This window comes from Ambystoma mexicanum, chromosome 7p (assembly GCF_040938575.1).
Source record: "Ambystoma mexicanum isolate Mex_15411 chromosome 7p, UKY_AmexF1_1, whole genome shotgun sequence".
Lineage (NCBI taxonomy): Eukaryota > Metazoa > Chordata > Amphibia > Caudata > Ambystomatidae > Ambystoma > Ambystoma mexicanum.
Window position 1 is genome coordinate 510,831,573 of NC_090939.1, and position 72,089 is coordinate 510,903,661.

Genomic DNA, 72,089 nt, shown 5'->3' on the forward strand with positions numbered 1-72,089 from the left:
CCCCCTGACTCCCACTGTAGGGGGGGACTCTGTTTCCAGATGCTGCAAGAAATAGGGAGCAAAGAGGGAAACTATCCCCCTCCCGTTCTGTATGGGCACATGGTCTTCGCTGCTCAAATTCAGTGGGAGAGGAGCATCCCACTAGCATGCAGGTCAAAGCAACGTGCCCAGCAGCCACACTCGAAACACAAGTGCATTCAGCGAGCATGTGTGCCCTGTAAGGAACTCATGGTGACATCAAGTAAGACAGACAGAAGTGATCACAATACAAGGGTGTTTATTGAACATTGAATGCAGGATGGAAAAACACCTAATCCAAACCAAAATCTAAGATGGGAGCAAGCGTCGACTATCAAATTAAAAATAAGGCAGTCTCTTTCCAAAATAAAGTCTCTTGCCTTCGAGTGCCTGATAGTTCCAACAAACAAACACACAGTTCTGTCTACGAACACCTTGAGTGATAACTACACCCCTGGGTCCCCCTCTTCTGGGCGCTGAGCCCTCAGAATACTTTTGGGTGATGGCTTCACCCCTGGATTTCCCTCGGCCATGCTCGGACCCCAAATGACAAGCGAGATAGTTCACTCCTCTTTACTTTGCAATGTATATGACAAGCGAGATGGTGTACTTCTCCTTGTCTTGTAATGACTCACGCTTTCACCAATCTTAATGTCAGTTCAACAGTTCACCATGAACCTCCCTTTCTTGGGTTCACTTGATCAGGATGATAATGGATCACCCCTGGAACCCCCTCTTCTTGGCGCTGACCCCTCTTACTTTCACAATTATGGTGAGATTCAGTTCCCTTGCTTTATCTCAGTGTGGGATTCACTTCCCTTGCATTCTAGAAGTGCGGGATTCACTTCTCTTGCTTTCACCAGTTTGCAGATCAAATTCTTTTGATTGTACAGGGATTTTACTCGACCCTCAGTGTGACCGCTTTGACTGAATTCAGCGGCTCTCCTTGGGCCTTCAGGTATCTGTAGTTTTCCTTAACATGGGATTAGCCAGAGTCTTTCAAATTAGCACGCACGCGGTGCTTGTTCCCCCTACAGCTGGTTTTCCCTCTTCTACTTTACAGTTCTTCCAACTTCTTTCAAAGCATAATTTTCGGGGCTGTGTTGAATGGCCGGGCAATTCAACACGGCCCGGCTCTTATTGATTCTCTCCTCGACTCAACGGCTGTGATGAACCATTTGGGCTTTCCTCTTTACTGGTGTCAAGGCCAGTACCACGGTCGTGGGAGCTTCCCTCACTTCTGCTTATCGGCGTAGGCTTGCTCTGTGTACCGTTGACATCAGCTGCAAGACCCTATTGTACACGGTCTTATGTCATCTTCCACGAAAGTTCTGTGGGTCTGGGATGAAAAGGGCAAGGTAGTTTCTCTCCTCACCACCCTCTCTATTCCCGCCGTCTTTTTCCTTCTCTTGAACTGCTGTGCCTGGTAAGCTGTGCCATCACACTGTCTGCCGTGCTCGTAGTGTGTTCTCTCGCTCCACCTTTTATTCCTGCCTGTGGGGAAAAGGAAGGGCCATCAGGTGTGTGTGATTTGAGTCAATTGCCTGACTTTGCCTGACCCTTGTGTCGGGACATGTCAGGTAAACAGTTTTATTACAAGCCCGTTGTAAACCAGTATTCATGTCGGAAAGGGGAAAAGAGTGGGCATCAGAAATTATAGTCTTTGTATTGGAAAGGGGATGGGTTGAAGTGTTAGAGTATCCTTGAAGACGGGATAGGGAAGGTTTGTGAAATGGACGGGAATGACCGGGATGTAGAACAGAACATAAGGGATTGTGGGAACTGTAGTAATTTATCTGAGTAGGTTTGGAGTGCGGAAAATAATAATCCGAGGGACGGGAAGAAGAGTTATTGGGTTTGTGGGGCAAACCGGAATAACTGGGATCATGAAGTGAAGGGAGGGAATTGTGGGAACCATAGTGTTTTGTTCTGGAAAACTGGGTGTTTAAGACAGAATAACCAGAGGGATGTAAAAGGAATGTCCGGGAGTGTTCGGGTATGACGCAGGAAAACAGGGATCCTGTGGTAGTTAATCTTTGGGTGCAATCGGATTTAGGATCTCAGGGGATTGGTTCTGTACAGAGGAGTCAGTGGATTTGGGTAAAAGATATTCAATGGGAGGAAGGGAGGCAGATGTGACACAGCCCATGAACGTCTCAGGGATTTCACCCTCCTCTTCTCCTTCCTCAGTAACATACCGCGTCTCGAGTATAACCCCGGGCTCCCTTACCCAGGTGATCCTCCCCCACTGGTCCTGGTCCACCCCCAGGAACTGGATCCAACAGCGATGGCCGTGGCCTGGCCACCTGAATAAGGGATTCCTGGGCTCTACTCGGGAGAACACCCTAAGGTTTCTCACAGCCCCCAATTAAAAGCACAGTGCTGATATAAAAGAATGCCATGTCAGCAGCAAGACGTAATGGACTCTGAACGCTGCAGATGACCAGAAAAGTTCAATCCCACATTGTGATGTATAAGAAGTATTTGCAATGCTAAATACGTATCTGCTGTGATGAGCAGCAAAGAAGAGGAAAAGGAACTACGTGATGGGGCCTTTATGTGCTGACACTGGTGCTGATTGAATGTGCCGAGGTTATGACCTGTCTACTTAAGGGGCTTCATGTCATATTTTCTCTCCAAAACGGTTATTGCTGCACATAAAGGTTTTTATATTAGATATGTTTCCTTTCTGCTGGGTGAGTAGATAAAGAAGAATAATGCAGAACTGGAAGCCTGCGGTCTTGGTTTAGAATTGCATCTTTGTGAAATACTTAATGATGTGCCAAAGGGGTGTGGGAAGTGGCTATGAACAGGGTCGAGGAACAGCAGGTGAGTAGGATAGGGGAAGTGGGCAGGGTTTTATTAAAAGGGGTGACTGTCAGAAATGGGTGTGATAAGTGAGAAGACTAAGCCAATGGACCACTCCTCCTATGGGGTACAATGCCCCTCTCTACAATACTCCCCTGGCGCCTAGTCATACCTGCCTAACCTCCGGGTTTATCCCATAGACTCTGGGTTTTTAAGCTCTTCTCTGGGTCTTTGGGAAAGAGTGTGGAGTCTCCAGGTTTCCCGGTAGAGGCCCAGAGTTGCTTTGCCTCTGCCCGCCCATGCCCATGCCTCCATCCGATTGGCTACAAAAGACCCTGCTGGTAGCCAATTGGTTGGACGCACTATTAGCACGAATTTGGGCTCGTGGGCTGCAGCGCTACCCCTACCTGTCTGCGTGTGCCCTGTCATGGCATGGTGCTGGCTCTGGTGTTGCTGAGAAGATAGCTGAGTCACATTGCAGAGGTACTCCACTCCAGCCGATCCATCCTTCATCCAGCGCCCCTCCCTCAGAGTCAGCCTTAACTTCAGCTGATGATCATCCAGGGGCACGGAGTACGTGGGTGCTCCGGGGCCCAGGCATCCGCCGGAAGAATGAAGTTGGGGCTGAGCACCCCCAGCCCCCCGGGCTGGACAGAAGAGACGCAGTATGGATGGCCCTTTGTTCCATCCATACTGTGTCTCTCTCTGGCGGATCGAACCTGTGTTGCGCGGACCAAGGGATCCATCCTGTGTTGCTCCAGGTCGTCTTGCTTTCAAGGCGAGCAAGTTGCCCCCAAGCTATCCTCCCGAGACACTGAAGATCTGAAGTACATTTAATGATACAGAACCAGAACTATTGAGCAAGTCTAATATCATCTCCATCATCAGAATAACTCAACACTGTTGTGGTTATACAAGAGCTAATATATTTAAAGGGATGGAATTTCTCAGAATGTAGCAGCACTATTCAATAACCCAAAGTGCTTAAGCACAGTTAATGTGAAAATACTACACTTCTCACCATTGGGACCGTACTGCCACTTCTCACAGAGGCTTCTACACCTTTTAAGGGGCAGCATTGACCCAGCCTACTGGACAGATTCACTTTTAATGGCACTTCTCTATAGGGCTGCCATACTTCAATGGGAAATGACCAACACTACCCGCAAGGAATTGCATGCTCTTGATGCCACCGAAGCAGCACTTCCACCCACCACAGCTGCTTTATTTTTAATGGCACAGTGCGTGTACTTCTCAGCCACTCTGCTTTACAATTTTAACAGACCGAATTGTCATTTCTCAGCAGGACTGCAACACTATACCATTGTGTCCTGTATGTTGAGTGCTTCTTCACCACCAATGTGGGTTCATGGCACTCTCCCGGTGTCTAAATAGTAGATCTGGCTACATTCAATGGGCAACAGGCATGTCCCGAGCTGCCTGCTGTACATAAACTGCTGCTCAGAATGTTGGAAGCCGTGATGGGTGTTAGGGAGAATTCTCTTATAAGGCTAATTTACCAAACCTAGTGAGTCCCCCAGCAGCTTTGCTGGATTTTATTTATTTTTTTTCTGCTAAGAGTGAGACCCTTTTGCTCCCACTCTTAGGCATGATTTGAGGTATCTCTTTGACTTATTGTGTGCTTATGGGCTATGGGGTCTTTTTACTCCATAGGGTATCATCTGGTTTAGTGTATGTGTTACACAGCACCCTCAGTGCAGTAACACAGCGGTGTCATAGTGACCCCCAAACATAGACTCCATACCCTGGGACTGACTACTGTCTCCGAGGGCATGTAAAGTCACCATTGGCTTTACTAGTCCAAAATTGTGAACAGAACCAGTACAAACCATCATATTGTGGAAGTACTGGAAGGGGTTAATTCAACTGCCCCTGGGTCTGTTTCCAAGGGGGCACTATCCAGTCCCCCCTTGTTGAGTTTCTGGCTGGTGGCAGTGGTTAACACGCAAAATATTCCACCAGAATATTTCCTATGGGATTTTCCCATTGGTTTTAAATGCACCACTTTTTGGTGCAATGTTAAAGATACCGCCGGTTTATTTATTTAATATAAAATCACCGGTTGGGTCTTTTCACCAGAACTCTTTTCTAAAATGGCGTTTGTGTCCGTCTCTGTAACTCCAACCAAGGTCGGGCCCTTTGTTCCACTTTTTGGCGGGCTTCTCCACAGAAGCCCTCCAACTGGTGCCACTCTGTCTGGGTTCCACAGGATGTGTGGGTGGGGGAATTGGCACCCAAGACTGCATTGCCATTAGCAACCCAAGTCGCACTCTGTTCTGATTGGCCCAGTGGTGAGCCGCCCGGCTCACCACTTAGCATGTATGAGTGAAAGCTAGGCTGTTGAATGGGGGTTTTTCTGCATAAAAGCAGGGCTTTGGGGACTGGAACTTCAGAAGTCGCCACAGGACCTAAGAAATCCGAAGAGGGGAGAAGCTGAGCCATCTGCAACGATGACACAACCGGTGGAGCCCTGCTGCAACGACCTCACCACTTTCCCGACGACAAGAGAAGATCTTCTGCTGTAAGAGTCTTCTCCCTTTGAGCTGGTGGGGACAACCAGTTCGCCATTCGCCTTCCAGGACATCCCTTGGTCGAATCGCTCGTGCCAAGCACCCCGGCGGCCGGATAGCCAAGCTTCACCACTGTGACCGCGAATAAAAGGAACACACCTTTTTACCAAACGAACTCCATGGCTGGTCTCTTCCCTGGGCAGTGTAACGACTCCAAGTTTCCTCCTCGACGAGATCTTTTCTTCCCCCGATTGAAACCATGAACTGCACCCACTGCCAGGAACAACTGCCACCGCTGGAGCTTCCTCACTCTTTAAGGTACTGTGGTCCGCCTGGCCTCCCTTTCTGCGGATTGCTAAAGGTGACCCTTAAATCCTTGGTTTTCCAACTGGGTTGGCCCCCAGACCTTCTAACCTTATCTTTCACATCAAACCAACCTCCTTTGAACATTTCTGCAAAGACTTGAGTGCTTTTTAAACTGTGTGATCTTGGGCACATTTCGCCTTGCTCCATTTATAGTGGGCCTGGCCTATGAATTTTGGCTCTACAGTAGACTCTGCCTTCACTAACTTGCTGTGGTCTTAGAAAAGTGTTGGGAACTGTTTTATTTTCATGACCTGCCTTTTTCTCTCCCTTTAACTTAATTATTGGAGTTCCATCTACGTTACAGGCTCACATCTGTTTTAACAAATAGTGGTGTTCTGACCTAGACTTGTCTAATAATTATTAAGGGAGGTGTGTATACTTTATCTGACTGTGTTTGAACTTGCTTTGATTTAGAGTGCTTAGTGCATTTCCTTAAGTGTGTTTTAAATAAATAATTATATACTTTTGATACCAAGCTCTGGTCAGTGTTTGCTTGCTCTACTGTGTTTTTAGCCCTATAGTGTATCCTATGTATACTGCCCTACTCATCTTGAGAGAAGTCTGACTGCTCAGCCACAGCTGCCAGGTAAATCTGGGTGGTGCAGACTACTAGCAATTGGGTTTACTGTTTACTCCTGTAGTCTTAATCTTCTTGCAGTGTTCCCCAAGGGAACTGCACAGGATTCTGCCTAACAATGGGGAAAGGGATAGAAGGCTCGAGCCCGTAGGATAGCAAAATAAGCAGGGTCTTAAAACCGGCTCACTCATTCTGGAGTGAGGGGCCATGGGTCAAAATGAGCCTGATCCCACATACAGGGAGTTGTTACCCCTTTATCTCTCCTGAATGAAAGAATGAGCTCTCTCAGACACAAGCTATGACCGCTGCTCAAACAATGAATGAATATGGTATGGATCTATAGATCGAGAAAACTGGAGTGAAATTCAGAGTGTTTTAACAGAAATATAATTGTCTTTCCAGATGGAAGACTGACTTCATTAATATACATGGGGTCACTGAGATGACCAAGAGTGAAACTGTATGTTCAGTTGTGAGATTACCAGCAACGGGTATACTATGCTCCAAGGAGTGAGGTGCCCACTCAATATATCACACTGTTTAAAGGTGTGAGACCCATCCTGAATGCTTGCCCAAAGAGCCTTGGCCAGAATTTCACACTGAAGAAATGAGCATGTGATCCGGGGTCTGCAGCCCACACACAAGCATGGGATGCACCCACTTGCGAGATTTGCACAAAATTAGTGAGATTGTGCTCCAAGGTAGGGGCACACACACAGTCTTTGCTCTGGTGTTTGACACACTCACAGGATGGGATGGCATTTCGTTCTCCCATCCTAGTTGTGTTGATTTGCCTTTTGAGGGCTACTACAACCTGGATGATTATAGAGGGGTGGAGTAGGGGCAGTGTTGGCCTACTGGATTGCAACTGGAAGGCTTAAACCTCCTTCTTACTTGACTTTAGTATATGCAGTACATGCTAGCCAATGTTTCCACTGTTCTCCCCCCTAGACCCTTCTCGCACCAAGTTGGCGACTCCATGCAAATGCTGTCATATAACTGCTGGTGATGTCACTTCCTATAATTGGGATTCCCCAGGGGAAAATTCATAAATTGGCTCCCCTGCTTGCAGCGCAGGTGCGTGTGTGTGTCACGTGAGCCAGCCCACGGAGCCTCTAATTAAGGTAAGGGTAAACGGGTAAACTAAAGTGGCTTTGTAATGAAATGTAAGCATTATGGTTATTATGACCGCACTCTAAAGTCAGATCCAGCCCAGTAACTGTGAGCTTTTACATTGGCAACTGAAGTACCTGCACATGTAATGAAAAAAAGCAACAACAAAAAAGCAACACAGAATCAGTGCATGATCTCACCTCGCCAAGTCGACTCCACTTGGGAACCAGACCTTTCGACCCCTTCAAATATTGCTTATTCTTTAAAAAGTTCCCTGCAGGCCATTCGTGCTATGTTGCCACAATACATATTCCACAAAACAGCTAAAAGAGCTAAGCTACTTGACTTGTCAATCCTTCCTCACTTTCAAAACTGTTGTTTTGTGTTTCTTCAGTGCACAATTTATTCATCTGCTCTGAAAAGGCATTTTAGTGGACTTATGCATCCCCCCTTGTAGATGGGGAGGACGCTGGCAAAAGGGCCTACTGCAAATAGCTACCAGAAGGACATTGTAATCCTTACACTTTCTATAACAACTCCATTCATTTAAATATTACTATATTTGAATACTGGTTGCATTATAATGCAGTCGGTTTGCTTCATTTAATGAACACACTTAATACTGTTGCAAACTGATCTTTTTTCTCTGATTTTACCTTTTTGGGCATGTGGGTGGAGCCTTGTGCAATTGGGCGGGGTCTTGTGTGGCTATGGGCGAGGCATAAAACTCAGGGTTTTTAATTTTCAAAATTAGGCAGGTATGAGCCTGGTGTCACTTCTGACTCCATTCGCAGGGTCTCTGACATGATCTGCTGGTCCTCCTGCCTCTTCCACGCCTCCTGCCTCCTCCATTTACACCACGGTCCTCCTGACTCCTGCACCCCGGGTCTGGTCCCTCCTACAGCAACCGCCGACTGAGAGACACAAACAGCGAGACAGATGGGAGACAAATTCAGAGCAAATGTGTGAGACTAGGGGAGACACCACATCATCAAATATCAATAATTATAGTATAATGGTTCAGTAGGTAATAGAACAACCAAGATTGCAGAAAGAAAAGTGGGGATGGAGGGAAAGAAATCTTGCTTTTTTGCTCTGTGTTTTTTTCTGTTAGTCCACTGGCTTAATATTGTTTTCTTTTAATGCATTGCGTTTTCTGAAAGCTTCTTCGTCTCCCCTTTCCACACAGATGGTCGAAATATAGATATTGCGCAGCGCTGGGGCCTGCAAATTAAGCCGAACGCCTGCAAGCAGATCTAGCTGAGCCCAGGTGCTCCGGGAATCCTGCAAAGCCCTTCGTAGCCAGGTTTGACAACTGAACGGATGTTCCCTGCAGCAAGGATTTGGCAGAGCCAGCCTCCACACTACACCCCCTTCAGGATGCGTGGAGTGCATTACCGGCCACTTTAGGCTGAGTAGTGTGGGCCTCCCCCCACTCTTGTTTCCTACCTCCTTAGTATGTAATGAAATACAGACAGTTTTTATTCTGGACAAAATATTGGCCGTAGGCATTTATTTTTCTACACAAATACGCAAGCCAAAATTACATCCCACAGGTGTGCTTTTGGGCACACCGTGTCCAGGGTTGCAGATGCCTTCCTTCGTCTTGGTAAGTCTATGTTTCCCTCGGGCATCGGCTCCTGGACAAGTGCCGCCACACCTGAGTGGGCGTTGCCCCGGCCGCTCAAGTTCCCCCCAAAAGTACCCTATTTACATCCCCACTCCTCTAACACCCTGAAAATGTTGTCTGTAAACGCCCCTATCCCTTTGGTGACAGGTGCACTCGTCCTGATGGAACTTATCAGGGTTATTGTGTGAAAAACCGTTCCTTATAAAATGGAGGCCTGGCCTGTGCTCCTGCAGTATTTCTCCACGGTTTTGTTCAGCTTTCTCCTTGCTATCTCCACAGCCTGCCTACGATGTGCACCGTACCAAATTCTGTGTGGTATCATTTCAGACATAAAAATCTTGGTTTTCCACCAGCAATGTGCTATGTTATGGAGCGACTCGCAAATGTGCCTTTGTAATCTCCCCCTGTTTGTGCTAACTAGATCGTTGCCCCCGAGGTGTATGACCAGGTATTCAGGGGGTCTCTGAACCCTATTACGTCTAACAACCTGTCGTTTATGTCCTCCCAGCGCATGCCCGGAAGGCCCCACCATGACGTGATTGTCCTCGTGGAATGGAGTCCCTGCTTAACCTCCTCGATCCATCGGCCCACTCGGGTCACAAATGAGTGCCCCACGATCCACGCCGACTTGTATGGGCCCGTATCTGTGGGAGTAGGGGGAGACAGGTTCATATCAATTCCTCCCTTACATATCTTTTAAAGCAATTTGAACTCCATCCTCCAATCCTCTTGGCGCCCTTCGGTCCCATGCCCCCTGCCCATGCTGATGTGGCTGCACCTATTCTAAAAGAGTAGGTCCCAAATTCTGCCAAATCCCACCCTGCCTTGGCTACTGTCTTTTTCAATACCGCCTGGAACTGGTACCTGCTAAGTGCACTGCTGTCCCTGTGTATTAGAAGCTGGCCTCCGACATCTGGTCGGATGTCCAGGAATTCCTGTGTGATGCACCTGGGACAGCGGTCCTTGGGCCCCATTACGAATCAGGCGTTAAGAGGTTAACGGCGCCGTAAACGGCGCCGACCCTTAACGCCTGATTACAAGGTCCCTTAGCGCCATGGTGATATTAACGCCTGCTTTTTGCAGGCGTTAAAATCCATGGCGCTAAGGGACCATGGTGCTAATTACGCCACCGTAATTTACGGTGGCGTAATTAGCGCCTTCCCCACTCCCATTATGCCCTATGGGGCAAAAATGGGAATGGGGAAGGGTAAAATGGGAAATGGGGATTTACCGCCCCACTCACCTTGGAATGGGGCGGTAAATCCGCCATCCACCATGGTGTAAACATAGTTTACACCATGGTGGTAAGGGTACGACCTAGGCGGTAACTTACCGCCTGGGTCGTAATGAGGCCCCTTCTCTTTGATGCAGTTTAGCTCTATCGCTCTCCCCTTTCCCGCCTGGTCAGTCTTGGATTTCCTCAGGAGAAGAGTCATGCCTTTTGACCCCATACTAAAATCCCCTTTTGCCAGGCCATCCCCTGCTACCGTATTCCGCGCTACAAGTCCCCTATTCTGAATGCCCCATAGTATGCCAGCCCAAAAGCTGTCCTAAAGAGAGCTGTTTCATACTCGCTGCAACATGTGCTTTGCAGCGTCTTCAGCAACACCACCATTTTCCAAAAATTCAGAGGTCTCCTTTTATCTGGCTTGTTCCCTTCCAACATTCCCCATCCTTTTATCGCATAATTTATTAAAGGACTGTCAGATGGGTCGGATACTCCGCCTACCTTTGCAGTGTATGCAACAGCGGCTAAATGCGCTTGACAGCCCCCCCTAACCTAACTCTGTGGTGGCTCATCTTGACCCCTCTCATCCTCAGCTCTATGATTCTTTGAAGAATTCTTCCTTGCGGTATCACCCTTCCCGCAAAGTTTAGTTTTCCTGCCAGTGCCTGCAACTCCCTTACTGTGGCCTTGTCTCTTCCCTTTAGTTTGTTGATTGTTTTTAGAAGGTCTGCCACCTTTTCCTCTGGCATTCGACATACTCCCTCCATTGTGTCGATTTCTATTCCCAAAAACTGTATTCTCTGCGTTGGTCCCCTTGTTTTCTCCTCTGCTAGCGGGAAACCCCATTCACCTGTCAACTCCACAAATTTGTCTAGAGTCTCTTTGCACAGTCCTGACCCTTGTGGTCCTACAAATAAAAAATCATCCAGGTAATGGACCACTCTGGCCTCCGCCATTTCCTTAGTGAGTGCCCACTGCAGGAATGAACTTACTTTCTCGAAGTATGTACACGAGATGGCGTATACCATGGGGAGGCATCTGTCAATGAAAAAACTTCCCTCCCATTGCATGCGCAACCATTTTTGTGACTCTTTGCTCACAGGTAAGAGATGGAAAGCAGATTTTATGTCTGCTTTCGCCATCCATGCCCCCTTTCCTGCCTTTCCGACCACTTCTACTGCCTCTTGGAAATCCGTGTAAGATACAGTTGCTTCTGTCTGCGGGTTGCCGTCATTTACTGATGCTCCCGTGGGGTATGAAAAATGGTAAATGAGCCTGTATTCTCCTCTTTCTTTCTTTGGGACTAGCCCCAATGGTGAGCAAATGTATTCCTGGAATGGCAGTGTTGCATAAGGCCCCCCAATCCTACCGTGTTCTGCTTCCTTCCTTATTTTTTCGCTTACTATCCCCCTGTTTTCCATAGCTGATTTCAAGTTTTTTGGAATGTTTCATGACGCCTGCCCTGAAAACGGAATTGTAAAACCCTCCTGAAAACCTTTCCTAATCAGAGTGGCAGCATCCTGGTCTGGAAATGCCTGGAGCCATTTTTCCATGTTTTCAAGTTTAACAGGTGAGTCCCCCTTCTCGCCCCAGCCCCTAGTTACGCTTCTCGTTGTTTCTATTGCCGGCTGTTGCTTCCCTAGTGCACTTGGCGCTGCTGTGGTCCCCGCTACATTTTTCGCACTTGTGGTTGAATTTGCAATTCTTTCCCCAACTGCATGGTACACCGCTTTCGAATTTCCAGCACTGGGCTGGAGGGGCCTGTGTTGTCCAGGTATTCATCCCCCCCCCCTGTGCTGTTGGCGGCATGCTACTCTGCCAACTTCGCTGTGCACCATATTGTTTGTTCCGAAAATACTGTTCCCCTGACCTCCTATAATTGTTGTCGTATCTTCTCCTGGTGCTGTACCTGTAATCGATTCTATAATTGTACTGTCCGTATGGTCTTCTCTGCTGCCCTCCTGTACTGTGGTCCCTGTGGTCCCATTTCTCTTTCAATACATTAAAGATGTACAAGTCATCATTACTTTCTTTGCTTTCTCCCCCTCCTGCCACTGGGCCTGGGCGACTTACCCATACCCGTGATGCATGAGCGTAACATATTTACAATTTGCCTTCCCAATTTTCCGCCACTCTTTACAGTACCTTTCTTTTCTTCTTTTCTTCTCTTCTTCTTCTGGTCCGCCTTCTGATGTTCTGTCCTCCTGGGCTCTTCTCTCCCCCTCTTCTGTCCTTGTGGCAGTGCCTCCTCTCTTGCTGCTTCCGACTCACTGCCGCTGGACTCCTCAATCAGCAAAGGCGACATTTCCTTTGCCTGCTCCTTCTTCTGTATGTTGTCAAGGACCCATTGGGCCCCAAATTCCCTTTCTGCCTTCTATGGCCCGTTCGCTGAACTCCCTCGCCCTCTTGGCTCTCTCTTCTGCCATGTTGCTGCTTTGCATTTGTGATTTTTTTGTATCGCCCCTCTGGCCTCCTTGTTTCTCTTGTTGCTGATATTGTGTGTTATTGCTGTGGAATACCTGGTGCGGTGGCCCCCTAGGTTTATACTTAAGATTCACCACCCGGACCGTCCACAAATACCTAATTTGCCAGCTCCCATTTGTTTCGTCGACTGCTGTCCTTCTAATAGCATGCCTTCGCTATATTCCTTGCTTCCACGATCCGAGACCTGCTGCTCCTTTAAGAGGTTTGCTTGTGGCCGGGCCCCGCCCCGCTTCCCCCTCTGAAGTAAAATAGCAAAGGGCGCCTGCAGGCGGGCTGGCCCCCCTTTCCGGTTTCGCCCTTCCCGTATGCGGAAGTGTTCCGGGTGCCTGATGCGTCCACTCTCTACTTTCTCCCGGGGCGGGCTCCTCTTCGAGATGCGGCGATTCTATGGCCAGGCCCTTCTCACCGTCTGTGATAAAAAACCTGGGCTCGGCCGCGCACCCCCTCTGAGTCCTTTCTCCAGACCCTGATGACTCTGCGGTTCTCCAGCCGATCCTCCCTCCGATTCCTGATCCCGTTGCAGGTGGGCGAGTAGACCGTCCATCTTCCGTTCCTCTTCCGGACTTTGGGCTTCCTTTCTCTACGGCTAACATAAGTTTGATCGCTGGGGTGAGCACGATAACACGCACAAGGACACAATTGCCTTCTCTAGGACTCCAGAAGCCTACCCGAGCGAGGTGGGCTTCTTTCCTGGTTGTAGCCTTCTCCTACTGCTGTGCCCTACTTATACTCCCCCTCCCTTTGTTATTCCAGTGGGGGGGCCGGCCCTCCCTTGGTCCCCCCACTGGTTGCCGTCTCACCTTACCCTGCACTAAATGGTTGCTGCTAAGGAAACGTTTGGGCGGGGGCGCCAACTGGCTGCCCCTCCCCATGTATTTCGCGCCACTCTCAGCCCCCACCCTTCGCCTAACCCCCCAGTCCCTCCATCACGCCGTACCTTGTAGGACCCCAGGCCTGGGGCATTTTGCACAAGGCTCTTCCATAGAACTGTAATAGCCTTGCACAGTGAAGGTTACAAGCTTGACTTCTGCTGCAGCCAACTCAGACTTCCATATTTCCGAGGGCAATAAAATGAGCACCCTTGAGTTGGGGGTAAGGCTTGTAACCCTGCTAAGTGCGTGTTGCAGGAGAGCACGACTGCCCGGAGCCGCGTGGTGATTTACACGCTCTTAGGCCCCTAGCAAGTTTTTCTTTTCTTGTTAATTAGAAATTTCAGTTCTTAATTAGCAGAATGTTCTAATAGCCCAGTGCAGTGGCCTGAAGTTAGTTTTTCACCTGCATGGCACTTCATACATCTGCAATAAAATAATACACCACTGCCGCCAGCAAAAACACAGCCCTGCTCCATTTTAGATCTTTGCATTGACTCCTCCCCTCTAGTGCCATGTGAGAAATTACCCGATAATTGACGCAAATGGTTTAGATGAGTGAGAAAAAGTCAGTATCCAGTGATATTATCGCTGGTGAAAAAATCGAGGGTGACTTGGTTTTCTTTTTAATGGCACTATCCAGCACTTTCTCCAAATATTCTAGGAGTGGAGTTTGTTTATATAATTGCACCAGTCCTAAAATATGTTGTGGAGGGTGTTTAGTGCCTTTAAACAATAGATGGATTCACCCTGTTTTCACCAGCGATAATATCACTGGTAACCAAATACTCAGCAGGCACTGCTACAGAAGACACACAACACCATTGAGCATACCAGGCTTCTGCCCCCCATCCCCGAAATGTGAGCTGAGAGGCGTGGCTTTCGCACATAGCTTTTTCAAATGCACCCATCAGCCCGCTTCCCACAGATGCGAGCGAACATATAACAACGTTATGTGTTTTTTCACATCTGAGGGGAGAGGGCTGATGGTGCACCTGCTTTTTGTTAGGCAGAGAACCGAGGGAACCCTTTCCTGAAAGTGACAGCATTAACGTTTTACTGTGTTCGTGCAGAAAAATGTATGTGCACAAATGCAAAAACATGTTAAACCTGCAGGTTTCAAGAAAGGCTTCCTTGGCCTCCCTGCCTCCAAAAATAAAATGTGCATATCATCCCCCTCCCCACAAATGCGAGCCAACATAACAATGTTAAGTATTCTTTTGCCAAAAAATACTGTTTGCTGTATAGGTGCATTGTAAATACCCAATAAATAAATAAAACATCTGAGGGGAGGGGCTGATGTGCGCACATGCTTTTTGTTAGGCAGAGAGATGAGAGAAGCCTTTTCTGAAACTAGCAGTGTTCAAGGGTGTTGCATGTTAGCACATTATATATGTATGCATGTGTGCAAGGATTATGTATGTAATGTGTGTGAATGAGGGATTGTGTGAATAAGTGTATGATTTTGGGGGGTGGGTGCGCATGTAAATAAGCGAGTGTATGGTGAATGGGATATTTAAATGAGTGAGTGAATGTGTAATTGTGTATGTGTGTGCACGCTTATGTGTAATGCTGGGCCGAAGAGCTGATTCTGGCAGGTAGATGTGGAGGATCGGGGGTGTTTTTATTGGTGGGTGAGGGACAGGTGGGGAAAGTGGGATTGCACTAAATATAACATTTTAGTGGACATCCATAATAAAGAAAGCATGATGTGTTATGTGGCTAGAATGGCATTTTGGTGCAACCAGTCTAGTCATTTATTACTGAGGCATTCTTTTTTACTGGGCATATATAACAAAGTAGGAATGGCATGTGTTATTATGTGGCTAGACTGGCATTTTGGTTCCACCCGTCTAGCCATTTCTTTCTGTGGCTTGACATTTTTTATTGGGATAGACATGTTTTCTTATATGATATGATAGGTTACTTATAACGTGCTTAATACCCAGAGGTTTCTAGGCGGAGACCTGGGGATCAAACCTGTGTTGTTCTGTGTCGTCTTGCTTCTAAGGTGAGCACTTTGCCCCTGAGCTATCCTCCCGAGCTATCATTATGCACATTATGCCTAAAGCAAATAACCAAAAAAATAGTGGTGTGTGGAAGGTTTTGAATTAATCTGAATCACTGGCACTGCTCTGGGCAACCTTCCACACGACCGTTTTCTAGCATGTCTGCGCCATTGTAAAAGGGGTCCAGACACATGCCAATCAGTCAGGTGCTGCCACGAATGGAAGCTTCCCAGCCCAAACTGCTAGGCCTGGTTCCCTCTGCACAGAAACACAAGCATCCACGGACATGTGTCAGCCTTGTTGGGCCTCATCAGTGAGGTGCAGCTTGGTTCCCAATGGCGCAGTGAGCAAGGGACCCACATCTGGGCATATGCTGTCACACATAGGAAGACAAACTATAACCAAAAAAGTGATGGGTGGAAGGTTTTGAATTAATCGGAACCACTTGCACTGCTCTGAACAACCTTCCACACCACCGTTTTTTCACCCGTCTGCTCCATTGCAAAAGGGGTCCAGCCATATGCAAATCAGTCAGGTGCTGCCACCAATGGCAGCAGCCAGCCCGAACCTCTAGGCCAGGTCCCATATGCAAGAAAACACAAGCATCCCCAGACATGTTTTGGCCTTGTTGGGCCTCATCATTGAGGTGCAGTTTGGTTCTGTATGGTGCAGCTAGCAAGGGACCCACGTCTCTGCATACTCTCTCCCACACCGGGAGACAAACTATAACCAAAAAAAGGAAGGGTGGAAGGTTTTGAATTAATCTGAACCACCGGCACTACTCTGGGCAACCTTCCACACCACTGTTTTTAGCCTGTGTATGCCATTGCAAAAGGGTTCCAGCTGTATGCAAATCAGTCACGAGCTGCCACAAATAGGAGCAGCCCAGTCCGAATGGCTAGGCCATGTCCTCTTTGCACAGAAACACAAGCAACCCCAGACACGTTTCAGCCTTGTTGGGCCTCATCTGTGAGGTTCAGCTTGGTTCCCTAAGGCAGAGTGAGCAAGGGACCCACGTCTAGGCATACCCTCTCCCACATAGAGAGACAAACTGTAACCAAAAAAATGATGGGTGGAATGTTTTGAATTAATCTGAACCACTGACGCTGCTCTGGGCAAGGTTCCACACCACCGTTTTCTAGCTGGTCTGTGCCATTGTAAAAGGGGTACAGCCACATGCCAATCAGTCAAGTGCTGCCACAAATGGAAGCTGCCCAGCCCAAACCGCTAGGCATGGTCCCCTCTGCATCGAAACACAAGCAATCACAGACATGTTTCAGCCTTGTTGGGCTTCTTCAGTGAGGTGCAGCTTGGTTTCCAATGGCAGGGATCCACATCTGGGCATACCCTCTCCCACATAGGGAGACAAACTATAACCAAAAAAGTGATGGATTTGAATTAATCAGAACCACTGGCACTGCTCTGGACAACCTTGCACACCACTGTTTTTAGCCCGTGTACGCCATTGCAAAAGGGGTCCAGCCACATGCCAATCAATCAGGTGCTGTGACCAATGGGAGCAGCCCAGCTCGAACTGCTATGCCAGGTCCCCTCTGCACAGAAACACCAGCAACCCAAGGCATGTTTCAGCCTTGCTGGGCCTCATCAGTGAGGTGCAGCTTAGTTTCTGATGGTGCAGCAAGCAAGGGACCCATTTCTGGGCATACCCTCTCCCACATAGGGAGACAAACTATAACCAAAAACGTGATGGCTGGAAAGTTTTGAATTAATCTGAACCACTGACACAGCTCTGGGAAATCTTCCCCACCACCGTTATTTAGCCCATCTGCGCCATTGCAAAATGGTTCCAGCCATATGCAGATCAATCAGGTGCTGCCACCAATGGGAGCAGCCCAGCCTGATCTGCTAGACCAGGTTCCCCCTGCACGGAAACACAAGCACAAAGCAAACATGTGTATGTTCACATATGGGAATAACATATTTAGGTACAGCCAAAATGGGAATGTATGGGCACAGCCAGCGTGATCATGTTTTTATACTGTCATATAATGGTATAATGAACAGAAATGCATGGTTTGTATCTCATGTGGAAGGTGAATTAGTGGTACACTGTATTTCCGCTTGGTCCCCTGGTGGTGGCTTTTGCTTGAAGCGTGATGCCTGATCGGATACCTGGGCTTTAGAAAAATGATCAAAGCAACTAAATTTGTATGTTCTCTTGAAATCCAAGCACTTTGTCATTCTGACTGGCATATTGCGCTTTAAAGTGTACCATTTGATACTTGGGCCAATGCCAGACAAACCTTGGAGTAAATCAGGGAGGCGGGGCCTACAAGTCTGCTCTGCCAGTTTCTGAAGTGGTCCCTCCCGTCACCAGTTAGCCGCCGCTAACCCAACGAAATGTAGGTTTCGTTGCAGCTCTGTGCGACAGTCCAGGCATATCAAGGATTTGAAGCTCCATCAGAGATTTCTTTAATACATTGTAGCCGAATGAAGCACCAATCAATTGCTTTTGAGTGAAAGGAATCCCTTCAAGTCAGAGAGTGCCTGCGGGATGTGATGAAACACAGAACTAGATTTACATTACAGTTCCCCAGGTGCTTAGCTCTCACTGTTCTTTCCCCGCCCAGGTCAGTCCTGGGAAGTCTGTCTTGGCCCCTTGGAACATACATGCATCTCCCATTGCGAGGTTCTGATAGGTTATTTATAACACGCTTAATACCCAGAGGTTCCTAAGCGCGGACCGGGGGATCGAACCTGTGTTGGTCCGTGTCGTCATGCTTCCAAGGCGAGCATGTTGCCCCTGAGCTATCCTCCCGAGACTGTCATGGTAATTCACATCACCCTGACCATCTAAGAATAGGTCAGACGTGCTTCACAGGACATAGCCTACATTGTTCCAGGTTTGGGAGGGTGAGTGACTCAATACTGCTGCCAGAGAGGATGACATTAATACAGCAACCGTGGAGATGGGCGCGGTATAAAAGATTAATGCCATAGCATATGTGGTCCTCCAAGCTACTTGTTTAGGTAGCTTCCTCTCCCAACCTACACCTAAACGTTAATGGATGTGCAGTATGGGGCCAGCTTTGCCCCCATATCTATGGGATAATGAATGAAGGCCCCTACAAGAAGAGTCAATAGGGAGGTGGGTGTCCCCCTTGCAACCTGTTGCAGAATCCTCCTGTTAACACCCAAGGTCCGCAAGTGGAGTTTAATGCCCCCCTGCTCCTGCTCCACCGGTTGTGGTACACCCTTTTGGTTCTCTATCATACTTATGGCTTTGTACGTTTGATGATTGTTTTCTGAGCCTTCCTTGACGAGTCAGAATTTGTTCTGCTTTTAAGACTGAGAGCAGTGAGTATGTGGCTTTGAAGAACCTCATGCTGACGCCCGTTTGTTTGTGGGTTTGGTCTTCAAAGGATGTTCTGTACCCTCTTACATCTGCTGGTGTGTTGTGTTTTCCCTTCTGTGTGCCCTGTATCCTTTCATTCTATTTCATATTTGTCTCATCCTCTTTGTTTTTTTGTTTCTTCACTGTTATTACATTTACCTCAGGCACAGGGCCAGCATTAGTGGCGACAGCGACCCGGACATCAAAACGAAAATGTGGCACCCCTTCCCCTGCACGCTCCTGGTCATGCAGGGAGGGGGTTGTCATCACATGTTTCAATAGGCGCTGATGCAAAAGCGCCCCGCTCCCGAGAGCAGGCGCATTTAACTTCAATAGGGCGCCTGCCACGTCTTCTAAAACCACGCCAGTTCGGAGGAGACCTTGAAAGACTTTCCACCGTCCCTTCACCATAGACAGCCTCCCTTCCAGCTACCATCTACTTTTCCTCAGCACACACATCTCCAGGGCTCATCCAGGGACGTCATTTCACCAAAATGCCTGGGGTAGTGGAAGTGAAATCACATGACTTTGACCGCCGATGACATCAGACATCACAGAAAGTGATATCATTTGACCCCACCCCGAAGTGACATCACAGGAAGCGATGGGACACAACCTTTTACCCCTTGACAAAACAGGAAGTGGCATCACATAGCATTCTTCCTAAGTACACTATGAAAAATATGGTTACAATATCACTATAATTTGATATACATTTCATACCAGAATGGATCACCATATGTATTGGCAGAAAAAAACATGCTATAACTGCAACTTGCGAAAAGCAAAATGCATAGTCTGAAATGGATGCTTATTCTACTCTAAATGCTTTTTGGAGTATTTTGTACGCATTGTAAATTTGAGGTGTTTAAGAACAGTCTAAATCAGTGACTCACCCCCTGAAGTGTGCCTGAAATAAACCAGTAATGAGTCTAGCAATTATTGTTTGGAATTCCAAAAAGACAAATTGTTTGTTATTCCTATTCCTTGTTATTTAGGGTCACTGCTCAAAGTGTTACACTTCTGGAACCCCCTGTTTTTTAAGAAGCCTGAATAAGAAAGCCAACCACTCTAGAAACAAAGAGCCACATGGCATTGGCCACAGTTTCAATTTGTAAAAATATAAAAATAAAAAATAAACGTTTTTTAATTGTATTGTAGGGGTAGCAAGGAGACCTCAGGGGTCGCAAGTGCGACCCCTGGCGACCCGTAAATGACATCCCAGGGCTCATCCATCACTTAATTTACATTTTCATCTCATATTGCCTGGACTGTTGTGCCATGACGGTTTAATACAGTTGTGTGCTTATTACTGAAGACGTAAGTGGCCCTCCCGCGCATGGCCTCCAGCAAAATTAAGAGGGTAATCTTGATACCCACATCCAACGAGTTCACCTCAAATCAGCACCAAAAGCTCCAGTGGGCCTATTTAGTAAAAGCAAGATGTACTTGGCACACTTTCAGTATGCGCCGCGCTTGCAGAGAGGACCCAAAATGCCAGGCATTTTATAAAGGGCATGACATCACGCAAAGCGCAGCACAGCCAGCCTGCTCCAACCTAATCTGCATGTTACAGGGGCGCACTGCGGGGTGAGTGAATAAGGAATGTAGTTGAAAATGGAATTTAGAGGAATAATTAGTTGGGGCAGGATGACTTTTACATAGTTGATCGACAGCTACCGTGTCCCGTTGCTTTGAGGTGTACAGCTTTAATTTTAGGCTCTCGTGTTACAGAAAATGTGCTTAGTAACGTAACTGGTAACCAACCGCCTGTCAAAGTAACCTGTAACTTCTATGCTCCAGGCTCGTTGTAACCTTGAGCAAAGAATTTTCCTGTAACTAAGGCAACTTCTTGCAACAGCGCCTCAATGCCTTCGGGATGTTCGTGTGCTTTAAAAAATAAAAAATCCCACGGACTAATTGGAAAGAGGATTTTTTCAGTTTTCCTTTAATTACCAAAACAGTACAATAAAATGATTTTTTTTGTCTGTCAGTAGGTAATAATGGTTACATATTTTTGCCCATGCACATGTCACATCACCTTTTCATTCTTACTAAGTAGCGAGTATATTTTTTTAGAAACTGAGAGCTGTTCACACAGTGAATTAACATGTGCCCCAGTTTTTGCACCATTCAATCAATGGCGTAAAACCTGAGGCACACACAGCACCACGTTTTCTTTTCTAAATCTCCTTTAGCGTTTTCTTCCCTAATTAGCATAGAAATGGGAGGGACAGATTTATATGGTATATGGTAATCTGGGAAAGGTCATATTCGCGCCTAACAAATACACCCCTTTACCGGTCTGTGCTTGATGTGCTAAAGGCATACACTTTAATTTTAACTTGTTTTGCAAAATGCCCGCAAGTTGAGCTCCGGCACATTGACGCTCTGCGCCAGACTTTTACTAAATAGGCATCCTGGCCATTGCAGGTGCAACAGGCTGTATCCAATGAAACCAAAAAAACGTATCTTGATAAACTGGTGAATGATTGTGTGATCACCACCCCAAACCAGGCATAGCCGCAGGACTTCAGATCAGGTCGGCCTAGCATTACCCAATAGCATCCTAAACCCAGGGCCGGCCCAAGGCGTGTCCAGCATGTGCAGCTGCACTTGGCCCAGCGCCTGCTAGCGCCCTGCACCGAGGGAGCCGTTGACTCCCTCTTACAGGCTGGACCATGGGCCGTGTGCTCAGAGTCCATAAGCTTGCTGCAGTCCATTCTGAGCGCACGGGCAGCACACGCTGCAGCCTGCATGATGATGGGGAAACTTGCCAGCAAATCCTTTTAAAAAGCGGCTGTCCCTCGAGTTTTCTTTGTGGTGAGGTAACTTGTCACCTGTCAACTTCCTGCTGAGACTCTGGAGAGACAAACCCACCCCCTCTCCCAGCGGCCCAATAGGCGCTGGGGATCTCATAAGCACTGCTGATCACTTTATTAAAGCAGAGCATTTAAAGTGGGTGCAATTTACTATTGATGGCCTATTTAAAAGACCATTGTTGTGTTAAGAACTGCAAAGGGGCATTTTTATTTAGAAAGCACATGCAAAGTAGTAGTTGCTGCCTACAATCTGTGCCTTCCCCCAGCACAATAAACATGTTGCACAAAACCGTGTTAGCTATTTGTCTTATGTCCACATGTTTATATTTACCAAGCCAAAAAGTGTTTAAGTAGAATTTAACATTTTCCTCATGTTAAACATGAAGCATGCAAGTGAGCCATGAATATTTACCAAGGATGTGACAAGAGGTATAGGCCGATTTGACCGACAAAAAATGGTCGCAATGACCAAAAGTTCTAAAAATGCTACCAACAAAGGTTCAAACAGCAAAAGTTTGTACCTTTGGTGGCAGCATTGTAAAGAAAAAAAAAGGGGCTGCGGGGGTGTCCTCCGCATTGCCCCGCTCACTACACTCCATGGTATAGTGTGCGGGGGCTGCGGGGGACACCCCTGCAGCCTTCCGTTTAAAAATAATAAAAATAAATAAATAAACAGGGGCTGCTGGGGTGTCCCCCGCATCGCCCAGCTCACTATACTTTATGGTATAGTGAGCGGGGGCAGTGGTGGACACCCCTGCAGCCTTCCGTTTAAAAAAAAAAAGAAAAAGAAAAGGACCCTGTGGCGCCGGTTCCCGATCACGGAAGTGAAAGGGAACTGACGCTGCAGGAACCCAGTGTGAAGATGAAGGTAAGTGGGGTTTGTTTATGTTGGGGGTGTGGGTGAAGGTGTGTTGTGGGTGTGTTGTGTGTGTGGGTGTGAGTATGTATGTGTGTTCGGATGAGAAAGGTTCAAACTTTTGGTAGTTTACACCTTTCTCAGGCGACCGTTTCGGCCGCGGCCAAATCACTTAGATTCTGACAAGAGAGGTTGTCATCCTGGAGACTGGAGGGGATATTTAGTTGGGTTCTAGCCCTGTACTGATTTTTTTCAGGGCACAAGTCGATACATGTGTGTGGACAGCATTTCCCGATTTTTTTACGGGTAGACGCAACCCCGGTTCCGTGTTTTTGAGGCCAGCATTTAAAAAAGTGAGCTTGCTCAAGTGTTCAGCTATTAGGATTTCACACCAGGTTGTCATGTTTCCAATGCAGACGCTTACCCACAAGAACCCATAAATAGTGCCATTAAAGCGCATGTCTCATGTTTGGATTTTGTTTTTTTTAGGAATATTTCATTATAAATTCTATGTCAAGACAGGAGGCTTCATATTATGCATAAAGATTCTTTATTTCAGACACCACAGCAGCAAAGAAAACACTTTAAACAAATAAATAAGTTTGTTCAACTGAAACTGAAACAGACAGCAGTAGTCCAAGGGAATTATCCCAATCCAACATGGAGGTTAGGTCATGCCCTGTATGTAACCAATAAACAGAGGCACTGCTCCATATAAATCCAATCCTTCAATCCCAACTCCTCTTTCTTTTCTGCTGATGGCACAAGCCAAGTCACTCCTTCCTAGTTTTGTACTTTGCTGCAGTCAGTGTTTTTTTTGTCAGTTGGATACTTTGTTTTGTGTTATTAAGTTTAAGGGCTTAACTGTTCTGGGTGTGTGACGTGGTCACCTCAGTTTGTCTATCAGGTTGAATTTCCTTAATATTGTTCTATTGTGGGCAATATCCTTCGCTGTCTGCGACCGCCGCATTATTTTACTTTAATGAGCAGCGGTTGCACACGGTGTAAGCTCTGCCTGCAGGCAGAACAAATTTGGTGTTTCTCCTTTCAAGCCTGACGTGCGTGGGCCAGCTTTGTGTACGCTAGGCTGTCCCTCGCTTCGAGAGGTTTTCCCGGCGTCAGCGGCCTACCCATACGCCACACGTGGAACGCCTACTCGGCTGCGGGCTTTGCATGCCCCTGGAGTTGCGAGATGTTTTCCCATCGCTCGCTGCTCTTAAGCAGATATATATATATATATATATATATATACATTTTTCCTGCTCAGCGTTTCGTTTGAGGTGATTTCCCTCACTCGCTGCTCTTAAGCAGCTGTTGTAATTTCACCTGCTCTGAGTTTTTCCACATTATCAGTGAGTGCTGAGTGTTAGCAGTGGTTGTCTGCATTAATCCCTGCCTGCTAGGCTGGGCTCCACATTTTTTCTGTCACAAGTGTTTTGTTTGTTTTTTCAAAGGGATTTAATTGCTCATTTGTTTATTTCATTACATATTTCACTGATTTGTTCATGGCTAATAAAGGGTCTATGGGTCCTTCTTCAGCCGATGGCAGTACCCAAGTGAGACCTTCCAAAAAAAGTGAGAGGTTTGGGGGATGAGGCTGTTAGCAGGGTTTCAGGGCAGTCGTCCCTTTCTGCCCAGCCTTCTGTGGCCCACGTGATTCAAACGTCCCTAGACTCTACCCTTCTAGACCTTAATTCTACACTGGCCTAGCCTTTGAAAGGCTTATAAATACAATTTCCGAGTATCACCCTTCCTCTGAGGAGAGTTCTGAGAGGCCAGTTCATGTTCCCCGTAAGTGTGTCAAGAAGTCTAAGCATTTACAAGGACAACTCAGTCCGTCTAGCCCTCGGGGTCAGGTTCCCGCCCAAGGAGGGGTCTAAAGTGTAAATTGGGGGGTTCTCAGCAGACCCAATCAGTTACTGCTTGGCCAGATAGCCCACAGTTTCCTGTAAATGCCCCTCTGACCTCTACATCATCTGAGGACAGTTCAGAGGACTCAGACTCTCCTCCTGAAAGAAGGAAGAAAAAGCTAGACCCCGTAATTCTGTCTCAGGGGACATTATTGGATTTTGGGGGGGTTCCGTTCTTTGACCCGTTCCTCCTTCAGCATCCAAGGTCAGCAGAGTGGCAGCCCTCAGATTCTGTATCCATCTTCTTGAATCATTGGGTTAGGCGCCTTTACCCAAAGAGGACAAGAATAAATTACATTACAAGTGTCCCAGGCCAGTGGTCAAAGACAAAGTGGCCCTTACCCTGGAAATTGACCAGTCAATTGTCTCCTTTTTGTCCCAGAAGGGGAAAGACCCCAAAAAGAGCGTTGATAAAGCCTGGAAAAGTTGCCAGGACAAGTTGTTGGACCTCTTAGGGCCTGTGATGCAGATTTTTGAATTGGCGGAAGAGGCTGCGCTTTCCAATTCCCCTATTGATGTGCAAGCCCTCCGGGGCTGGATACAGAGGACCGTTTGCCTGCTTGGCAATGCCAATGCCGCCCTGTCAAACTAGAAATTATATCGTGCCTCCTATTGCTATGAATATATGTATATTGGCCTACGCCAAGCTGCTAACAAGCTGCTTATAAACTACATGTGAATAAACTCGCATTGCAAGGTCCTGACCTTAGAAACCATGTAAACTGTCATTTTGGGTCAAGCCGCCATTTTAGGTTTTCTTGCTCTATAAAGTCACCATGTGAGCTAAAATGGTAGCCTATGTTATTCAGAACAGAACTCGATTGTCATGGCCTCTGTACAGCCAATGTATAACTTGCCTGCAGGCCACTTGTTAGGGTCATGAGCTGAGACCTTGTCCTTCTGCTGACCTGTGTGCAATGGATTACCTGTATCACCGAAACTGATCTATAATTGAATGGTCAATATTTCAGCAGTTTGATACATAAACCATCTGGGGGAAACTCGGTCCAAGGCCCTAGCGGATTTGGAGAGGGAGTTCTGGCATTTTTGCCTAGTCAGAAACATTTTGTTGAAAGCTGAGTATCTTCCAGGGGTCAACAATGCAGTAGCGGACTGAAATTCCAGACACCTCCAAGACAGGAGTGACTGGATGTTGGACAGAGCAATTTTTGATAAAACCCTGACTCTCTGGGGTTCAATTCAAGTAGATCTGTTTGCCGCCAGACTCAACAGTCAGGCTCCCTGGTTCTACAGTTGGAGACCAGATCCCAGTGCATTAGCAACCAACGCTTTCTTCCAGGATTGGTGGGGCCCTCTTTCCTACGACTTTCCCCCGTTTGCCATGATAGCCAGGGTCCTAGTTAAAGTGCGCAGACAGGCTGCGACGCTAGTGTTGGTGACCCCCTTTTGGACCTCTCAGGTGTGGATTTCAGCCCTGTTGAAGTTGGCGGTGGATATTCCTCATCTTCTTCCTATCCACCCTCAGTTCTTAACGGACCCATCAGGCACGAGCTGGTCCTTGAGGGGTATCTCTCCCTTATGGTTTGGAAGATTTCCTCTCTTCCTGGTGCTCTGTGTCATCAAGGATTCCTGGGCAGCTTCTACCAAATCAGGATACTCTTCAGCTTGGAGCCGGTGGGTTAGCTGGTGTGTGGCTCAACACCTCAATCCCATTTCTGCCCCTCCAGTAGATGTGGTTTATTTCCTAGTGGAATTATTTAAGGAAGGAAAGGCATACAGAACTATCAATGGGTTCGGGTCAGCCATTTCAGAGGGGCATGTGTTGGTATAAGGGGAACCCGTGGGTAGGAACTACTTAGTGCTCAAGGCCCTCAAGTCTATTTGCATCAAGGTTCCGCCTAAGGCTAAGTATTCTGTTTTATGGGATGTTAATATGGTGTTAGATTTGTTTCACTCCTGGCCTCATAACGATGAATTGACTTTACAGCAACTTTTCTCCAAGTTAGGTATGGTACGGAAACTGCCCTCTTAGATCTTAAAACTCAGATCGAAGACCTAAAAGATAAGGGCAAGCTTGCCCTATTACTCCTTTTAGATCTCTCTGCATCCTTTGATTTAGTAAATCACCAAATCCTCTGCCGTCACCTAAAAACTGCTGCCAACTTCTCGGACAAAGCCATGACTAGGAAACTGCTTCCGCCTGATCTCTGGAGGTTGAAGCGGGGGATGGAGAGGCAGTTAGTTTGAGCACTTCTAAGTGGTCTTGAAGAGGTGTGTAAAGAAAATCTTCTAGCCAGGTAGCTAGGTGCTTGGTGCGAGAGGCTTTTGTGTGTTGGCGATAGTGCTTTGCCTGGATCCCCTCCTTTTTGGAAACTAGATTCATGAGAGTCTTTTCCCCTTCAGCCACTGCTGATCCCGCGCCAGTCACCTGTGGGGTTCCTCAGGGATCGTGTGTTTCCCCGACACTTTATAATGTGTTTACGAAACCATTCTTTGACATTTTGGACTATCCGGGTGTCACATATACCAATTACGCCAATGACACCCAGATACTCATCCATATCACAGGTGACCACAAAACGGACACTCTAGCCATCAACTCCATCTATCAAGTCATCCAGGCTTGGATGGCGCAGCATGAACTGTGCTTGAACGATGAAAAGACGGAGATTCTCATCCTAGGCTCTCACCAAAGACTTAGCAAGTTAGACCCGTCCTTCAAATCCTTCACAATTGATGGCAATACCATCAAAGTAGCCAAAGATACTAAAACACTTGGTATCTATCTCAACGCCACCCTATGACTCTCGAGACAAATTTAACGCGGAGACTCTGTCTAGAGTCTGAGATGTGGATGTTCCTAGGGATGTTTAATGCCGCTCTAATGGCATTTTTTTGAATGATCTGTAGTTTGTTGATGTTATATTGGTTAGTACCGAGATAGAGGGCGTTGCAATAGTCAATCTTAGACAGGACCAAGGTCCTGGCTAATGTAATGCAGTTTGCTGGTGATTGGAACGGACAAAATGCCATAATGAGCTTGCAAGTATATGATGCAGCAGAGGAGACAGCGTTAAATTTGTCTCGAGAGTCATAGGGTGGCGTTGAGATAGATACCAAGTGTTTTAGTATCTTTGGCCACTTTGATGGTATTGCCATCAATTGTGAAGGATTTGAAGGACGGGTCTAACTTGCTAAGTCTTTGGTGAGAGCCTAGGGTGAGAATCTCCGTCTTTTCATCGTTCAAGCACAGTTCATGCTGCGCCATCCAAGCCTGGATGACTTGATAGATGGAGTTGATGGCTAGAGTGTCCGTTTTGTGGTCACCTGTGATAGGGATGAGTATCTGGGTGTCATTGGCGTAATTGGTATATGTGACACCCAGATAGTCCAAAATGTCAAAGAATGGTTTCGTAAACACATTATAAAGTGTCAGGGAAACATACGATCCCTGAGGAACCCCACAGGTGACTGGCGTGGGATCAGCAGTGGCTGAAGGGGAAAAGACTCTCATGGATCTAGTTTCCAAAAAGGAGGGGATCCAGGCAAAGCACTATCGCCAACACACAAAAGCCTCTCGCACCAAGCACCTAGCTACCTGGCTAGAAGATTTTCTTTACACACCTCTTCAAGACCACTTAGAAGTGCTCAAACTAACTGCCTCTCCATCCCCCGCTTCAACCTCCAGAGATCAGGCGGGAGCAGTTTCCTAGTCATGGCTGCGAAACTATGGAACTCCCTACGCAATCCACTCAGAGCGGAACCATCCTTCCTGGCCTTCAAGAGCAAAGCCAAAGCCTGGTTGTTAACCCAAGACCAGCCTGATTACTAGCGCCTAGTGGCACCCCGCTACACTTGCGCAAACCTGCTAGCTTCTCTTCCTGATTGTTAATATGTATAGTACCTGTATATTATCCTAAATTGCCTTTATTCCCTTCCCTTGTATCTTGTTGTAAGTACCCTGTATCATGCCTGTAACCTAAATGATGCACCCGGATGCCCGTGGGCCTGGTGCGCTTTACAAATGAATAAAATACAAATACAAAAATACAAATGTCGGTATGCTTTATTGACCTTTATGGATGATGCTAGATTAGGTTCTGGAGTGGAGTGCATTGGTCTATTAGCATTAATATATGGGGAGGGGATTTGTGTTGTCTATGTGGTTGTTTTGTGTGGTCTTACTTGTTTGTTGTCATTTGTTTGATACATCTGGCTTTGTTTTAGGTTAGTCCTAAGTTTCATATGGTGGAATACAGAGTTATGATTTGGAATTGTGTTTTATTTTGTTTTCCACTGTTATGTATTTTTCAATTCAATGACCTAGGATGTTAATTCTGTTCTTTATTGTAACTTGTTGAAAATGAGAAATAAAGAGTTAAAAAAAATAATAATAAATAAATAAATAAAATACAAATACAAATGTCGGTATGCTTTATTTCCATTAAGCGAGTTTCGGATATCAAGGCATTGGATGTTGATAACAAGGTGTTCACACTGAGCGGGGTTACTTTCTTTATTTCTAGGAGAAACAATAAGTATTTGATTTCCTCCATATCTTATCCTGCTTTCCCAGAATATCCAAAGCTGCGCGTGGTTAAATGTTTAAAGTGTTTTCAGTTAAAGACAGAGGGGCTTCGGCCTAGGCCTCCTAATAACTCTCATGTGCTTATTTCCTATAGGAAACCTCACAAACCAGTGTCCACAGCCACGTTAGCCATGTGGGTTAGGTGGATTATGTAGGAAGCAGGGGTTGACACTTCCTCTTTTGTTCCTCATTCCGCTAGCGGGTCTATGGCCTCTAAATACGCCTTCCTGAGGGGTAGTTTGGAGCAGATATTCAAAGCAGCTGATTGGTCCAGAGAGTTCACGTTCAAAACATTTTACCACAAGTGTATTGATCATGTTGCAATTAATGCGATGCAAGGGCTTCAAACTTGCATAATATGAAGCCTCCTGTCTTGACATAGAATGGTTAATCCCCCTCACTAACGTGAGCAGGGTTTAGATTCTATTAAAGACAAGGAGGCGAGTATTATCCCACCCACACACCCTTTTTTATTTGTTTTAAATACAGCTTCCTGGTGAGGTTGTCCAGTCAGGAAGAGCCCTTCATCGTCCCTCGATGCCGCGATGTACGGAATCCTCTGAGTGGGTCGTGGATCAGGTCTACGCTCTACAGAGTTTAATCTTCAGGGTTGGCGTCCGGGGTGATGCAGTGGCGGAAGACGATTTGGAATTAGAAGAATGGATTTATATGGGGGCGGGCCTCTGCTTATTGGTTACATACGGGGCATGACCTAACCTCCATGTTGGATTGGGATTATTCCCTTGGACTACTACTGTTCTGTTTCAGTTCCAGTTGAACAAACTTAATTATCTGTTTAAAGTGTTATTCTTTGCTGCTGTGGTGTCAGAAGTAAAGCATGTAATGCATAATACGTACCTCCTTGTCTTTAAGAGAATCGAAACCCCCTCTCACGTTAGTGAGGGGGATAAACCATTGTTCGGTTTAAAAGGTGGGCACCTTTTATACTTTGCTAGTGTAGTTATTGGAAATTCTCCTCTCGGATTACCATGTTTTAGCTGCTGCCTACATACGTAGTTGTTACTATCTTGTGATGTCACATCCTGTGATGTTACTTCCTGTGATGTTATGAAATTCAAATTAAGGGGCCCTGTACTTAATTTGCTGCACTTGGCTCCGCAAACCCTAGGGCCGGCCTGCCTAAAACCTCAATTTATTACTTCAGTATGCTGCAATGACCACCTACTCCCCAGTTTCCTCGTGTAAGGCTCCTTCCCAATGCATGTCAGGGGTCCCCATCCAGCACACTTGAATATGCTTACATTACAAGCATGAAAGCCACTGCGGAGCTCTCCCTGCAGCAAAAAATTCATGATTACGAGTTGGACCGCCCGTGCTTACCTTAATGAAACGACATTCTTGTTGTGTTTGTTGCGGCGCACACGTGGCTGACCCTCTGTACACGGTCCATTAAAAGGCTGTAATGTAAATCCTTGAACAAACAAACAGGACACGACTGTCATTGCATCTGCAATAGAGTGAGCGCTATGATCCCATTTTGCTGCAGAGATTACGCTTTAGCACAAAGGGTTAGTTAATTCATGAGCTGTGTCACCAGAAGGTCATTACAACGAGTTTCATTGAGCTTGGCTAAACCGCGCGACTCCGTGGCTGTCACACGGGTACAAGCGGGTGCTGTGTTGTGGGGAAGGGGGAGACTCTGCCGGGAGCCATGAGGGCTTTTACACATCATGGCCGCTGGGAGAAAAGTTTTTTTTTTTTATTAGAAAATTGTGCCCTTTATTTTCTGACTATTCTAATAGCCTTATAGCCCACCAGCCATTAAAATCCCTATAAAGCTATATTATTCTCCTTAAGGACACTTTTCATTGTGAAATTAGGCACCATCTATTTCAAGTGGACTTTTACAACCTCGCTGTTTCTCCTCGTAAAATGCGAATGTGTCGGGCCTTCGGCGTTCCCAGCGCGAGAGCTCCGCTTTCAGCCCTGTAGCCGGAGAGAGGAGGGGGAGCCCTCTGTGTGCTACTGCCGCTGCTGTCTCACGCGGCACCGAGACTCGGGCCTGCCTGACAGCCGGCTGAGAAGGAGGGATAATCACGCGGCGCTCTCGGTCGCAGCTGGGGCCGCCCTGCTAATCCGCTTCCCAGGGGGCCGGCCGCCTTCAGTCAAATCATGAATCGTGTACAGAGCCAGCATCCGTTCTCGTCTCGGCACGGACTCCCCTCTTCGCGAGGCCTTGCTTCCGATCTGCGCCCAGCAGAGGCGTAGATGCTCCATGAATGCAATACGCGCCTTAAAGACACGGGCCGCATTGGAAATTTGCGTAATACCGCCAAAGAGAACTACTGTTCCCTCATGCCAACGTACCACATGATTTTGAGTCACGGGGACCATTCAGTTATATTCCATTTTGCAGTCCCATCCCATTGACAGTTTTGAACTGAAATCTGTGATGGAGGCTCCTTAACAAGTCAGGAGCGTGACCCCAGAACAGCCAAGCCCCAGAACCTGTTGCCCGGATCGGTCAGGAAATAAACACACACACACACACTCTTCGAGGGTTTTGGCAATCAACCTCTTTTATTAACGGCTTCAACGTAACTGAAGCCAAGCGCGCCTTCTCTCAACCCCCTCCCTCCAGGCATGCGTCATGCCGCCCGCCCCTTAGTGGGTGGGGCTTCTATTAACCCTGCAGTGGCTGGCAACACCATCCCCGGACAAATGTCCAAACGTCCTCTTAACATTCTTCGACCAGTCGTGTTGGTCTCTTAATGACTCGCTGCAGTCTCTCGTGGCGGACCTCTGCTTCTCCTTCATTTCGGGCACCTTCGCCGTGATCCATTCCGCTGGCACCTTCCTTCGGCAGAATCCACAAGTCGTCTCATGGGGCCCTTCGCTCTGGAGTGCTAGGTCTGGGGGGAGACTCGCACTATTATCTTTTGATGTAGTGTTTGAATTGTTGGCAGTTCCTCGTGATGGCCTTGTCATGATCTTGTGTTGTCACCATAGTTCCTTTTACTGCCGTGACTCTCATGGGGCTCGGAGCAAACCGAGGATCTGTCTTTTGTACCATGGGTTGCTGTACCAGCACCTCATCTCTGATCTGGAAGTCTTTTGGCGTCGCCTTACGCGTTGTGTCTGTGTCCTGCTTCGCCCTCCGTTTCTCTTCTGCGTCCCTCTGTAGTATTTCTGCATCTGGGTCCTCTAGCTGACGGGTTTTGTGGGATGCGTGTGTGTACCTCGTACCAAACCATGAGTTCAGCGGGCGTTTTGTTCGTGGCTTCATATGGCGTGTTTCGGTAGTCTCTGAGGAGCCGGCATAGTGCTTTATGGGGTTTGATTGCTTCGATTCGGGCTCTCTGGATTGTTTTCTTTATTGATGCCATGAATCGTTCCGCCATCCCATTTTCTTGCGGTGTCGAGGTGTAATCTTCATGTGTTTGAAGCCTAGATGTTTTGCCAGCGCTGGCCCATTGTCCAACTTAATCACTCTGGGGATTCCCCATTCGCTGAGTACTTCCTCTAGTACTGCGGCCACTTGGGGAAAAGCTGTGGTGGCTAGTTTTTTCACTATGGGAATCGCGAGTGTTCGTCTATCAGGAGTAAGAAATATTCGCCTGACTCTGTGGGTCTGTAAAAGTCTACGGCCACTCTTTCCCAGGGGTGGTCTGGTATTTGTGTATGTTGTAGAGGAGCCTGAGGTTCGGCTGGGGATGTGCACTGATAGGCATGACAGTTCTTTACCCATTCGTCCACTACGCCGTCTAGGAATGGGAACCAGACGTGACACCTCCGTTGTTTCTTTGTATTTTCGGCTCCTCTGTGTCCTTCATGTGCGTTGCGGGCAACATCTTTTCTCACAGCAGCTGGGATTACGATGCGGCAACCCCTGAGTAGGATGGTGTGGTCTTTTACAGCTAATTCATTGTGTACTCTTGCTAGTCTCTCGATATCTTCTCTGCACACCCCCGGGTGGGCCAGCGTCGCTCGTCGATGGTCTCTCTACTTATTGGCTGACATCAGGCTAATGACGAGTGAGATAGTGGGGTCTGCAGCCGATGCTGCAGCGACCGTGTCTATTGAGAGCGCGGGTGTTAATGAGTTCACCGCAACGTAGTTGACATATGCAACGTCTCCTCTCCATGTCAGTGTGCCCCCACTGGATGTCGTGACAGGTAGTCGACAGGGTTAAAGTTGCCCCTGGGTCGATGGATGATATCGTAATCGTATTCTTGAAGGCGGATGACCCAACGTTCTATTCTCGGAGGCATCTAGGTGTGTGGATTGCCGAATAGTGATACCAATGCTTGGTGATCAGTTATCGGGTCATTTTTTTCCGATTAGAAAGTTGTGAAAATGTTCACAGGCCCAGACTGCGGCTAGGCTTTCTTTTTTGGCCTGAGAGTAGGCTGTTTCAGGGGTTGACATCTGCTCCGCTTGTCTGTGCTAGAATTGCACCTAGACCAACTGGACTCACATCTACTTCACTTCTGTGTGCCAGGTCGGGTTGAAATAGGCTAGGCGATGGGCCTCGGTGACAGCTTGCTTGATGTCGATGAAAGCACATTGGCATCCTGGAGTCCAGTCAAATGTTACTTCCTTCTGTAGGAGTTTCCTGAGTGGTTCTGTGAGGGATGAGTAGTGTGGTATATACCTGGCGCAGTATCCGGCCATACCCAGAAAGGGGCAGACATCGACAGCCTGTTGTGGTTCTTAGAGATTCGTGATGGTGTCCACTTTTTCAGGGTCGGGTATTATCCCTTCACTGGAAAAAATGTGTCCAAAAAACTTGAGCTTTGCCTTGCTGAAGCAGCATTTTTCGATGTTGAGCGTGAGGCCAGCGGCTTGTACTGCCTCACAGGTGGCAAACAGGGCAGCATCATGGGCTTCTTTTGACGAGCCAAAAATGAGGATGTCATTGCTATAGTTCAGGGCTCCTCGTATTGGCCTGATGATTTGTCTCACTGCTTCCTGAAAGATTTCAGCGGCTGAGGAGATGCCAAAATTTAGTCTGCAATATCGGAATAAGGCGCCGTGGGTCGCAAAGGTTGTTATTGCTCTGGAGTCAGAGTGTAGTTCCAGTTTGTGGTAGCCCTGTTTTAGATTGAGTTTGGGGAAGATGCAAGTATTGTTTAATTGTACTATCATGTCCTTGATGCATGGGCATGGGTGTCTCTCGCATTGGATGTAGGTGTTGGCTACCTTCATGTCAACACACAGGCGTAACCTGCCCCCTTCTTTGGGCACTATGACAAGGGGGGAAACCATGGTGTTGGTCCTGTTGCTGGTTCGATAATGCCATCAGCGAGTAGTTGTTCAAGTTCTCGTGACACTCCCTCCTTGTAAAAACAAGGAAACATCAAGGCTGAGTACCACAAAAGGAAATACACCAAACACGGGCTATAAAGATTCACAGATCTTTTATTCTACGCAGTTTACAAAGAATCATAGATACAGATAGCTATCTGGCTCTCAACACCCCGCAATGACTACCATCCTGTCAAAGAGAGGAGAGAAAGTGCTGGACATCTAAACATTTGTGTTTTTATACAATTTCAGCAATATTGTCCAGCCCCTCTACATGTTAATAATCTGTGGTCTAGCGTTTGTGCCTAGTTCATATTCGGTTCACACAATATTTTACAAAGGATTATACATGTTTGTATTTCCATAGTGATACAATGACAACGTATGCTCCCAAATCCTACAGCAAGCTCCTTTTACAAGTTGCATTCAATCGAGTTCAGCCTATGTCCACGCTTGGTGTTTGCACTTCATTGTTTCAGATGTGTATTCGCAGATGAAGCTTGTTAGCGTAGACAATGCTAGGACAACAGTTCATACATAGTACAAGGTCTCATTACCTAGTCTAAACAGTCGGCCCTTGGACAGTCTAACCATTAACAAAACTCAAAGGTTGGGAGCTTGGATGCAAGTTAGAAACACAGTCCACCATTTTAGAACAGAGAATGTACGATCAGAAATCAAAATGGTGGATGATTCTACAATGGCGGCGAAGTCAATCCAAAATCGGAACTTTACAACACGTTTTTCTTCATAGAGTAACTAGGCTTAGGCCAATATAAAGCAAAAGGAGGCACTAATATGATTTCCGTTTAACATCCTGGAGGTGAAAACCGACTCTCCTTGGGTGTTGTGGCACAGGTCTCACGTTGGGGTCTGTGTGTAGTTTGATTGGAGGACCTTTGAGTTTGCCTAGGCCAGAGCATATGCTTGGGAATTTTTGTGCGATGTCTGCCTTTGAGATTAGGTTTTGTGATTGCTTGTGGACTATCGTCCTGATCTGCTCCTTTGTCTCCTGGCGGATCGTGGTAGAAGTGATGGTGTCTCCCGCTCGTAAGTGGATCTCGATCAAGCCTAGGCGAGAGGCGGTGTGATAACTGAGGAGAGATCTGATAACGTGAATGGGTCAAATGTCCGATTGTCTGTAATGGTGTGGTTGCGCCCCACTGAAAGATTATGGAGTGTGAGGGCTTTAGTACTGGTGGACTTGGGATTCTCATGTAATCTTGTTTGCCCATAATGTTGATGGTGGCGCCTGAGTCTACCATGAAGTGAAATAGGCAGTTCTCCATTTTGATCAGTATTTTCGGGGCTTCTCTGGCTTCCTCATTGTCAAGCACGAGGTTGACATACTCGTCTTGTTTGTGTGGGTCATAATGCATATTGTATGCAGTTGCTGGGGGATCGTGGTAGTACGTGTCCTCACCAAACCCTTCCAGAGGGTTGTCATATTCGTCCGTTAGATGTTGTGGCCGGTCTTTGTAGTCAGGCGCATGTGCGCATTCGTGATCTTGATATTTGTCAACAGCTCTTACATATCGCCGTTGGTTCTGTTGGTAGTATCATTGCGATCCATATTGAGGAAACAACGGGCGGAAAGGCATTCTGACCGGTGCTTGGGGTGCCATCGTGGGAAAAGGCTTCCCTTCTCTACATACTGATTGAAAATGTCCTTCCCTTCCGCAGTTTGTGCACCTTTGTGACAGTGCTAGGCAGGATCCTGAGTGTGGAAATGCCATGCTGCCACCGTAACATTGTCTCTGTTGACGTGGTATTTGCTGGGCTTGTGGCCTGCATGGATATGGGCCTCTGTCGTTTTGGCGAGGTGGTTGGACAGCGGCTATGAGTTCAGCTGTATCCGGTTTTGGGTTGCTGGTGCCGGTCATGGACGCGGCTTGTTCATCGACTCTTTCGAATATGAGAGCTGACTTCGGGGATGGTGAGTGGTTTCTTTAACAACTGCTTTTTGAGTGTGGGCGATAGGCAGCCTTCTATGACTCTAAGACGTATTGCTTCCTCCAGAGAAAATGCATCGAAATTGGCAGTGCGCTCTTTTCAGTCTTAGGCGGGTTATGAATTCATCCATTGTCTCTTGTGGTTTCTGCGTACCCTGGTTGAAAAGGTATCTTTCATAATTGCGGATCAGTTCAATTATGAGTAGTTTGTCAAGGGCTTTGATTATTTGATGCAAAGTCATTTTGTCCAGCTGCTGGGATGTTCTTGACAATGGTCTTTAACTCCCCCACCACCAGGTTGACGAAGATGACCCTTACGTGGGGGGAGTCCCCATCCCCTGACCCTCTCACAAAATGTTGGAAATCCTCCATCCATTCGGTCCACCTTGGCCCTTTTGTGGCTTGCGGTGTCATGGTGAATGCAGCGGCATCCGTAGCAGGATGAACTTGACTGTGCGGGCAGGCTGGGGCGATGCTGGGTTGCTCATCTTGTAGGGCTGATTTGTCCTTTGTGGTGCTCGGGCATGGGGTTGGATGTATTGGACTCAGCCTTTTATGTGGAATGGGCCTCCAAAATGGCAGCGTCGCCGTTTGTCTGTTGGGTAGGTTCACGTGAGCCTGTAAGGTTTAGGCATCCGCACATAGTTCTCCTCTGCAGGACAAGTGTTCCTTTGTTTGGAGGTGTGGAGAGACGGCATGTGTGAGTGATTAGGGTTTGACTTCCACTCACCGTTTGCTGTGCATGTGTTTCCGGAGCCAGGCATTTTAATATTCCATGAGGGCTGGTCGTATTCTGTTGTGCGCGTCGGCTGTTCTCTTGGGGCCGTTTGAGCGGCTTGGGCCTCCGGAGTGCTGGGGGTGTGGCTGTGTGTTGCGCGGCGGTTCGCCAGCACAGTCAGGTGGAGGAGGAGGCTGGGCCGGCTGCCCATGCTGGAGAGTGAGCCCCTCGGGCTTGCCGACGCATGTAGGAGAAAGCGGAAGATGGGCGGACTGCCCGTGTTGGAGTGCGCACCCAGCGGGATCGCTGGCGCTTGCAGGAGGGGGTGTAGGATGGGGGGACTGCCCTTGCAGGAGAGTGCGCTCAGCGGGATCGCTGGCGTCTGCCGGAGGAGAAGGAACGGCCAGCTGGGACCAAAGGGGCTCGGCGGATTGCCGGCGCGGAGGACCCCGTCGTGTGTGCTGGGATGGCCCTCGTCGCCAGTATTGCCCGGGATCAGGCAGGAAATAAACACACACGCTCAGAGGGTTTTGGCAATCAACCTCTTTTATTAACGGCTTCAACCTAACTGGCACCAAGCAAGCCTTTTCTCAACCTCCTCCCTCCAGGCATGCGTCATGCTGCCCGCCCCTTAGTGGGTGTGGCTTCTATTAAACCTGCGGTGGCCGGCAACAGAACCCAGCACATAAATGGCCCCACACACAGTGAATCCTCCTCTGGATCAAAACTGTCAGCAATATAAAGAACGCTCGCCCCACCCTCTTCCTCTTTGCTGCTCGCCACAGCAGATAAGTACCTCCATTTTGTCATGCAAAAAAATTTGTCAGTACTAATTTAACACACAAAAAGGTCTGGGAGCGCCTCTACCGAGGACAAACACGGCCAATTAACCTGTTATATGGGGAGGTACCCACTTGGGAGGGTCTACAGCCACGTTTTAGCTCACTGTTCCTTTCACAGAAGAGAGATATTCATTTGTATATGTCTTTGTCCCACCCACAAGGGCAGTCCAGCACCGAAATGCTAGGCAATTCTCCTCTGACCAAGAGTGCCACCAGCAACCCCAAACACGTGTTTTGGCCTAGCCGGGCCTCATCAGTGAGGTAAAGCTGTGCCTCTCTAAGCACAGTGAGCAAGGGGTCAACGTCTGGACTACCTTGGTAAATTTAGGGTGAAACCCAAAGGTTCCTAAAAATGCACAAAAATGTCTGGGAGCCCCTCTGCCAAGAAAAACACAGCCAATTAACCAGTTATATCGGAAGGTGCCAACTCAGGAGGCTCTACAACCATGTTTTAGCTCACTGTACCCTTCACAGAGGAGAAATAACCACAGACATGCGATTCGGCCTAGTCGGACCTCACCAGTGAGGTGCAGCTGTGTGAGCACAGTGAGCAAAGGGTCCACATCTGGACCTTTTATCAAGGGACAACGTCTCCCCGCCAACCGCTAAACTCTGCTAGGATTAGGTGATCAGAGATGGCAACTTTAGGGAACACACAGCCCCTCCATGTTTATTCTCATTGCCTTGAGACGGTACACCCATCCTGGTAATCCTCCAGGGTCCCAGGGCTGGCAGGACCCACTCTACCCAATCCAGAGTCACCTTTCACATGAAGATATGATATGTTGCAGGAGCCAATGGTCTCCTTAAGACCCTGCAACATTGTAGATTGAAACACGTAGAGGTGTTCCCAGGAGCAGCCACCAGATATGGCTATCCAATGTAGAATTAACCCCTGTAGGGCACATACATAGTTCGCCTAAACTAACCAATGTGAATGCCCGATATGTTTTGGGGGCAGAGCTTGGTTTTGTCACATCACTGGATAAAACCAGTTGAAACATTCTCAGAAGACGAGAACCCTGGAAAATTCATGTTTTTCTAGTGTGATCCTTGTCGTTTTGTAATAATAAAGACAGTAAACTTTGCCCCATGGCTGAGTCTTTTGTTCTTGTGGTGGGGAGTTGTTGATGAGCCCGAGTGTCTCTCTGTTGGTCATTGGGGTGACTGCTATAGAGCCCCTTCCGATTCAACAATTGTGTAAACACCAGTCCAGATCCCTTGGAAGCAGGAGGAATTGATAGGAATGCAGGCTGAAGACACTGAAGTGGGTGAATACAACATGTTGTTTTTTCCCTTGCTACAAATCCTGAAGAAAACCCTGTTGAGAGTGAAATGAAACAAACAGAAATCAAGTATGTCTCAACAGGGTTTTCCCCAGAATCGATTATTATCCCCCTAAGACTACCAAAGTTTTGAAAGACTTACAACAGCCCTTTGGAGGCAGTGGTCGTGGTGATGAAGTTGTCCCTTGATGAAAGGTGTATACACTTTTCCCTTCTCCAGCGGTTACTACTTTATGATAAGTGTAGCTCACTATAATTTAACATTGGAAAGATTTGTTACTCCTCTACAGTTGGGATATCCTTGATGTTTCCCTTCCAATATATATGAGAATTAGGGATTTTTACATTGAAAGTACTATGAATACAAAATAATTATCTCCATTCCTTTCCACCCCTTTTTTCAATTTTCTTTCAAGTGTGTTTTCCTCTTCCAGTTATCATGTTTCCCTGTGGTCTGTCTCTCGGGATACATTTTTTCTCAGCATAAGTGAAACGGTTCCCTAAGTCACAATATATATCCATGTTAAAACCTGGTTCTGTCTATTTCTCCCTTTCAGGCCCCTTTAAGAACACACACATCAGAAGATTTCTAGGCGGTTTATCAGAATAGCACAAAGTGGTAAACCAGTTCCCGTTCTCACGTGGGACCCAGGTTCAAAGACACAAAACATAGTTAATTTTTGTCCTGGTCCCCTTTGCTGCATATACAACAGCACAGGGTTTGGCTTCGGTTGGCCAATCATTTTTCTTGAATTCTACACTAAATAGATCTCCAGCACCCCCTGTCTTAAAGATTCAGACACCTTTCAAGGTTATACCCCCATTGATCGCCTACAATCATATACTCATATATTTTAACACATATATGCTGCTGCTCTCTCCCCAGACAGAGAATTCTGTGGTCTATGGGTTACAAAAACCAAGATCTCTCGAGGATTAGCAAACATTTGTAAATGAACACACCATTCTGTAGGCTGATAGTAAGGAACAGTTACCTGGGTTTGCCAGGGAAAATAATTCCTTTCCTTGAAAAAATGGATCAGCCCTGTGACTGGGGTCTTTCTTAAAACTGACCCACCTATCTTGGGGTTTTCCCGCTGAGTAAGGGAGCAATCACCCCCTTAAGATACTGTTACGCTCACCTGATGTCTGCGGAGGAGTTGGAGCACTGTTGCAGCCCTCCCGGGGTGAGGTCGCTCGGGTCTGACTTCACCCTGTGCGCTTATGTGGTGGCTGGTGGTAGTAGGTGATGCTGCTTGGGACTGCTCCTGCGTGGAGAATAGGGGGCGTGAGTATGCCAGCTTGTGTGCCTGATCCCCTTCCAGACCCCTTCTCCCAAACTGTGCTACCCGTGGGATGCGCTGTCCTTAGAAAGCTCACCTGTTGATTAGTTTTGGTGAGCACTCTGTCCTGCTGCAGGGGCACTTGTATGATCTGGACCGAGTCCTTCACTGGTCCCTTGCACGTGGTAGTCCAGTCCTGCTGTGACTAAGCCACTATACTTCAGGTAAGTGTTCCTGTTTGCCTTTGTCTTTCCTCATCTATGTTTGTTGTATTGTAAAGTTAATTGTCTTGTACTGCTGTCCGTTCTACTTTTGATGTTTGCTCTTTTGCTTTGTTCCCTTGCAGGCGATGTTGCCGGCCCGGCAGAAGCTACGGAGCTCGAGGCGACAGCCGGAGGGAATGAGGAACGAAGCTGCAGCGGTACAGTAGCTGGTAAATTGTTAACTAGGGGGGACATGGGGTTCAAATGCGGCGCGGCCCTCTGACAGATGTTCTAACCTTGTCTTTCTTCTTCTTCACAAGATCACAGTCCGTGGATGCGGAGTGCGGTGCTGCAGCGTTAGATCAAGATCAATGGATGTCAGGAGATGAGTCTGCAGATGAAGCAATGAAGCACCGGTTTCCTGGAGGTGAGTATGCTGGAGAACGCCTGGTTTCAAGGGTAAGTAAACTGGTCCAAGCGGCACTGAGCATCACGTTGCACCCGAGTGCACAGTAACGCGAAGCACCGGCCTTAAGGATGGAGCAGCTTATATAGCTGAGCTTCTGAAGCCAGGCCCAACAGGTTCAGCCTGCCTGCCACACCCTGCCACACACAATGAGTCAGCACATGAAGACCAGTCCTAGGGATCCACACCCGATGAGTCAGCACATGAAGATGTTCTCTGGAATAAAGGCTTTCAGCTCCTGGAAAGTTCTTGTAAAATAAAAACATTCCTGCACTGAAATAAAGTAAAAGCACTCCTGCACTGAAATAAAGTGTTTCTGCTCACATCTCCACATGAGCCTGGCGAGTCCAGCCAGGGCCCCTGTGTTTATAGGTTCCCAAGGGACATAAGTGAGTCAAGTGACCCATTGCCCCCATCACTAGATGGTGTGGGTTTTGTGTTCCGGGCCCTGTGGCTATGACAGATACGTAGTGCTGAGGGGATGATTTATTTTCTTAAGAAAGACATGTGTAGATGGTTTAATTTCTTAATGATTCCCTGCCTTTTCCACACAATGCTTAACATCACTTATCCATGTTTATTTCAAAATAACACATTTCTCCACAGGATGTTAGCATTTTCTTAGGTAACATGATTGTCGGATGCGTTGTCATTCTTTCCTAATAACAGCATAATCAGTGAAAACAATTTGTGTAACAAAAAGTTGGGCGTAGAACTGTCTAAAACTGGTTTTCTGTTAACAATAAGAATGAGCTATGTTCTTCCATCATTTTTCATTCATGGTCTCTTCCGTTTCTGGGGCTATGAAAATAACTCAATGCTGTCCATCTTTAGGATGATACTTAGGGCCTGATTCATGGAACGTTTTCATATGGGATTGCGCCATTATAAAACACTTTCATGAATCAGGTGGTTAGTGCTTGAAAGTAAAACCTCCCTTACTGTATTGACATAACCTCATGGGAAGGTAAAGATAATAGAGGTTGATCTATCCTCTGCACCTCCCACTCACCCTGCATAGCGTACAGGATGACTCCAAATCTTGGGCGACACCCTAGGGAGAGCGTACAGGATGCTGGGATTTTATCTTCCTGATATGGGTATCAAATGGAAAGTTGAAGCTGCTTCCAAGCGCTAAAGAAGAGGAGGATGGGCCACATGTGCTGGGTTCTTCGTGGAATGGATGTTCTGGGGTCACGTCCCTTTTCTTTAAGGGGACTCTACTACAGATTTCCCATTCAAAACAGTTAATGCTTTGCATACATTTTTTTAAAAAATATGTATTTTCTTTGCTGCTGGGTAAGTAAATAAAGATAATGTATAATACTTTCTTCCGTGTCTTTAATAGAATGGAACCCCCCCCAGTCATGCTAGTGCGAGGGATTAACGATTGACAGAACATGCTCTTCAAAAAAGCTAAACAAACTACCTTGTGGTTCTTCCTGTATTTTAACAGATTCCCGAGGAGAAATATGCATTTTAATTGCCTAAAATCCACATCCAATTTACCCAGCAATTTACCATTGATTACAGACCTAATTATTACTAAGGCCAGCTGGGTACTTTCCCCAGGAATCTTCATTTACAGCAGTCCTGTAAGTAACCAGAGATAGTATGCAATGAAGTGGCTGCATACCACAGAGACTTAGAGATAACACTGGTCATGGCTTTGAGGCCGGTTGCAACACTCCTGTCAGCCCTAATTATACATTTAATTCATTTTTGTCATTTGTATAATGCCTTTCACCATAATTATGGTCCCAACGCGCTGGTGGTTGAATGCTCTTGGGGGTACCAAATTCCAAAGTATGGGAAAATTGGGAGGTGCTATTATGCATGTGCGTTTAAGCCATTAAAGCTATGAGAGGGTGGCCAAGGCCCTGCTAGTCACCCATGTTTGAATGGCAAGTGGATGGGTGGAATGAGGTATACGTGGAGCTAGCAGGGTGTGTTTAAGAAGATAGACAGTTATATATGTTGTTACAGTTCAAATTATTTGTTTTGAAAGGTAGCTGTATTCTTATGGGAGGGGTGTTGTGCAAAAGTGTTTGAGATGTATGTGAGAGCAGATTTGTGTGGGAGTGAAGCTGTGCCTTCGGCTAAATTCCAAAGGTCCGGATTGCGAAAGGAATAAATGGGTTAGCTATTCATTCAACATTGTCTACCCTCTGGATTACATCTAGGTACAAATAGCAGTGCTTAATCTCACATACAATCAAAGTGCAATAAAATATCCACCCTCTGTGTGGATCTTAGAGTGATACATTGCCCACCCACAGGTCCTTTAAATGCGATAAAATTCCCACCTTAAATGTCTAGTTGCAGCGGCAATGCCCACCCTCACATGCATTAGAGTGTGATACATTGCCAAACTCCAAATGATTCAAATGCATTTATTTATCCTCCTCCACACTGAATTGCTTGACCTAAAGGTATGTTTAAGTGTGAAACATTACCCACCCTCAGAACCCGTTTGAGGTCAATACCAGGCCCACTCTCAGAATTCTTATCAAATGCAATTTAATGGATGACGCTTGACTCCTCCGGGCACCGAGCCCTGGCTGCATTATGAGGGTGGGGGGGCAGGATGCGGCCAGGAACAGAGAGGTTTTGAGGTTCTTCCTGAAAGCCAGGCAATCTGCTATGAGATTGAGAGTGATGCGGAGGGAGTTCCTGAAGGCAGGTGCAAGGACAGAGAAGGGGGATCCTCCCAGTCTGGATAACTTGAAAGGGGGGACTAACAGGAGGTGTGCTGAACCTGAACTGAGGATTTGGGTGGCGTGGTAGCATGCAAGTTTGTTTGGATTAATTCAGGGCCTTTCTTATGGATGGCACAGTAGGTAATGCATATGGCTTTGAAGGAGGCCTGAGTGCAGGAGATATGTGTTCTCTAGGGGGGAGCGCAAGGAGAAGCATTGCTGCAGAGCTTTGGATCTGTTTGAGCTTTTTGAGTTGAGATGCAGGCATGCCTAGATAGAGGGAATTGGAGTAGCCTAGACGAGAGATGATGGCCATGATAGCAGAGACTCTATGGGGTAACAGAGATATGGAATAATCTGCTTGAGAATGCAGCAGTGGAAGCTGTTTGATCTGGAGACGGCATTGATGTGGTGAGAGATGGTCAGGTCTGAGATAAAGGTGCATCCTAGGTTTTTAACTGAGGGTGATGCAATGGGTCCTAAGGAAAGCAGCCAAGCGGTAGGTTGGGGAAGGAGAGCTGTTTTGCTGCAGGTAAGGATTTCGTTTTTCCCAGGATTGAGGAGGAGGTGGTTGTTCGTCATGCAGGACCAAGATGCAAGGTCTGGGTTGGGCGAAGACATGAAGTTGGGGATCTTGAAGATTATCTGAGTGTCATCAATGTAGTTGTAGCAGGGGAGATTGTGGTAGCGGATAAGTACAGGGAGGGCAAAGGTAGAGGGTTAAGAGGAGAGGGGAGAGGTAAGCTCCCCGAGGGACTCTGCGGGGGACTGGACAGGATACAGAGGAGAACGCATAGAGGAAAATGATTTGGGAGCGGTCAGAGAGGAAAGTGGAGATCCATCTAAGGGCAGTGTCCCTGAAGCCTAGGGTGAAGTGTCTGTTTTTGAGAGTGGAGTGGTTTATTGTGTCGAAAGCTGCTGAAAGTTCAAGGAGGATGAGTGCGGCATTGCCTTCAGAGTCTGCTGTTCTTTACAGGTCGTCCCATATTGAGACAAGGGAGGTTTCAGCTCCATGGAGGGTTCTGTAGCCTGACTGGGAATGGTCAAGAAAGCTGTGGGATTCTACGAAGAGGCTGAGCTGGGAAAAGGCTGTATGATCTAGTAGTCTGACTATGAAGCGATTGTTAGAGATGGGGTGGTAAGTCAAGGGGCGGGGGGTCAAGAGCAGGCTTTTTTAGTAGAGGTTTGACATGAGAGGTTTTGTATGCTACTGGCAAGATCCCAGCTGTCAGTGTGTGGTTGATTATAGATCTGGCAAAGCTGCCTCTGCAGGTCGAGAGAATGTTTTTGAGGAGGACAGGGCAAGGGCTCTCCGGGGGATCTTGAGGGGCAGCTATTAGTGAAAAGCTTTATGAACTCAGTGTGGGAGATTGCAGAGAAAGAGCTGAAGAGGGTGCATGTCAGGGAAGGGATAGGGGGTGGCAAGCAAGGGTGGGGGTGATCGTTTCGCGTTGATGCTAAGTTTCCTTTCAATGGCTATGTTGTAGTAGTGGTCAAACAGGGCATCACAGAGTGCTTGGGAGACGGGGAAGGTAGAGGTTAAACAGAGAGGGGTCTTGAACTCAGTAATAAGCTTGTGGAGTGTGTTGCAGGGGTTGGCAGCATTGGAGATGTGGAAGATGTAGAAGGAATGTTTGGCTTTCCTGATTTTGAATCTTTAGGCTATGGTCTGTCTAGCAAGATTGGCTTTGTTTTAGGGGGAAGGATTGGCCCACCAATGGTGTTCTAGGTGATGGTTGAGGGATTTGACGGAAGGGCTGAACCAGGTGGGGAAAGGACCTTATGTGGTGGTAGGTGGGATAGGGCATCAAAGAGCCATTGGTCGAAATGGGCTGGGGAAGGGGTTTGTCTTTGGAGGGGCAGAGAGGGATGGGAGGAGAGTAGGGAGGAGGATACATTTAGGGAGATAGTTACCTTGTTCCGGAACAGGTTCCTTAAGGGGTCAGCAGAGGAGAAATGTGGGGAGTGAGGGAGTCAGAGCTGATAAAATAATAGCAGAGTGATCAGTCCAGATAAGGGGTGCTGAGATAGATAGGAAGAGCTGAACACTACATCAAGGGTGTGACCAGCAATGTGTTTGGACCCTGATATAATTTGGGTCATATTGAATGCTTCCAAGTTGTCAATGAGATGACGGGTCATGGGTTTAGAGGGGGTGTTGATCCAGATGTTCAGATCACCTCGAAGGGTAAGCGTGGAATGAGAGATCATGATGGCTGCTACGGAGTCACTCAGAGAGTCTGCGAAAATCGCACTTGCGCAGTGTTCGTTGGGTGGGGTGCCTCAGTCACTGCTCTGATCTTGTCCGGGTCGGGTTGAATTCCTTTCTCAGAAAATATGTGTCTGAAATTTTGAATTCACACTTCCCTCGGTTGAGTGTCAGACGGGCATCCTGGAGTGCAGCACACACTTTCATCAGTGTCACATTGTGGGCTTCCTGGAAGTGTCTGAATATGAGCATATCGTCACAATAGTTAAGGCACTTCGGTATGTGACATATGACCTTGCGGATCTCTTCTTGGACTATCTCTGCCACAGATGATATCCAAAAATTCAAACGTTTGTAGCGGAATAACTCCTATTAGGGTGGTAAAAGTGTTTATGTACAGCGAATCTTCGCTAAACTCTATTTGATGGTATCCTTTGTTTAGGTTGAGGCGGGGAAATATTTTGGCACCGTTATGAAGGTGCATCATGTCCGTAATGCATGGGGCTTGATGGTGTTCTCTTAGCATAGCTTGGTTTTGGGCCGCATATCTACACATAGCCGTATGTGTCCTTCACCATTTGTAGTGTCCCTCACACGGGACGTAGCATGGCAGCGCACAACATATACTGTCCCTCACTTGAGGGGTGTGGCGCGGCAGCGCGTAATGAGGGACAACCACACCTGCAGCCATAGGGCGTCCTGCACGCTTGTCACCTGCCCCGTGCTAGGACACACAACCAGATGCTACAGTTCTTTATAGCCCAGGGGCCTGTAAAGGAGGAGGACACTCAGAGAGAAAGTGGGAGACAGTTGGAATTTGGCTAGCAGGGATTCACAGTTTCTCGATTTGTAGGGGCGTGAGGTGAAGTTTGTAGAGGATGGTTATTTCCCTTTCTCTGCTGGATCTGTTTTGCTTGATCAAGGAATAGCCAGAGCGGAAGGCCTCATGTGCAGTGCGGAGGAAGTCGTCAGAGAACCAGATTTCGGTGATGAAGATGATGTCTGGGTTTTCGTCAGAGATAAGGTCAAACATCATATGTTTGTTTCTCGCAACAGATCTGACATTGATGAGTATGCATGAGAGGGGTTGCAGAGGGCAGTAGCCCGAGGAGGGTAGGCGGGATTGTGGAAGGAGATGTTTGGGATAGGTTTGTGGGTACCAGGGGTATGAAGATGGAGTGGGTGAGCATGATTCCTCAACTATCAGAGAAAGAGATCTATGTGGTCTTGAAATCTAGTAGCCAAAGTTTGAGGTTGCCAATCAAGGAATCCTCTGTGCAAGGTCATGTGCTGTTTCTTTAAAGAAAAAGCTGTACTGTTCTAAATTTAATATGTATAAGATCATGTCTCATGGCTAAGAGAGCTGAACAAAGCGCAACCTTGGCAGAACCTTGGCTCCAAAACAAACACTTGCTCTCTTGTTGTTAGCAAAAGCAACTATTCTGGGAACCGTGGAAGAGACACAATGAAATAGCTGCTACAACTGTTCTTGGAGGTCCCCACGGAGCATCAGGCACCTTAAAGAACCTACAGCCACATATGCCTCCCTTTCCTCAAAGAAAACTGCCACGGTGTGTTATCACCCTTATAAACTCATATTTACCTTTCTACAGTGCTTCTCTTTGCTTCCAGGCTAGTGTCACGCAACACACAGTCCATACATACATAAATACCTACAATAAAGAAACCATAGTCAAAGCCCAGACGTTCCACTTCAAAAAATAAAAAGTAACCCTTAGTACATAAAATCCATATAGAAATGTATATAGTCATTTAAAAGGATTGTTTCACCTTGTATATTGCAGATTCAACTGTGCTGACATGAGCCTTGTGGGATGAGGGTAAGCCAATAGTATGGTGCTACACACTAATAGTGGCACTAATAGACTGACAGAATATTGGATCCAAATTTAATAAGCACTGTTAGTAGGTGCGCGGTTGTGTGTGGGTCAAGGCGTGCTCAGTTGTTCATTTGAAGATGGAGACTTGTTTCTCTGTCGGAAGGGATATCACCATCAAATCCAACCACGGAAGGATAATTCTGGGACTTCTGAGACTGTCAGAGAGGGAGGTGTCAGGAGGTGACACATTAGAACAGGGATTTGGGGGTGGTATGAGAGGAAGTGGGAAGGACATGTGTGGTGGGGGGCATGGGGGCAAAACCACATGCCTAACCTGCATGTTCACCCTTGTTAAATGGAATCATCCATGGTGATGAGGGAGTGGTTTGAGATGCGGTAGTGGTTTGAGAAGGTAAGATGTGGACGAGTCAGTAAATAGTCTAGGTCTGTGAAGAGAGGGGCAGGCTGAACAACATGTTTGAGCTCACAGGCCCGTAGATTGCACTTCTGAAATGTAACATGAAGGCCAAAATGCGCCCTTTGTCTGCTTCTGAGTCCTATCAGAAAGAGTATCATACTGCAGGGCTGTAAAGAAACGCAATCTTAAGGCAACACTATTAAAGCGAGACAGCCACAGTGCAACTAAAATGTGTGCACTGTGGTCCAGGGCCCTGGGTCATTGAGGAACCCGAAGCCCAAGAAACAGTGTCCCATAGATCAGATAGTGGGATGACACTGGAGACATATTCAAATGAGGGCGGGCTTCCCAGCAGAGTGCAGGCCTGTATCCATGCTCATCTGGGAAAACACAAGACATGTTCGCTACATGTATGGGGTTCTTATAACTCTCAAAATCCTTGGCCCTTGCTAAACTTGCTGTAGGGTTCTCTGTAAAATATCTGTGTTCACCACACCTTTCAATCCCCCTTGTGTTATTTGGTGGCAGCAGGGTACTCCCAATGTTGTAAAGTTACTTTGTCATTGTGAATGAAATGTATGCTAGCTTTCAGACCACGGTCTACCACAAACCCAGGTTGGTGCATCAAGGCCCTACACGTTGGTCACTCGCAGATTTGCTGCCCCACCCACGGCGGTTCACTACTTTACAAATACCAATAAAACAAAACATAATATTAGCAACCAACCATACAAACTTGTTTGATGCTGCCTAGTGTCTGTCCCCCTTTACCTTCTTCCCTCTCTATTGCTCACCCCCACTTCCCTATTTATCGATTAGGTCTACCAGTGTCCCACCCAAGCTGTCCAGAAGCCCTTTCAGCACGCTGCAGTTTTCATGCCCACTGCAGGTTCTCGAATTTGGCTGCGCACATCAAGAGACTGCAAAATCTTTCCATTACATTTCAAAATGGCTTACAGGGAGAAACTGTGTGTGCTTGTGGTGGACTGTGTGGGGTTCGGCCTCTGGATATATTTGGTTGCATGAGGGTTCAAAATGGAGTGAGAGGCCAGTGAGAAGTTCCTGATGCTGTGTCGGAGCTAGTTAGCTTGCTTGGCCGCTAGACAATTCTTGCTAATGTTGGGCTCTGCCTTTCTTCACATCATAACAGTTCAAACCATCAATCTTACCTCCTTATGGTCTGCTGTGCAGGGTCCTAAGGATGTGCAGGTTGAGCAGTGGAGCCCTGAATCTTGTGACAGGTTTGGAAATGTGTCTTGGGGAAAAAGAAGATTTGGATGTAGGCAAGACAATGGTTTAAAGAAGGTGAATGTGGTGCAGAGGCGGTATTTGCTCAAAAATATCCAGAAAACCATGTGCTTTCATCAAGCACTTTTCAATGAAGGCTCTATGGTGGACTATGGGTGTCAGAAGAGTCGGTTGGCCATATGGACTGGTAATGACACTGTATGCCGTTCGGTGTCACCAGATGAGAAGAACAGTCCTGGTGGCCCTGCAACAGTTTTCCAAATCCTGCTGACAAGTGTAGCTCATGACTAAGCACATGGTCTGGAAGTTCCAGATACAGTCACGATTCCAGCTCTTCTCACTACAAATTCAGCACAAAAATCGACTATGCCATAACAGTCCCATCTCTGTAGCCCTGCGCAGCCCCATCCCTCTTCTGGAAATGAGACTGCTATCACAGTGACAGACGTGCAGTGGTCTTTGGGCTACGCAGCAATGCGAACACTTATTCCCAGTGTATTAGAAGCTTCAGATTGTGAGGAATTCCTAACAATTGATGCATATTCTGTGCACTTTCAGAATACGGAGAGATCCTTGCACTGATTACTGACCCAACAACACCCTGATTATGGAGAGCTTCTTGAACTTTCCACATTTCTGGCAAATGTCCCGGTCCCGGTCCAAGCCAATCCTCTAGCTCTGCTGGAGAAGTGGTATGCATTGACCCTCTGCTTTGCCAGTTCTCTCATCTTAAGTCATGCCTCAACTTGAGTCAGTGCCATTTAAAGGCTCTCCTTTCAGGTTTTCAGCTCTGCCCCAGCTTCTCCTGCTATTTGATATCTCTGATTCCAGGAACTCTGGGAAGACACTTTTCTCCCTTGCTGGGATGTGGGGGGGTTCTTGTATTCCTTTCTCGTGAAACCATAGCTTCCCAGGTATTTCCCATAGAATTCCCCTGCTGTTGAGCCCTCTGTGAAGTTCTTCCTCTGGGGCTTGCCATCTGGTTTCGCCTTCTATATACTCTTTTATTGAAAGGAAATAACTTCTTCCTTTTCCTCTGTTCCCATGGCTTCCTCATTTCTTGAGACATCCTGGGTGGGACTCCGAAAGGGTGCAGGTCTACATTTACCCTGCAACGCAGTATCCTGGCAGGGGAAGTGTCTCTTCATGACTTAGAAATAAACCCTCCTCCAAAAATGGACACCAGGAAGCTTCCTGGAATGCATTAGACCACAGCGAATTCCACTGAAACACAGAGGAACCGAAGCTAAGCAGTCCTCGCCCTTAACTTTCATGAAGTCCTCCCCTCATGCAGCAGCCACATGGAGAAACCAAGCTATGCACCATATATGTGGTATTATCATTTGTACATTTATTTATTTAATATTTTTATCAAAAGCTGTGATGCCAACTTCAATCGTTTTACTGAGATCTCCCATGTTTTGCATAATATGTTCCTTCTGGTAATCCACTCGCTGCTGGTCTCTCCCTTGCATAGAACCGTGTCTCTTCAAGGGATGCAGATTCAGTCTCCTCCAGGATTGGAAAAGAGTTTAGAACAAATAATTAATTCCTTGGGCCTCCTCTTCTATATTGTTCCACTTCTGAAATGTGTGGCCGTTCCATTGCTCTTCTAAGTAGCAAGAATTCCGTATTGTGTGAGGTATCTAATAATGCCCTGTTTGTCCATAGCAGCCTTTTATTCTATGACAGTGACTACCTGTTTGTAATACATATGTCTGCAATAGCTTTTATGAAGCTATTAAGGGTTTGTATCTCAGAAAACTGTTGTCCATTTTTCTTTGAGATAATAGATGTTGTGTTCATAAACCTGTATGGACACCCTTAAGAGGAACGACCTTAAGAGAAAGGCAAATACGGGGAGCATGGGGTAAGAGAGAGGAAACGTAGGGGCTACTAGAGCCTGGGACAGACAGAGTTGGAAAGGACATAAAAGGAGAGGGTTGTTATTGCCGTGGCTTCGTTTGTATCTCTGTGCACAGGGGCGTTGCTAGGGGGGGGGGGTAAGGAGGCTATAGCCCCTGATCTTTTGGTTGTAGCCCCGGATAGAATCTCAGGAGCTACAGCCAAAAGACTAGCTAGCCCCCAGTCCAAACAGTTCCGAAATCAGCTTAGCCCCGGGTCTTTTCCAGACCTAGCAACTCCCCTGTCTGTGCATGAGTGGAGATGAGAGAGTGGGGCCCAGCGCTGCTATCTTTGGAGTAGCGCTGGAATAAAACAACTAACGATGAAGGGAAACGAATGCTGCATGGAACGACACCGGTACAGCAGAAGACGGCAGTGCAGCAACTGATGAAGGCAAGCAATCCGCCCGCTGAATGAAAGATGACAGGAGTCTGCCGCATTCCGATAAATCAGAAGATGGCAGTCCCACAGTTAAAGAAGCAAGAAGACAGCGGTCTGCTGGGACTAATGAAGAATGGCAATCTCCCAGCTGACTGAATGAAGACGGCAGTCCATCGCAACTAATGGTGAAGTGCACTCCGCCCAAGTGAATGGCCGACCCCAGCCCCAAAAGGCATAGAAGGGCAATCCGCCCATGGCAAAGGGACAGTGTGCCCAGATGCGTTTTCTGATCCTGGCCATTTCAAAGAAGAAAGGGCAATCGGCCCACAGAAAGAGGGTTGTACCCCCAGTCACATTTGACGACCCTGGCTGCACCACACAGAGAGAAAAAGAAGGACCTCCAACCCATAGGTGACGGCAGCGCGACAGCCTGCAAGAGACACGGGTTGGTCTGCATTCTAGGGGCATGGCTGCCGTCCCTCCATTATAAAGGGCAATCCACTCTCAATTAGACATGTGCCGATTAAGGCAACAGAAATAAAGGCTCTCCGCCCACCCACATATAAATGATGTCTCTCTGCCACGTAACAACATTTGCCTCATACAAGGGACACCCACCCAACGCAAGGAAAGAAAAAGGAGAGGGATCCACCAGCGTAAGACGCCAAATATGTCCACCGTGCTCCACTATATAAGGACCTCCTCTGGCTCACTGACTGTGTAGATCTCAGACGTCGACTATCCATCACCCCAAAAGTTGACAGTATGGAAATAGTGACACTGACCCTAAGAAAGTATGAAGAACACAAAGGCTGCAATGGGACCACCAAGAAAGAGTATGGATGCATGAGAAGACTCAGCCATGGGGGCAAGGTTTACTGTCTTTTATTCTCCAATAGACAGGGATCATACAGGAAATCACAAATCTCCGGCAATCACAGCTTCTGAGCCTGTGTGACCCATTTTTGTACCTTGTACCTTGGTGATGTCACAAACATCAACACCATCCCCAAAAACCTACGGGACACCCAAATTGGTTAGCTCAGCTCTACTACCTATTGAATCCATATACATATGGGTCCTCATTGCTCTAGTATATCAGGTGGCTTCGCCTGAGACTTCCCCAAAAACGATCTATTACATTGTTGCTGGGTCACACGAGCACCATTGGCTGCAACATTCTTTATCACCCCATGATCTGAGTGTCTGGATTGGCTAAGGCGGGTCCTGCCAGGCCTGGGACCCTGTTCTCTTCACAGAGTTTGGCGTACCTTTTCAAGGTAATGGGAAGACGTATGTGTTTCCATTGTTGCCACTGGTCTGATCACCGAGCCTGAGAGAGTGCCTGCAGGTTGCTGTTTTGTTGGGCAACGCATGTATTAATCCTGTGTGCTTTGCTGGAATTGCTTCTCTTCTCACCATGAGTAAATAGCCATTGTTCAACGCATGTATCAATCTTGTGTGCTTCTTTGGAATTGTTTCTCTTCTCACTATGAATAAATAGGCATTGTTCGGCTCTGCTGGGTCACGTGTGTGAAGACTGCAAAATTAAGCCTTACTGTCTACAATTATGAAGATTCTATTCTGAATTTCACAGGTGGCTCACTGCCTCAGGAATCATGAATTTTCCACCCGCCCTTGTCCTTTGCTGCGAACATCGTCTATTGTGCTTTGTGAAGTACAGCCCATATCTATCCCTCCATGTACTTGAGGCCTGTGGTCTCTTGTGTATTCACTGCAGTAATTCTATGGTTTCCCTACGTGTTCTAGTATCTTCTTAGAGGTTAGTCACGGTAGAGCTCTATAGGTTTCTTATATGTTTCCGTAGCTCCTTATGATTGGTTGCTATTGAGCAGCTGCAAGTTCGGTCCACGTGTATTTGGCTTTCTTGCATTTCTGCATTTGGCTAAAGAAAACAGAAAAGCTTTTGGCAGTATGTAATTGTATCTGTCTTTTAGTGACTAAGGTTGCTATGTCCTGTTGTTACTAGTTGCAGTTAGACTTTGTGGTCAGTTAACTTGGTCCATTGATGGGACACCTGTCCCTTCGAAGCCAACAATCGGATATGGTTTGAAAGGTCGTCTGAGGGAATGTCTCTTTGCAAATGTAGGATTCATTGGTGCACCTGGTTGCTGGCCAAACAGCTAGTTACATCTTTCGTTCTTCATTCTACGTGTTGACATTCACAAAGGGGACATGACGGCGATTCCAGGGACCCCTTTTCACATCATTCCGCATAGGGGAGTAAAACATAAAAGAGACATGTGTGGCGGCTGTCAAGGAAAGAGAAGAAGATACATAGGATCAGGAGGTGAATAAGGAGAATGTCACAAGTGAGCATGGGGAAAGTGGCGTTAATGGCACAGGAAGGAAAGAGAGTGAAACAGTGTGGGATAAAATGCACATGAGCAGCCTTAAAGACCAGTGCCAGCAAGTAAACGTACAGCAAGGGTGTGCGTGAGAAGAGATTGGACCATACCACCCTCCTCCAAAAGATGAACGGTCGAATAGGAACAGCCACAAGATCAACTACAACTATGAGAGCACAGAAAGACATTCAAAAGAGGTACACCAAAACAATGTACAACATAGACATCACCAGCAGGACGCAAGGATCAGGCGGACGGAAGAAGACAATGATGTACAGAGAGAGCACAGTAAGATAACTGAGAAGTTGGCGTCCAAACAACAACTAGAGCAGAAGTTCCTCCAATGGAAAACGAAAGATGGGCAACCAGGAAGAATACTACGAAAACCCCCAGAAAATGCCTGATGTATGCAAGGGCAGCACAACATGAAATGACGGTAAAGCATGGAGAGCAAATTACCAAGAACAGAGACCCCCTGCAAGAATGAAGGGAGGAGCAACACCACGAGGAACAAAAAGGAAAAAAAGGCTGATGAAACTTTGCATGTTAAAGAAGAAAACAGTGACAAAACATTGCATGAGAGTGGGTGACAGAGAAGGACGGGCAGGAGGCCAAAACGGTAGCAGAAGGAAAATGAGAGCAGTCCGATGATAAGAAAGGGGGAGATGGTGTGTTCATAAACCTGCACGGACACCCTTAAGAGGAACGACCTTAAGAGTAATGCAGAGACTGGGAGCACAAGGGAAGAAGGAGGAAAAGGAGGAGCTACTAGAGCCTGGGACAGACAGAATTGGAAGAGAAATACAAGGAGAGTGTTGCTAATGCCATGGCTCCGTTTGTGTCTCTGTGCATAGTGGAGAGGAGTGAGGCCGAAAGCTGCTTCCTCCAGACAAAACAATATATATTTTCAGAGCAATTTTACTTTTTTCAAATCAGATTCTGTTTAAGGACAGCGAAGGTAACGATTTTTCTAAGCCTACTGTGGGCCTGCAATTAGACAGGATAAACCCAGGAAACCTTCGTAGCTACTGGGCACACCCAAGTAGTACCCCAGATACTGCATGAACCTTAAACCATCAGTAAATACATTCCATCATAGACACAAAACTCCACTTTAAACTACTTGTACACATAGTTCTTTTATATTCCCACATATAATTCTGATATATAATGAAGGCAGATTAGGTATGGCCAATGCATTTCGGATTATGAGTACCAACTTTGGTTGGGTGATATTGTATGTAAATACGTGCTCTGTAAAGCGCTTTGGATAAAGGCGCTATATAAATAACACATCATTATCATCATTATCATTATCATTATGACTTCATCGTCAGGGCAAGATCTGTCTTTAATATTCCCAAAGCTCTTGGTCTTGGCAGAGGGTAACCATGTTGTTTATGTACAGAAGTACTTGAAAGGTGGGGATCTTTTCATACAAAGTAGCAAACTAAGAAACAGACGGGCAATAGGACTTCACATAAGGTTTTGATGCAGAAGTATTTTATTCACTTTTTTAAGAAGTTGAGTAACGTGATATTTAGGGAACAAGCTTAAAGACCTAATTTTCAACTGTATAAATTGTAGGAAAGTAGACTTATTTCAATGAAAAAACCTAGGCATTTGTTGCTGTAATTCATGTAGCCCTTGTACTTAATAATTCTCACAAACGAACATTTGTATTGTTTTCTTAATAAACCTCTTCAGAACTGGCAACACAATACTTGAGCTGATCCCTGTCGCAAAGCCTGCTGATTCCACTTTCCTGAATGCATCAAAGATGTACAACGGGTGGCATGAAGGGGTAGACACCTGTGTTGTATTTATAAATATAGCTCTTCTTTTAGGGAGTGTATATGTACTGTTACACTGCAATATATGTGTTAGTACACATCACATGGGGCCAGATCACCTAAATGATGCACCAGTGCAAGTGCAAATGTGCATGGTATAGGTTTGCCCTAGTGCAAAACATTGGGGTCCGATGAAAAAAAACTTGCATCATGACAAGTGCATTTTTACATGGTATTAGCATTAGGGCAAACTTTGCCCGGGTGCAAAAAATACATTGAAAGTATATGTTTTTTGCAATAGGGCCATTTTTGCCCTAGTGGTAAAACCATGCAGAATTGCACTTGTCATGGTGCAAAGGTTTCCTAATGTGGGACCAATTTTCTTTTTTTTGCACTAGGGCAAACTTTACCCAAGTGCTGATACCGTGCAAAATTGCACTGGCCCTATGAGTGCTGCATGGGAAAGTCAGCAAATGGTATACTAGGGTTTTCTCATTTCAACAACAGCTGTGTTTATTTGTGATGCTGATAATTCCATTTTTGTTCTGCTCATATCTTGAATGTTCAAGAGGACCTTGTGTAGCCAATCACAGAAGAGGAATAAGTCATCTATGTACCTGAACCAAGCCTATGCATGTATACAGAATATCTCTAGTTTATGCAAGAGAAGTCTTCCACAATTGCAGGTAGAGTTTTACCTTTGGGGGAGAAATACACATACCTGTAATGTCTATGTGCAGATACTAATCTTGGCCAAATCTGAAAGCTACATGACAACATGTCTAGGAAACCTCTGATGGCCTCAATTCAAAATTCCTTGCTGTATTTAGGTGGAAAGTGATGCTGTGCCAAGTGACAAGTATATAAAGTGTACTTAAAAAGTACAGTCTAGGCAAACTGTCCTTGCTATAGCTAGTGTGCGAATCGAGATCAAAAGCAAGAAGGCAAAAACATGAACTTATGCCATCAATACAGGGAATTCGTTCCCCACCACACCAATTTCTTTTTTCAATTCAATCTATCCGTGTCTCTGATTCATATAGAACATCATACGTCCCTCACCCTTTAGCAATAAGTAAGCCAAGAGCCAGGCCAGTGTATAGAAAGAATATATATTTATTAACTAATAGGAAAATTAATCTTTGTACAAAATCACAGATCATGCCACCTCACTCCATGGCCCAAAAGCTTTTTCCCCTATCAATTATTTTTTTCCCCCACATAAATTGAAAACACTAGAGGGTTCAGGATAACACAGATCACAGACTCTTTAACCCCATATATGTCGCCACCCTATAGTTAAGGTGAGTCGGACTCCCATAGGAACCCCTCAATATTCTATTGTTAATGACTTTTGATTCAAGTAATGGATATGACCGGAATTTCGAATGTGATGAAGAACTCACACTCCCCCTCCCCCCAGACTGCAAAGTTTCATAAAGATTCATTAAAAAAATAAAAAAGTTATTAAGAAGACAAAAACATATTTTTTTCTCCAAAAGTGTGGCCTACTTCCCAATCATTTTCACATAGACCAACAAGGTACATTTTTGCCAAACCGCACAGCCCAAACCGCTGGACGGATTTGGACCAGGTCTGAAACAACTTGGGCACAAAATGTTGACTTTCGATCCATGCATGGTTTGGGGTTATTCCGTGCCATAGATATTTAAATATATTTGACGGAGAAGGGGGTGCTGCATTGCAAAAATAGATAGCTATATATCAGGGATTTATCCGGAACTAGGGAGCTTTAGAAATAAAAAGACCGCCATCTTGTTTTTCTTTCGATGCAACAGATAACAGTCATACCTTGAAAGTTTTCCACTCTCAGACTATTTCTTTACCTTTGCTGAATTGCAGGCTGGTAGTTGTATTCTCACAGTGAAGTTGGGGGGATAATGCCACAATTGAACACTTTTTGCCTAACATAGTTGCATAAGGATTTATATATTTGCGTGACACTATGGTATGTGTAATTGTCAAGTTATCTTTATAAAGCAGAGTATTGTTGAAAGACAGACATCGGGGTGAGGAGGGGAAATGATGAGAGTGCAAGTAAGGCATGAGTATTTGTCCACAATGTGGCAAGAAAGTTTTCAGTCGTGGACACTGGTGCAGTTATTCTCCCACTTTTCAGGGCACAAGTAAAGGACAAGTGGGTGGACAGTGTAACTTTTCTTTAGAGTGGGGACGCAACCCTTTGTTTTTTTTTCAGGTTGGCAAGCTTGCTCAAGTATCTGGGTACTGGGATTTTACTCAGGTTGTCATGTTCCCAGTGCAGAAATTTACTCACAAGACCACAAGCACTTGTCTCACATTGGGTTTTAGTTTTCCAGGGAATATTTCACGACAGATTGCTGGGTTTAAAAGGTGAGCACCTTTTATACTTTGCCAACATATTTATTGGAACATTTCCTCTCTCAGGTTTTTTTTTCTTGTGTTCATTATTTTTTTTTAAGTCCAATGCCATAGCTGCCATAACTGCTATAACTGCTATAACTGCTTTAGCTGAGCCTCTCCAGAATAGCCCGGCTGGAACAAGGGTGGCTGTTAGCTGCTGTGGCTGTGCTGGTAACCCTGTAATCACCTGGGAGCCTGGAGAGACCATCATAAACCAGGGCTGAGCCCCGCAGTGGCTGTTGTTAGCTGCCATGGCTGTTTGCTGCAAGTGGATGGAGCGGTCAACACCAGCAGCGGGGGTAAAACTATTTTGCCGCTGGTGCTCCATAAGCACATTCTGTCCTAAGGTACCAGCCATATCAATGCTTTTTGTTTGAGGGGTCAAAAGGGACTATTAAGTTATCTGCCTGTAAAAAGAACCCTAGTGTAGGATTGACACCACCAACAACCTAACTGAGCGCAATATAACTTGAAAGAGTTAATTAACTGCCTGCCCACTATCCTGCTATTTTTTTTACCCTTGACGCTTACTGTGAATGCGACCGTGTACCTGAGGCTGTTAAGTCCTGACTGTTGGGATATATCTTTACTTGCATAGGTGAGCAGGCAGATTGGTTGCAGGAGTGAGGAGGGGGAGACAGACTAAGGCAGCCCCTTAAGCCATTGGACATGCCTCGCTCTGCTCCTGTTTTAGCTAGGATTTAGTCATTTTTGTGATACATTTTTATTTAATTCTGCCTTTTAACCGTTTTTTATCAACCCAAGCTTACAAAATCTTCGCCAGGAACTTTTTATCGCTCCCTGTGGTACATCTGAGTCACGGGTTAAAACATTGGATACAGTATTGAGTACAGCAAAGGGCTCGGACTGGTGGGGGCTAAAAAGACATCCTGGTGGTTTGGTTGCTTCACCCAAGCCAGGTTAAAGCACTAAGAGATTACTTAAACCTGTGCATCCCCAGACAGGTGGGACAAATTGTTTCTTGTATACTTTGTACTTTTCTTTTAATCTTATTTCTTTCGATGCTCTTGTTAAATTGCCTCCACCAAAAGTGTTGTAACTCTTACTTTTTTATGTGTGCTTTTCAAACAAGTATGTTGGGGCATCTATTGAAACACGAACCCAAATCACACTCCTGTCTAGTGTAAATCACTATTGCTTTTCTAATTGGTTAGCAACAGTTTGTGCGCTAGCACGCACTTGAGTGGCTGAAGCAACCCTAAGCACTTTGCACATATTACAGACCGGCTATATAATGTCTAAGAGGAAAGCTACTTCAGAAATCTCTCCAGGAGGGGGGTCAAAGAGACTTTTTAAGCCAATACAAGATGTGAATATTTTAATTACCGAAATAAAGGACTTGCTGCAGGACATTGAGGGAGGCCCGTATCCAGGAAGGGAAACTAAAACTGGGTGATTGGCGAGCAGGATAGGGCCCTTTTGGAGATCGGGCCGGACTGCCCTACCGTAGCCACCAAACTAGCAGCAGCGGGATTGAAAGTGGGGAAGGCGGCACCACTATGGGGAGAAACACTTGATGATTTTATGGTAGAAAAGAAAGTCAGGCAACAGGAGGTTAAAGCATACAGGTTAATGGCAGGGCAACCAAACAGGAATGGGAGGGTAGGCCCATGTGTGATAGAACAAGCACCAACATGCACACAGTGTGATATCCTGGATGACACGGATGTAGGAGAGCCTGCATCCCCATTTAAGGGAAAACCCTCCGAGGATGGAAGATGGGCGAGTGGAATGTGAGAGGAAGGGGAGGTGGGTGAGCGAGAGGAGCAGGTGGAAGTCTGTCCATGAATGCCCACGGCAAATAGGTTTTCTCCCCTTGTGGGGCAAGATGTTCCAACAATTGGTTGTCAAGGAAGGAGAATAGGGAGCACCAAGGTGAGGGGGCGGCTAGGGACTCTGATAAGGGGGTGGATTGTGGGATGTTTTTACCCATGCATCCAAGCCCTACCAAAAAACTGTGCAGTACTGGCATGGAAAACATCATGATGGCCAGAACTCCCCAGAGAGTGCACAGGGAAAACATGAAGAATAGACTGCCACCCATGTTTGCCTATGTTGTGAGCACAGGAGGGCACTGCCTAAAACCACCATTGGGCTACACACACAGTAGCCTGAAACCATTGGGAATGGCAATGCTGATTGCCAAAAGCAACCCAGAACTGTGGGGAATTAATTTTCGTAATCCCAAAAATGGTTGCAATACCGGTACTCACCACTTTCAGAAAGCCGGCGTTTTAAAACCACCAGACTTTTGTGTAAAACTGAACAGAGGAACCAAAACCAGGCCAAGGAAAAACTTGCTAAGAGGTGGATACAATGTAAAACTATATTCTGAAATGACTTGAAGGAAGTAATTATTTAATGTACATGTAAAAATTGTAAGTTTTGATTTAAACTGGGAACTAAAGTGACATTTAGCTGAAACCTGGCTTAATGAAACTGGATTCTGCCTGACAACTACCCCCGACAGGAGTTGAAACTGGATCAACAGCCACTCTTCCCAGGCCTAGCTGCATCCTGCTGCCCCTTGCCAAAAAGAGTTCACCTCTCTGATTAGATTAGGGGTGGAGCACCTGGGAACTGGAAGGGACAGAACAATGCAACTTCCTTGACTCAGGCAAATGTTATATTGGGGGCGTCGTAAAATAGCTTCCTCTTGGGAGAAACTGGGGGGCAGATGTGCCTCTGTGAACAAGCTGGCTTGGGGGAAGTGGATAAACCAGTTATTCCACCCTGTGATGTGGGAAGCGACACCCCTTTTTGACCAGAGCATAATTTTAAAAAGATAGATAACTCATAGTGCGGACTTGTCAGAATTATATAAGTAATATCATTATTTTTTGTGATTTTTCTGTGAACATTTTAAGAGGCGTTAGGACCCTGTGGTGTATTTTGGGGGGTTGCTAGCGGAAAATAGGGTCTCACTCCAAATGTATGCATGTTAAAAATCTGACACTTTATCATCTGTAACCCATATCCCTGGTGCACATTTGTGTAAAATCTGGAAAGGTTCAGAGGTCATTATCTGGATGAAAAGGGGAGAATTCTGTCATCAGTGGACACGACATCGTACAAAGACAGGGATCGGATGGTTTGGTGACACAGAAAATGTGTTAACTGGACCTATAATATCAGAAAAATGGTACATATATAAATATGTATTTGGGTCAGAAATAGATTTGTGTGCAATCTGACAAGGGGAGGCTCCTCTGACCATAAAACCTACAGCATCACTTTGACTCACATTTCCTTCCCCCAATCATGGGAGAGGGGAGAAATGGGCCAATGACAAGTAGAGAGGGGCAGGCTTAGCTAGGCCCAGGCACACACCCATTTTCAAAACACATAAAAAGAGACTGCTGGTACAGGTAGAGGCATTCAATTCCATTTGCTGCGGAGCATGCTGACCGACGACTTCACATCCAGAGATCCAGACTTCAAATCCATCAATCTCCAGAACCTGTAGCAGAAATTAACTCCAGAATTTGTAGCAGAGAGGCCTGAATCCACCAGCTGAATCCTCTTCAGCAGGCCTCAAAACCAACCAAACTATTCAACAGCCGGGCGAGCTGTTTGAAGTTTTGCCGAGAATTTTTGCAAGAACATGTAGCACTACCCAGAAAGCAGTGTTACATCCAGAATCCAGAGAGGCTAGACCAGCAGACCAGAGCTGACCCAGATCGCTGTGAGCAGAACCGGTGCCTGATTGAACCGCCAAGCAGACAGAATATCAGCCGGACGTGTTGACCAGATCCGTGACGAGGCCTAGTTCAAATTTATATTGTGAGTACCTAGCAGAACTGTGCAGAACCAATCTCTTAGTTAAAATAATCTAATCCAAAGTATTCTAACCTAAGTAGAACTGCCTCCTAGAAATCTTGTCATCTGTCATTTTTAAAGCTGCACAACTGTCACCTGTCAATTCTGCAGCTGCAAGCTGTCACCTGCCATTTTGAGTTTACTTTAAATCCGAAAAACTACCTTTATTTAATCGTCCGTATCTCTGGAACCGTTTGGGCTAGGAACGAACTTTAACTTTCATCTGAAAGCTTAGAATCTAGGCTTCCCAACGAACCTAGAACTGACTCCCTATACTCTTCCCGTAATCGCAAGACACGCACTCACAAAATTTACCGCGATTTGCGATTTGGCCCGATTTGCATTATAAAGTGTGTTTTGTTGGGATTCTTGAAGACTGTGTGCTCTCCTTCCATTTCTGGTATTGCATGGGGGGAGTGAATTGTCCAAAGAAAAAGTGATCATATTACCTTTTGCTAAAATCATAACAAGTTATTTCTGTACTGCATTTTATTCCACCTTGCGTTTCCTTGAACCACATAAAGCATTCTTTCCCACCTTGTTCTTCTGTTCCTATTCATAGTTACCTCTTGCTGATTACTGCTCATATTCACAAGTGTAATATCCATTATCAATTTATTTATAGAAGTGTGATATATGTATTGTTTAAATTTTCAAATAAACCTTTTAATTTGCAAAACAAACCTACTTCTTGGCTCAGTGGGGTCAGGGGGATTCTAAGAGGGGGGTGTTATACAAGGGTTGTCATCCAGAGTACTGAGCTGGATATAAAATACATCAATAAGGGTTTTCCTCAGCATCCCACACTAGGCATTGACTTAGCTGTAGTGTTGATTGAATATTGCTTACAAAAGTGGGGGCTCGGATTCGGGATATTCTGGGTTAGATTTATCACTTATGCAGATTAATACAGTGTGCCAACTGACCAGATACACATATCCGGTTAGATCACCACGCTGTTTTACACTGTGAAAGCATCCCTCAAAGGAACGCTCTAAGGAAACGGTCTGTTTTGCAAAATAAAATACAAACTTCTGTAAGTCAGGAAGGAACTCAAATTCCAGAATGACGACCTTGGTAGATATGAAAATAGCCAGAGAGCACTTTTTACATAAGCTATTTGTGAGAGGTGAGTGGACTCATCAGGACCAAACGGTCTGGTTGCAGGCAATCGCGCAACAGGTCACTGAAACAGGGTCAGATATATGGGGAGAACAGGGTCCCCTACATGTGGCCCCTAAAGCCAAAGATGAACATAATAAGATTGCCAGGATAGCGGCATATTTGTATCTATATATGGGAGCCATGCAGGACAAATGTGCTGAAGGCCAAGATCTGGCAAATAGGCAACAGATGGCGTTAGAGAAGGCCCAATCTGATCTGGACTCTTCTGAGCAGAGGCTGCTCAGGAGCCAGGAGTCAGAAAAGGACAGCAGACAGTACATCACTAAAATAAAGGAGGATATGGATGTGCTGCAACAGGAAAAGGCGGACCAGGATACCAGATTTCTGGCCTTGCAGAAGGAGTACCAAGAAGGTTTGGACTCCCTACTGCAGAGCCAGAAAAGGCCGGAGCAACAATTTGATTTCAATAGGGCATGTGCCGAGCAGGTAGTCACCCTGCAAAGCCACCTAGATAGGGAGAAGGCAGAGAGCAATAAACTGATTTTGAAAGACCTGGATACACAGGCAGAGTTTGACCAGGAGCGCCAGAAAGTTGGTGCCTTCCAAAGGCAAAGGGACGACCTGGTGGCACAGATGCAGGCTCTTAGTCAGGAAAGGGATGCCTTAGGCCAGGAAGTCTGCCACTTAAAAAGGAAAATGGAAGAAAATCACCTGGCCCTCCTGGGTGACCTCCAAAAAGAACACCAGAACTTGTTAGAGCACACCAGGAGGGTGGAGGATGCTCTGGCAAGAAAGGAGCAGGCCAATAGGGACACAGCTCAGGAGGTAACCATCCTGCAGCAGAGACTGGCCCAGTACTCCAGGACCAATCAGGAGGCACAGAGAGAATATTAGGCTCTCTGTCAGCACAATGATAGGCTCCAGCAACAGGTAGCGATGCAGGAGAGACTGATAGAGTCTAGTAAGGCTTTAACTGAGGAACTGAAAGCACAGGCGCTTGCATTGCAACGGGGAGCAGGGGCTGATAGGGACGAGGTGCGCTAGGAAAGGGAAACTCCTGAGCATAACCTCAGGAGCCCTGGTACCAGAGGTCTTCATCTCTCCCAGTCCATGGACTCTGCCACCCCCATGTCCCCTCGCGCACATGAGCCCAGGGCCACGGAGATGGCAGATTACTATCCAGCTAGAAGTATGGGGCTCATAGGCCAGTACCTCCCAGGAATGGATGGGCGGGCATCCGGGTATGGGCACCCAAGCACAGTGCAATTTAGTGGGGAACCCCAGGAGAGTAGGCCCATTAAGGGCATCCTGAAAACCTCTGCCCACTAAGGTCAGTGGGGGTGGTACCCATCAAATCCGGGCAGCAAGGAGGGGTCTGAAGACTCCTCTGAGCATTACAGGACACAAGAGACCAGGTCCCCACATTCTGCCAACCATTCCCAGGCTCGCAGAATCCGGGAAAACCTGGAAGATCAGACGGGCACCTCTGGGAGCAGCGCTTCTGAGTCGGAGGATGAATGGACCAGGGTTACCTGAACCAAAAAGGCCAATAAGGCAAAAAGGGCCTTGCTTAAGGACCCATTGAAACAAATAAAGGCAATAAGGAGTGTCATCACGCCTTATCATGAGAACGCCAAGTATTCTGTTTGGGAACACTTGGAGCTCTATGAGCAAGTGATGGAGACTTTCCATTTGAAGGACAGCCAAAGCTGTATTCAATATGTAAAGTGGACCTTCTCACCAGAATACTCCAGTTTCTTTGCGGGGCTGGAGGATCAAAACCATTCAAGGTGGTCCACATACAGGGCGGCCATCTTGAAACATTTTTCTGTGCACAAAAATCCTCAAGAGGCTCGCAAGGCAGCCTACAATTTGCAATGTGGGGAGGATCAGGCCCCACAAGAGTTTGTGCAAGAATTAAAGCGTGCTTTTGCGCAGACCATCAGAAGGGTGCGCACGGATAGCAGAGAATTTATCAATACGTTTTTCCATGCCTTACCCAAATACATAATGACCCAGCTCGTGAGAGATTTTCATGAGAAAAGATCTTTAGACTGGGTCATTGAACAGGCTACCCGGATTTATGAGGTGCAGAAGCCCATCGATAATAAAAATAACACACCGAAAAACCCCAAAACCAACAGCACCCCTGCTGCTGCCAAGGTGGCAGAGGTAAAGGTTGCCCCCATTTTAGATTTGGAGATGGGGGGGCCTAAAAACCTGCCTGCACCAAATAATTCACAGCCCAGAAGGCCCTCGGGCCAGTCACAGACAGGGAGTCGAGGAGGTAGTCCCACAAATGGGGTCCCCCGCCCCCTGACTATGTAAGTCCCCGCTACAAGGGAAACCGACCAATCCTGGGTTATGTGTGGACTCCTCCAGCCCAAGGGGGGGGATCCAGCCAAGCACCTGACCCGGGGAACTTCCCTCCTAACTTCCCCCAGGGGGGCAGAAATTCACCAAATCCTGGGCAGAACTTTTTCCCTAGGTATCCACCCAATTTCCAGCCCCAAAATCATCCATCCTTCTTTCCCCAATTCCCTGAGCCCAGACAACCTAATCCGGGAGAGGGGAGGCCAAGGGTGGAGGGGTACCAAAATCTTCCCAACCAGGGGTACTACCAGAGAAGGGATAGCTGCCCTTCCGGGATCAGCCCACGGGAGAAAATAGAGCCCCGTATCAGCCTGAGTGGGTTTCACAACTTGAGCGCCAGGTCCAAAATATGGCACGGGATCTGGGTCACATACTGAGGGCTCAACAGAACCCTCAGATGAGCATGCCACCGCAGAATGCCCCAAACTCTGGACCTGATGCTCCAGTACAATGATGGGGGCAGCACCCCGATAACCCACCAGTTCCCAGGGAGGAGGCACAAGGGGAAGGGGGGTGTAAAGCCTTGGAGGAAGCTTCCTTCCCAACTTGTAAACAGCCCCTGGAAAACCAGGAACCGGAAACAAAATCTCCTGCCCCTGAAAGCCTGCCTCCCAAGGAGCAGAGGGGGGGTAGGAGAAACAAAGGACCCAAACAGACCCACTTTGTGGAGGACGTACAGGTCTTCCAATTTGAGGGAGAGGGATCATCTCCTTCAGAGATGGGGGAACTCCTCCCAAGGAAAAATGGGTCCCAAGGGATGCCAATTCAGACTGGGGAGATGTGGAGACTGAGCTACCGCCGCCCATCATCTCATCCCAGAACCGACAATACCAAAATCCCATGGGTCAAACCCATCCTGATGACTGCCTCCAAAAAGGGCGGGGTGGCCCAGAACCGGAACCAGGGGAACCCACAATGGCTCTGATCTCCAGTAGCCAACTTTTTCTTTCAGATTCCCAAGGCTCTCCACAGAATTTTGCCCAAATCTCTTCGCTAGTAATGTCCAAAACCAGAAAGTTAGCCCACTAGTTGTCCACAAATGTGCATTATCTGTGCCCCCTTGAGGAGAAGGAGGGAAGATACTATGCCCCGGTACAAGTACAGGGGCAGGGTACAATTTTGGCACTGGTGGACACTGGATCCCAAGCTACCCTTCTGTCCAAAAGGGCCTTTGAGGAACTAAATGCAGGAAGGGGGGAGAATTACCGAATTCCTCTCACCTCTCTTCCTGGACAACTGCAGAACTTTGACGGGAAGGAAATTCCCGTTGAGGGGACTGCAGACTTGGGCATTAAAATTGGGCGACACAAGGTGAAACACCCGGCCATAGTAGTGACTCCAGAGGGCACCCCTTGTTTACTAGGGAATGACCTCCTGAGAAGGTTGTCACCCCTAATAGATTGTGTAAACAAGGTCCTCTGGACCCAGACTAGCCGACCAATAAAATTAAAACAGAGTGTCAACCATGTTAGTTTAAACGGCACCTGCACATGGTTGAACAAAAATCTGACCAAGTAGAATTTCACTTCCAGAACAACCAAACTCCAGACGTGACAGTAATAGCAGTAGGACAACAGACTGGTGATGGGGGGTCCTCTCTATTTCTGAAAATCAACCTTCCTTCCAGTTTAAGGTGGTATTCCACACTGGAAGGAAACACCCTGAAATTCTTTACTAATCCACAATCAGAAACTCCCACTCCTATAGTCCAGAAAGATGTGAAATCAGCTCAGAGCCTGGCTGATATTCAGCAAATTGGAGAGCAGTTGTTCATCCCTGTTCAGTTAAATGATGGGAAGGACTCTGTTCTCGCTCGAGTGTGTGTGAACAACTGTAAGAGCTTCATCAGCGAAGCCATGTTCCGCCAACTCCCAAAAGATCCAGCCATTCCCACATTCAAACTGATAGACAAATGGGAAATGGACCTGGAAGCACTTAATTCCAAACATCCCCTGCCAAGCAGGTGTATGCTCAAAATCTCCATTGGCAACAAGAGCATAGTCCATAATTTTTCGGTCGTGCGAGACGTCATTGCCGCCTTTTACTTAGGCAGTGACATTCTCAATCGCTTTGCCATTAGTTTGTACCTAATAAACTTCAAAGCCTGGTCCCGGTTAGCGGATAATCCCATGGGCTTTGCTGATCCAGAAAAAGCATTTAGGTCAGCTCAATTGCTACCTTATGCAGTTGAAATTCAGATCAAAGAGGAAGTCACCATCCCCGAAAGGACCCGACAATTCTCCCTAGAAGTGAAAGTTAAAAGAGGACAAAAATTGAAAAACCCTGATGCTTATATCCATTTAAATGCTTCTCTCCAACAGCAAGGGTTGGGGGTAAACCCAACACCATTAGTCAACGTAGAACATGACACCATTCCAATAGAAGTGGATAACAGCGACTTAAAGAGTATTACTCTAGCCGCAGGCACCATTATTGGAATGGCGATTGATGACCGACATTTCTCCATTGATTTAGGAAATTAACTGTTAGGACCAATCCCCAAAGACTGTTTTGACAGTGACAGTGAGAAAAATACAACACCAGACAGGATTTTCACCCGGCCTGGGGGGAACTTCCTGGTGTACACTTCTTGCCCTTATGGTAAGGAAGATGCGACTTGTGACTTCAGGAGGGATGAGGTGATTTTCCAGGTCCATGAGGGCTGCCTTTCCCACCTGAAGCCTCCGGTCCAAATCAGCAGTCTGACCAGGGACTTCTCCACCCAGTAGGAGGAGGCCGCTTAGATAGCCAAACCAGAAGTCTTTCCAGGCTTCAGGCAGATGGTGGAAGAGAGAGTCAACCTAGCTGATGCCTGTGTGACTCTGGAACAGAAGCAAAAGTTGAAACAAGTTTTCTTGGATTTCCAAGATCTCTTTGCGGTAGACTCATATGACTGTGGTCGCACCGACATCCACACCACAACAATTCCCACGGACCCTGGAATGACTCCAGTGTTTGTGAAGCAATATCGCTTGCCTCTCGCATCCATGGAGTCCCTTACTGAAATAATTAAGAACCTTGAGTCCCGGGGAATAATCCTTCCAGTCCACAGCACTTTCAATAATCCGGTGCTGGGAATATTGAAGCCAAACGGCCAGTGGAGACTCTGCGCCGACCTTAGGGAGCTCAACAAACGGGTCTATACTTCCAGATGGCCTCTGCCCTACATTGACTAAGGGCTGGCCCAGATTCAAGGGTCACAAGTATTCACTGCAATAGACCTGACCAATGGATACTGGACCGTGCCTGTCAGTAGGGAGGACGAATACAAACTGGCTTTTACCTTTGGGGGCCAGCAGTACACATGGACCCGGACTCCCTTCGGATACCTCAATTCCGGCAATGAATTCAACATTTTCTTACATAAGGCCATGCCCGACCTGGGTGCGAGGGGTAACCTGGCTTATGTAGATGATGTCCTCATCAAAAGTTAATCTGTGGAGGAACACATAGCGGAGATCCGTTATGTTCTGACGCAGTTGAGGGCCACCGGAGCAAAACTTTCCTTTCAGAAAGCAAAGTGGTATAGAACCCGTGTTAATTTCTTGGGGCATGAGATTACTCCTCAGGGTCTTTGTCCCCAAGAAAAGAAAGTGGAAGCACTCCAGAAACTGAAAGACCCCACAACTCTCCAGGAACTAAGGAGCCTCCTTGGACTGACTAATTACAGCAGAAAGTTCATTGAAGGCTACGCAGAGATCACTAGACCCCTGATTCATCTCTTGAAGGGGGGGGTCAAGTGGGAATGGGGTCCAGAACAATCCGAGGCGGTAAGACAACTCAAAAGAAGCCTCTCACAAGCGCCTTGCCTAGCTTACCCTGTCAGAAACAAGGAGTTCTTCCTGGAGACGGGGTTCTCTAATACGTGCTTGACGGCAGTATTATACCAAAAGCATGACAAGGTCAATAAAGTAATCTCCTATGCGAGCAAAACTTTATCCTCTGTGGAGGAAAAATTCAACGATTGTGAGAAGGCACTCCTGGCAACGGTGTGGGCATTGAAGAATTACCGCCCGTTTATCCAGGGGGAACACATCATAGTGGAGACTCCACACCAGCCTCTGCAAAATCTCCAAAGTGACAGAATCCGGGCCGGAAATGTGAGTAATTCCCGAATTACTTCCTGGATTCTGTCAATGCAAGGCTTTCCTATAGAGGTCAGATATGGCCAAAACAAGAAGAGTCCCCTCGCGCAAGGTCTGGCTGACTTGCATGATTGTGCCAGAGAAAACTGTCTCGAAGACGGAAGTCTAAAAATCAAGGACAACATGGAAGCATACCTTAATTCCCCACACAAAGTCTTTGAAGAAGACAAGTGTGAGGGAATGCCCACTGTCTATGTGGATGGATGCTCGTACCATGTTGACGACAACGGGGAGAAAGAACTGGTGGCCGGCGTAGGGAATGCATGGGTGAATGAGTCACCAGAACCCTCCGCTGGATACAAAATTGGTCCCCGAAGTAGTCAGGTGGCAGAATTGATGGCTGTGCATCAGGCCATCCTCACTGCTGTCCAGCATCAACTCCACAAACTGGTCATAATCACAGATTCGGATTATGTACGGAACGGGTTCGTGGAGCCCCTGGTCAACTGGAAAACCAGAGGCAAGTTATGCGCTAATAACAAACCCCTGAAACATGGGAAGTTAATCCAAAATATTGATGATCTGGTCACATCGAATGGGATGACCATCTACTGGAAAAAGATCAAGGGTCATTCCAAAGTAGAGGGACCAGACAAAAGTGGAAATGACTTAGCTGATCAGCTGGCCAAAACCGGGGCTATCCAAGGGGATCTAATAGAAATAGAGTCCCTGTTGGGGGAAATCCAGGTCACTGCTATCACTAGGTCCCAGACGAATGCTCACAATGATCTTTCAACTGCACAATGAGTAAGGAGACCCCTGATGCTGATTTGATTACAGCTCAGAAGGGGGATCCAATAATTGGTAAGTTTTACCAACACATTGAGGACCCTGAGAACTTTCCCCTGACGGATACCGATTACATTGGGAAAGAGGACCTAAGAGTGTTGATGAAATGTCCAAAAAGGTTCCGAATCCAAGACGGTTTGTTGGTAAGGAAATCCCAAGCTGGCCATGATCAGTGGGTGGTCCCTACCTCATTCCGAAGCCTGATGTTAAGTCACACCCATGACGCGGCCACCGCCGGTCATAGGGGGTTTCACACAACACTGGAAATCTTAAGAGAAGTTGCATACTGACCACACATGGGACAGGACCTCGACCAATACTTGAAGGGGTGTCTTGTGTGTGCACAATTTCAGCCATCATCCCTCACACACTGTGCGCCTCTCCAAAAGAGGGGGATGACACAGCCATGGTCAGATTTGCAAATCGACTTTGTAGGCCCTGTAATCCGCTCATCTAGAAGAAACAAGTACATGTTGACCTTTACATGCTTGTTTACCAAGTGGGTGGAATGTCTCCCGGCCCCAAATTGCAAGGCAGAAACAGCAGCTGCCCTGATGATTAATCACATCTTTTCCTGTTTTGGTCTACCTCAAAGGATTGAGTCAGACAGAGGTAGCCACTTCACCAGTGAAGTAATGACAAAGATGTGGGAGATACTGGGGGTTAAAAGGAAGCTACACATTGCTTACAGGCCAGCTTCTTCTGGAGCAGTGGAGAGATACAACCGAACCATTGTGAGCATATTAAAAAAGTTTGTGGCAGATTCTGGGCCAAGTTGGGATATCCGATTACCTCTGGTCCTAATGGCCATCAGATCTACCCCTTCATCTGCAACTAAAATCTCACCATTTGAGTTGATGACAGGATGCAAGATGGTGCTTCCCCAGCATTTGCTCTACAGGACTCAAGAGCAGACATTGATAAATGCCTCCACAACTCCTGAGTATGTGGAGAATTTAAGGAAACACCTTCAGCATGCTTTTGCCTATGCTCAGCGGAATCTAGAAAGATCAGCTGAGAGTATGAAAACCCACTATGATTTGAAAACTACCCGAAAGGAATATAAGGTGGGTGATCGAGTCTATCTATACAATTTCCAAAGGAACCAGGCCAAACAGCAAAAATGCTTGCCTACATGGAAGGGACCGTTTGAAATTATAGACAAGATCTCCCCTGTTGCCTATAAGATCTGCATCCCCAAAGGCAGTCTGGCGGAAGGGGAAGACAAGTGGGTACATATAAATCAGCTAAAGTGTTGCCATCCCAGGCACACTCTGCAACAACTGGAGGAATCCACTGGAATCCCAGAGGGGGCCGCTTCAGAGTAATTCAGTTCCAACCCTAAAATATTCCACATATAGCATATACAATTCTGTGATCCTTGTATATATATATGTTCTTGTCTCCT